At 38.5% G+C, this 59,834-nt stretch overlaps 2 protein-coding genes across 2 annotated transcripts; both read left to right on the top strand.

Moving 5' to 3' along the window:
* The first annotated feature begins 5,697 nt into the window (after positions 1-5,697).
* Positions 5,698-7,940, top strand: LOC110875514. The gene is made up of 5 exons (XM_022123709.1): positions 5,698-6,148; positions 6,226-6,351; positions 6,440-6,560; positions 6,777-7,155; positions 7,293-7,940. The coding sequence occupies exons 1-5, from the start codon at positions 5,698-5,700 to the stop codon at positions 7,938-7,940; spliced, it is 1,725 nt and encodes a 574-aa protein (XP_021979401.1).
* Positions 7,941-14,904: 6,964 nt separating this feature from the next.
* Positions 14,905-15,456, top strand: LOC110875516 (uncharacterized mitochondrial protein AtMg00860-like). Its single transcript, XM_022123710.1, has one exon. It carries the CDS (start codon positions 14,905-14,907, stop codon positions 15,454-15,456), a length of 552 nt encoding a protein of 183 aa, XP_021979402.1.
* The last annotated feature ends 44,378 nt before the right edge of the window (positions 15,457-59,834 follow it).

The raw sequence follows: 59,834 nt of genomic DNA, 5'->3' as shown, positions 1-59,834 counted from the left end.
TTCAGTAACTCCCATGAGTCATTGGAATACTACCCAAAGAAATAGTTCCCCTCCAAACCGATGATATTTTAGCTTAACACTTTTCCAACAGTTGAAAAGCCGGAAATTTACGAACAAGTGAATGTGGGTCATGAAGACCACTATTGAAGAAACAATTTCACATTTATACCGATCATACAGAGCTGTATGTGGCATATAGCTTTATCACATGCCAGACAACATCAGATCAAAGTCACATCAAACAGGTCTGTATGCCGCATACAGGTCTGTATGCCGCATAGAGGTCAGTATGCAGCGTATAAACGCATCGGATACAAGCATCATACAGGCCTTATATGTCGCATACATGTTATTGATTTGAAACTGTACTTGGTTGAACCCTGGGCGGGAGACACAAACCCTATACGCCGCGTACAGGTTTGTATGCAGCGTATATAAAAGACCATATATGCCGCATACAGGGCTGTATGAAGCATATATAAGGGGCCCACTTGAGTGTGCAAATAGACGTTTAGATGTGTGAATATACGCACCCTTTAGCAAACATTATGCTATTTTCTAGGTAGGTGTATGAATATGCACACCCTTTAGCAAACATTATGCTCTTTTCTAGGTATAACGAAACCCTAAAATTTTCTCATGTAAACTTTTTCTCTTTTACAATAACATTTATCAATCTTGTTTTGAAACCCCTTTGGTAATTTACACGCTTGTGAATCGCTAATAAGATAATTAACAATCTAATTGTGAAAGTCCAGTAACAAGTGCGTATGTATCAAGGTATTTAGTGATTTTTTTTCTCAACAAAGCCTTGGATTACCAATTCCATAACCCTTTCTATTACATTATCATTGAAATGAAATTTCAATCGATTTACAGATTCAAATTCAAAAGAATCAGATGCAGACACAGTGAGAGAAGTCGGCGGAGATGTTGTATGTAATGAACTAATTATCAATTGCACACAATATAAAGGAAGGATGGTGATATTGTATTACTTAATTTGAAAGAAGAATGGGGATGGGAAATACAGACTCAAGAAGGAGATGGGGAAAGCCAGATTTACTCAGATCTAACCAATTCGATATCCCTCCCACTCACACAATAATTAATTAAATAGACCAGCTCCTCTTTCTGTTATGCTTTTGCTGACGTGGTGCCCAAAACGTAATCATCAAGCTTCTTGGGCTTGGTTTTAATACGGTCACTCTTTCTTTGCCCCATGTCTATATTAGACGGCCCATTGGTCTCTGTTGGGCTAACTTGTTGATGCAGATTTTGTGTCCGATGCTTGTCGAATAGATTAGTTATTATTTTACGCTGAATTTGTAATAGTTAGTGAAACGATCTATCGAACGTGTATAGACCCGCTCGTTTGAAGTGGTCAAACGAAAGGGTTGTTCGGTTGACCGTGTGTGTTTGCTAGACAAGTTATGGTTGCTTATGTTGGTATCGAAGGATAGGTCATCGAAGGATTGTTGATATCCTTCGATGAGCTCGAAAGATATCCATCGAAAGTTGAAGATGGACCTCGAAGGATATGGTATCCTTCGAGGCATGTGTGTATCTTTCGAAGACTGTCTGATCGAAGGATGATGTTTCGACCAGTCAGTCTGATCCTTCGACCTGCAGCCTGTGTTTGGGTATAAGTACCAACACCTTGTCTTGTAAAACATAAGAGTGAGAGCACAAGTGTGTGCTAGAGAGTGAATGGAGGTTTGAGTCCTCACCGGGAGAAATCACCACTTGATTTCTCCCTGGATGTATACTTCTTTGGTATTAGTTCGGTTATCATGTAATCGGGCCGACTTGTAATGTTTACTACCGGATTAATACAAAGTTTGTTATGTTTATCCTCTCTTATCTCTTCCATCTTTGAACATGAACATAAAATCACGGTTTCGGTCCCGAAACCTGGACCTACAATTGGTATCAGAGCCATGGTGCCCGATTTAGTAAAACTAACCGTTTACTAAGTCACATGTGCTCTAGATCTGTGATTTTTATGGGTTTTTGTTCAAGATGTAAAAATGGTGAAAATGAGAAAAACTCAGATCTGAACCCGAATATTCAGATCTGTGATAAAACGAGTGTTGGGTTTTATGTTTTTCTCCTAAATCTTCAAGTTTTCTTCATCAAAATTCGTGTACAAACGTTTTCATTGAATCTGCAAGTTTACCCAGATGTCTGTGTTCATGATGTTCTTCACATCTTCATAGTTTGAAGGATGTGAAGAACTTCGAAAGATCAGGTTGCTTTTTCGAGAGATCAGTCCTTTAGTCGAAGGGTTATCCTTCATTGATTCGAAGGATCATTCTTTGTTTCGAAGGGTCAAGTTCTTTTTGAAAAATCAGTTCTGATATGACAGCAGCTGATGTGTGTCAGATCCAGATCTGACATGTGCCAGAAAAGTCAATTTCACAACTTTCGAAAGATTCTTTTCTCGAAGGATTATCTCACAACCTCGAAAGATCATATCTGTTCGAAAGACAGAAACTGATCTGTGGATCATCTTTCGAGACCGAAAGATCTGTGCTCGAAACCCCCAACAATTTCGAAGGATAATCATTCCAACAACCTCGAAGGATATCCTTCGGTTGTGGAAACATCTGTCACAGGAGGTTGTTTTTGTTAATTGAAGCATATGGCGGTGCACACCAACAAAAATCAATCAAATGTTATTGGCCCTTTTGGGCGGTGCCTTGGGCAGTAAACCCAAACAATAAACAACAAACTTTATTGGTCACATGGGCGGTGATGATCTTAATTTGATGGTTGTTGACTTTCGAAGTGAGAGAGAACGGCTGCTGCTACAGTTATCAATTAAAAAAAAAAAAAAAAAAAAAAATATTTGTTAGTGTTCTCGGCCCAGATCACGTGTTGATTAACAACTTCCTTTTAGTCAATGTTATGACATCATCATGACATCATCATGATGATGTCATGATGATGTGTAAACGGGAATGGGTTTGTGGCGCTCCGTGCTTCGCGTGTCGAACTCTGGGACGCACGACGGAGGAATGTCGTGACGTCGGACTTGAGCCAGACATAACCGTGTCGAAACCGAGTCGAACCGAGCCGAGTCGCGTCGACACAAAGTGTATCTATGTGAAAATCTAGCGCCTAAAGTTATATTTTGTTATCAAAAAAAAAAAAAAAAAAAAAAAAAAAAAAAAAAAAAATCCATTGGAACAAAGGTTTTTGATGCAGAGTGGGGTCGGGTATTTGCGGAGTTGACTTGAACCGCGCTTCTAAATGTCAACGTCAAAACTCGTATGAATTTGGGAGCGCGCGGGGTGATGCAGCATGATGAAAACAAGAGATGATGAAAACTTGATGTTTGAAAATTGTGGGGTAGTCACGGTTACCGATGCAATGGCAAAAATGGTAACGCGACTATTATGGGCCAAAAACAACACGGTATGTTCGCTTCCGCACATCAGTATTTATGATTGTTACCGGTTATTCGGAAATGTTCGAAAGGATTTTGTTTATTGTCATATTCTCGCATTTGAAGACGAACGTATGAACCTGGAACGTCTATACCGATCCTAACGAGTTCACAAAGTCTTTGGAGGGATACAAGTCGGATCCTACGGGGTACTAGGCGAAATTTCTTTATCAACTAGAATATGCAACGAAGAAATCTTTTTGTTTATTGTCATATTCTCGCATTTGGTAACGAATGAATGAACCTAGAATGTCAATACCGGTCCTAACGAGTTCACAAATTCTTTGGAGGGATACAATTCAGATCCTACGGGGTACCAGGGGACGTTCTTATTCAACTAGATTATGCAAAGAAGAAAGTCATGTTCGTGAATTTTCGGAACCGAGAACATTCAATGAAGATTGATGACAGTTCCGCTCAGTGGAGGGAATTGGTGAACATTTGACGACAGTTTCTTTGAAGTGGAAAGAATCTGTTAAGGTTTAGAGATTTTACCAAAGAAATGGGGGGATAAAAATTTTCATTTGTTGAATTTCTTCGGTAAATTTCTAAACGCAATCACAGGTGGTAGAGTTTGTGATTTTTCTGGTGATACAAGCGGTTCGGAGTGGAATGTTTTGCACAGACACATATTTGAGGATTTTAATTAATTCTCCAGCCAGCGTGAAGGGTTTTGCACGGAAACATACAGGTATCTAAAGTCGACAGTTGTTTCAAAGCGCTGTTTACTGAAGACCTGGGGGAATCTTTATAGAAGTTGATAGTTCAAGGCTGAAGACCTGCAGGATTCGGTTTTGGGTTTGATGCTTCTTTGGGATTTTACAGGGATCTGGGGGTAACTCAATTCGTTGAGTTTGCAAACGATGTGCTTGGTCAAGCTGACTTCCTGGGTACTGATGCTGAAGATCCGTAGTGCATTACGTGGTCGACTTCACAAAGGCGAGACAATGAGATCTGGATGTAGTTCAACTAAGCGTGCCGTTTGGTTGAGCTTGCAAGGGATACACTTGGTCTAGCTGACTTTCCTGAGTGTTGATGCTGAAGATTAAAGTGCATTACTTGGTCGATTCCACAAAGACGGTTTACAGAAGACAGTTCACCAGAAATCTCTATCAATGTAGTATGCTTGAAGATCAAGACTTGATGCAGTTGTTAAAGAATGGAACCCTTATCAAATGCCGGTTGGAGTATTGGAAGATCAGCGGAAGATCGGTCAATTGAGCCTCTTGAGGAAATTGCACAACACTCAACACGGATACGCGTACTTTAAGGGGGAAACATTATACAAGGAGCATCAAGATACTACTTACCTGGATCATCGGTCAAGGGGAAATTGGTTAACACAGAGAAGATGAATACTTGACTGAAGATCGATTGCAGTTGCATGTTCAGCATTCGACAGCAACGGACAAGGGGGAATTTGTTGATGCAGATTTTGTGTCCGATGCTTGTCGAATAGATTAGTTATTATTTTACGCTGAATTTGTAATAGTTAGTGAAACGATCTATCGAACGTGTATAGACCCGCTCGTTTGAAGTGGTCAAACGAAAGGGTTGTTCGGTTGACCGTGTGTGTTTGCTAGACAAGTTATGGTTGCTTATGTTGGTATCGAAGGATAGGTCATCGAAGGATTGTTGATATCCTTCGATGAGCTCGAAAGATATCCATCGAAAGTTGAAGATGGACCTCGAAGGATATGGTATCCTTCGAGGCATGTGTGTATCTTTCGAAGACTGTCTGATCGAAGGATGATGTTTCGACCAGTCAGTCTGATCCTTCGACCTGCAGCCTGTGTTTGGGTATAAGTACCAACACCTTGTCTTGTAAAACATAAGAGTGAGAGCACAAGTGTGTGCTAGAGAGTGAATGGAGGTTTGAGTCCTCACCGGGAGAAATCACCACTTGATTTCTCCCTGGATGTATACTTCTTTGGTATTAGTTCGGTTATCATGTAATCGGGCCGACTTGTAATGTTTACTACCGGATTAATACAAAGTTTGTTATGTTTATCCTCTCTTATCTCTTCCATCTTTGAACATGAACATAAAATCACGGTTTCGGTCCCGAAACCTGGACCTACATAACTGGTTTCATATGTTGGGCTAACTGGTTTCATAACATTGTAACAGAAACAAACATAATTGACGAAGGCACAGATTCAATAGAAATCATAGTGAGTGAAGATACGCGAAACAGTGATATGCTCATGTTACAAAAAATTATAAGAAAAGGGGATTGGTCAAAAATGGAGCGTATACTAAAAGGCCATAATCACCTCGTGACAGAAGCAATTAGCACTGACAGTAACACGATGCTTCACTATGCGGTTGGAATATATCGTAATGATTTCTTGAAAAAGTTGATTTTTTATATGAATGGAGAACAAGTACTTAAACCGAGAACGTCTGACGGAAGCACAGCGCTTCACATTGCTGCGACTGTTGGGAACACACGTGCAGCTAACCTCCTGGTTAAAAAGAACAGCAAGTTGTTGGAAATTCCAGACCATAATGCTAAAACACCATTGCAAAATGCTTATGAAAATATGCATCTTTATACCATCGACTGTTTGTTGAAAGCTGTCATGGATGGTAGCAAACCCAAGTCCCCAACAACTTCTTTAGGATGCTCTGGTGACAATATTGAGCAAATTGAGGTTGACCTTCTTGTTAATGCTATTTCTGCAAAACATTACAGTAAGCACACGATACAAAACTCAAATATTATGCACATAAATTGCTTTGATATTCAAAATTTTTGTTTATACTTGCAGGTTTAGCATCAAAATTGGTGACACAGCATCCTACGTCAGCTTCAAAAAGTGAGGATGTGCTCATGCCTATAGCTAAAACCTTTCCGAGTGGGCTAGATTATTGGGAATCACTTGTATATCCTCCTTGTATGTTTCTTGTGTATGATTCATATGTGGTTTCATTTATTATTCTTTTGTTTTATGCATTTCGAATTCTACTTTCTTTCTATTTTAGCTTGGAAGAGTATTGTGTTATCAGTGAGAAAGGCAGCTTCGTTTCTTTTATTTCTTCTTGGCTCCGTTCCAGATGTCATATTCTGCGGGAGAAAACAAGATGGTTTGTCGACATTGGCAATGTTATATTCAGGCAAGCACAACTCTAGAATACATCGTGTATATTGGAACTCTAATATTCTAATAATGTCGTTTGTGCTTGTGCAGTGACATTCTTGTTTGGATGTGCCTTATCCTTGATAGCCCTTCTCATATTTATCGTTTATTTCTCAATCCTTCTACTTTGTACTATTTATCAATGTGGTAAAAAGAATACATAAATAACTGATAATGTCCAGACTAGCAGTTTGGCCCTTCAAGCACATCGAGAACAAAAAGAAGGAATGGGATGAAGCAAAAGAGGTTGTAAAAAAGGTATGTAATCAAATAGACAAAAAGAAGGAACATTGCCACTCCTATTATACTCGTGCAATTCTTGAAGCTGCATGTCAAAATGCTTATAAAGTTGTTGCTGAGATTTTAAAAAGATCACCTAGAGCAATTCAGAGTAGAGATAAAAGAGGGTATGACATTGTTCAATTAGCAATAATGCATCGTTCCGAAAAAATCTACAACCTTATCTATGACGTTGGCGAGCGGAGAAATCTTTATAGAACCTATGAAGATTCTTCTAAAAACAATATCTTACATTTAACCGGAAAATTGGCACCTTCGAGTGTACTAAATCAGAGAAGAGGTGCAGCATTACAACTACAACGAGAGCTTCAATGGTTTGAGATACTTAAGAATTAATTTATTAATCATAAGGGATGTGCTAAGTTTTTTTCTAGTAACATAATTAACACCAACTATAGGAAGTGAAGAAACTTGTGATTCCCAAATATGTTAGTAAAGAAAACAATTTTATGGAGACACCAGATATGGTTTTCACAAGGGAACATGAGAAGTTGGTGAAGGAAGCAGAACAGTGGATGAAAACCACAGCAGAGTCATTCAGTATCACTGCTGCACTTATTACCACAATCGTATCTGCAGCTGCAATTACCGTACCAGGGGGAAGCAGTGAGGACAAAGGGACCCCCTTGTTTAAAAAGGAACCTGCATTCATTATCTTCTCAATATCAGATGCAATCTCGCTATTCGCGTCCAGTACGGCATTACTAGTGTTCTTGTCTATCCTAACTGCACGTTTTGCTGAGAAAGACTTTCTAGTCAGTTTGCCAAGGAGATTGTTTATTGGACTTTTCTCCTTATTAGTTTCAACAACAACAATGATGATAGCCTTTAGCGCAACCTTGTTCCTTGTCTTTTGTGAAAAAAAGTCATTGATGCTTGCTCCGATATGTGGATTAGCTTTCATTCCGATCGCATTTTTTGTTAGTCTACATTTCCCCCTCCTAGTGGATCTTTTGAAGTCGACATATTCACACATCTCTGGTAATCAAAGGAAACGCATTCTCAAAAGTTCTAATCCTGATGATCATGTGGTTGCGTTTTTGTAAGTGAAATTAGGACACACGTTCGAATATTGTGTTCCATTCTATTGAAGTATAGAAGAGTTATATTCTTGTCTAACCAGAGTATTTGTAGTCGATCATCACATGTTTTACCTTCAACCTCTTTAGTTTTTCATATTAACTAAAGTATGAAAATCATCTAACGACTTTCTTTTTGTAATATGTATAGTTTAATACCATATTAATTGTCTTACAGATATGATACCAATAATTGATTTTGTTGGTAGGTTGTTGGTGCAGCCCAATTGTCACCAACCAATGGATTGCTAAGTAGGCCCAAACGGATTGTCAAGAAGCCCTCCAAGCTTATGGATTGAGCCCGCAAAGCTAAAGGAAGCCCGCTGCATTTTTATTTAATTCAGCACTGCATTTTTAGTAATTCTGCACATGTTTATTTGAATGGTTCTGCATGTTTGTTAGTAGGATTAGTGGCATCGTGTGTCCAGGAAATAAGGAGTTAATGGACCCCATGGGAACATGTCTCACATAAACTCATGTTTAAATTCATTGTTTTTGCATTTTGGAATATGAGGAGAAAATTGCCCCAAGTCTTTGTTTCTTTCTTAAATCTTCTTGGAGAATTGCCTACTCCACAGGCTAAAACAAAACCCCATCAATTTGGTGCTTTCATCCCTTACCCAAATGCCTCCCAGAAAAGATTCATCCACACCCGATGATCCCATCCAGAACCTCTGCGACCAGTTCGCACAATTTCTGGAAAAACACGCAACCTCCGAAGCCAGATCCATCTCTTAGTTCGACTCCATGCAAGCATCCAGGCAACAACAGTTGGACACCACCAACCGTTTGCTTGTTAGACGGTTAATTATAAGTTAGATTATTTTATAAGTATTATCATTATTATTAGTTTAGGTAAATTACTATCCTAAGTTTTATTTTATCCCATGGCAGTTATGGCCATGATATCTGTATGTATATATATTCGTCTGTATCATAACGTTGTAACCTACCAATTCATTTTATGAACATCAATATTATCATTCTTCGAAAACCCTAGAACCAGAATTCCAACATAGTGGTATCAGAGCCACATCGATCCAAATTCATATCCACAAAAAACTGCAAATTACGATCACAACATGAATCAAGTTCAGGGAATTCAAACTCAAATCCCTAAACTTACTGGACAAAATTATTATCACTGGCATATTCAGATCAATGTTTTGTTCGAATCACAAGAATTATGGAATATCGTCAATGAAGGAGTACAAGAATTGGGAACGAATCCCACCGAAGAAGCGACGACGGCATATAAGGATGCAAGCAAGAAAGATAAAAAGGCTCTACATATCATATTTCAGTCGGTAAACGATATCATATTCAAAAGAATTGCATTAGCGAAATCATCACACGAAGCCTGGAACATACTGCATAAATCCTACCGAGGAGAAAACCGGGTAAAAACTATCAAACTACAAACTCTTCGTTGTGAATTCGATGCATTAAAAATGAAAGAAGGGGAATCGATTGAAGAATATTTTAATAGAGTAATCCTTATTGTCAATCAATTACGAATGAATGAAGAGAAAATCAGTGAACAAAGGATCGTTGAAAAGATATTACGAAGTTTGACTCGATATTTCGAGTCTGTGGTAATTACAGTAGAAGAAACAAAGGATCTGGAAAATGTTACAACCGAAGAATTGATGGGCATACTTCAATCTCATGAATTAAGATTGAAACGGTATGAAGATAATCCAACTGAACACGCGTTTCAAGTACAGAATACAAGTCAAGATCGTTTTAAACCCTCAAGAAACGATGGAGGAGGAGGAAAGGGCCGCAATAAATTTAGAGGCCGGAACATGAACATGATCCGTTGTTATAACTGTCAACGGTTAGGGCATACGGCCAGATTCTGTCAACGTAAGGACGAGAGTGAAAGGACAGACAATGCGTTGATTCATCAAGACGAAGAAATCAACGAACAAGAAGATACAATGTTCATGATTTTCAATATGGAAGAATTAGTGAATGAAGACTGCTGGTATCTGGACAGCGGTTGCAGCAATCACATGACGGGAAACAGAAGCTTGTTCATTAATCTAGATGAATTCGTGAAGAAAGAAGTACGGACAGGAGATGATAAAAGACTTCTAGTACAAGGCTGCGGAGACGTGACCCTAAAGATCAAAGATCAGGTTCGTAAAATACCTAATGTATTTTATGTAGAAGGGTTAAAACATAATTTACTGAGCGTGGGGCAACTTATAAAGAAAGGATATGATGTACTATTTCACAACAATAAGTGCATTATCAAAGATACAAGCAAAGAGGTCATCGGAGATATAAAAATGACCAACAACAAGATGTTTCCTCTTTGTCCGAATAACGACCTGAATTTTGCAATGACAATGACAGTAAAGGATATGTCATCTCTTTGGCATAAAAGGTATGGTCATGTTAACATGGACACGCTAATAAGTATGGGAAATAAGGAGCTAGTAATCGGCTTACCTAAGATTATAAAAAATGAGAGAGTTTGCGAAGGATGCATCTCAGGGAAACAGTCAAGGAAGCCATTTTCAAAGAAGATCACATGGCAAGCGGACAAGCCTTTAAAATTAGTACATTCAGACATATGCGGACCCATGAGAACTGAATCGATAGGAGGATGCAGGTATTTTATTACCTTTATAGACGATTTCTCAAGGAAAACTTGGGTATACTTTCTTAAGTATAAATCAGAAGCACTACACTACTTCAAAATATTCAAAGCCTTGAATGAAAAACAATCAGATCATTCGATTAAGACTCTAAGAACTGACCGAGGAGGGGAGTATTGTGGAAGGATGTTTCAAGACTATCTAAAGCAAAATGGAATACGTCATCAACTCACAAATAGTTACTCACCACAGCAGAATGGGGTAGCAGAAAGAAAAAATAGAACATTGATGGAATTAAGTAGGAGCATGATGAATGTCAAACACTTACCAAATTGCTACTGGGCTGAAGCAGTAGCGTGTGCAACCTACATTCTAAATAGAACGATCACGAAGACAAGACCCAACATAACTCCGTATGAAGCATGGAATGGTAATAAACCCAATGTGGAACATTTAAAGATATCCGGCTGCTTAGCCTATGTGCACATACCCAAGCAACACAGAGACAAGTTAAACCAGAAAACTGAAAAAATGGTATTCGTTGGGTATAGTGAACATAGCAAAGGATATAAACTCTATAATCCGCAAACCAATAAGATTGTTATCAGTCGTGATGTTACCTTCGATGAAAACAGGAGATGGAATATTAGTTCAGATATGAATGATGTTCCATTGGTTGTGACTGACTCTGATGATAGCGAGATACGTGAAGACAGTGAAACAGAAGTAATACAAAAATCTACAACGGTCAGCAGGGAACCGGAATGTAGTGCTGCAACACCTCAAGGAGAAGAGGAACTGAGTAATGAAATACAACAGCAGGATGATGTCTCTCCAGCCGAGAACTTACAACAGCATGAACATGAACTATCTTCATCAGATTCCGAAAATGAAGTCATTCGGACAAGAAGTTTAAGCAATATATATCAAAATACACGAGAGCTTACCAATGCAGAAGTTTTACAAAAATATAACGAAAGGCAGGTGGTGAACTTTGTACTATATACTAGCACTGATCCCACATCATACGAAGAAGCTGAAAAGGACTTGAGATGGAGGGAAGCAATGGACAAGGAGATGGAATCAATTCATAAAAATCAAACTTGGGAACTCGTAGATCCTCCAAAACATCAAAAACCCATTGGTGTCAAGTGAATTTACAAAACTAAGTATGATGAGAAGGGCAATGTTGATAAATACAAAGCCAGACTGGTGGTAAAGGGATACAAACAGAAGTATGGAATTGACTATCAAGATGTGTTTGCTCCTGTGATTAGATTTGAAACGGTTAGACTAGTATTAGCACTCGCGGCTCACTATGAATGGCATCTTCATCAAATGGATGTCAAAACAGCATTTTTGAATGGAAAACTAGAGGAACAAGTATTCATAGAGCAACCTCAAGGTTACATTAAGAAAGGAGAAGAAAAGAAGGTATGTTTTCTCAAGCGAGCCTTATATGGTTTAAAGCAAGCCCCTAGGGCATGGTACAGTCGAATAGATACATATCTTGTTCAAAATAGGTTTAAGAAGTGCATATATGAACATACACTTTACATCAAAGACACCAGTGAAGGAAAGATTATAATATGTCTTTATGTAGACGACTTGATCATAGCAAGTGGCTCGATGGAGTTGATATTAGAATTCAAACTATCAATGAAAAAGGAATTCGAAATGACAGACATGGGTCGTTTACACTACTTTCTGGGAATGGAAGTATCATATAACAATGGGAATATCACTCTCTCTCAAAAGAAATATATGAAAAATCTGTTGGATAAATACAATATGACAAAGTGCAATACAGTGTCTACTCCAATGGAATATGGATTAAAACTATCCAAGGATGATCCAGAAGAGTTTGTGAATGAGGGAGTGTATCGCAGTCTGGTAGGAAGTCTAATGTACCTCACCAATACTAGACCTGATATTATGTTTGCTGTGAGTAAAATAAGTAGGTTTATGGAATGTCCGAAAAGAAGTCACTGGGAAGCCGCTAAAAGAATTCTGAAATACATCAAAGGCACTTCAACCAAAGGATTTTATACGCTTAAAACAGCTGCTGCGCATGAATCAAGAGTAATCAAACTTACGGGAGGGTGTTAGACGGTTAATTATAAGTTAGATTATTTTATAAGTATTATCATTATTATTAGTTTAGGTAAATTACTATCCTAAGTTTTATTTTATCCCATGGCAGTTATGGCCATGATATCTGTATGTATATATATTCGTCTGTATCATAACGTTGTAACCTACCAATTCATTTTATGAACATCAATATTATCATTCTTCGAAAACCCTAGAACCAGAATTCCAACATTGCTCGCCTTCCTCACCAACGAAGAAGACAAACCTGAAAAAAAGGGTGCCTTTACTACTCCCGGCCCTTCCAACTCACACCCCGACCCGAAAACACCACGCCCACCCAAAATTCTTTTACCTTCGTTTGACGGATCCAATCCGTTGGACTGGGTTTTCCAAGCAGAAAATTACTTCACATAATACTCCATTCCGGAAAACGATCACCTCCAAGTAGCCGCCTTTCACTTCACCGGTGAAGCACTTAGTTGGTACAAATGCCTCTCTAATAATCGACTCCTTGGCACTTGGTCGGCATTCACTCGTGCCCTTGAGTTACGGTTTGGTCCCTCCGATTACGAAAACCATCAGGCGGCCTTCTTTAAACTCAAACAAACTTCCACCGTATCCGCCTTTCAAGCCGAGTTCGAAAAGCTTTGCAATTGTGTTATTGGTTTACCAAATTAACAAGCTCTCCTCAATTGCTATCTTTCCGGTCTCAAACCCGAAATTCTAGCCGAATTATCCATCCACAAACCTACCACTCTTCACCAAGCTTATGGTCTTTCTAAGCGGGTAGAAGATAAACTTAACCTTTCTAAACCAAAAACTTACCAGCCTCGTTCTTTTTTTCCAACCTCAAATAATTCGACCTCCACTAACTCTATTGTTTCCACCACTACACCTCCTAAGCCTTCGACCACACCACTTCTTCACACCCCCAAACCCCGTTACCGTTTACCAAACTCTCGCCAGAAGCGTTGCAAAAACGCTGAAGCGAAGGCTTATGTTTTCGATGCCCAGAAAAGTATTTTCCGGGACACAAATGCAATCCCCCACAATTCTTATCAATCGTCTACTATGAGGATGAACTGCCTTCCAACCTCGACCAAAACCATGACACAACCCTTGAACAAATCACCGACAACACTCACCAATTCTTTTCCCTTTCTACCGCCGCCTACTTTGGCATCTCTTCTCCGCAAGCCCTCCGTGTTACCGGCTACGTTAACCACAAACCCGTTCAGGTGCTCATCGACACCGGGAGCACTCATAACATCATCCAACCGCGTTTGCTTTCCTACTTAAAATTGGAGAGCCAGCCGATACCTGGGTTCTCCGTTATGGTTGGTAATGGTGATCATCTTCTCTGCAATAAGATGTGTCCTTCTCTAGGGTTACAACTTTCTGATACGGCTTTCAAAATACCTGTGTTTGTCCTTCCGGTTGAAGGAGCTGATATCATATTGGGCTTTTCCTGGCTTCGTACCTTAGGCCCAGTACTTGCAGATTTTGCAAGACCCCAACTCACTTTTAACATAGGCCAAAAGTCCATCACGTTAAAGGAGAACCCTCTAGTAGCCCAGTTACCCCATCTACCCTACATACATCACTTACAAAAAATATCATTGCTTCTGTACATGCCCTTGTTCTTGTCAATAACGCTACGACTCCACAAAATTCCCAACCGCACCTCACCCATGCGGACCCCCACATACATCATCTCATCCAAACATATCATTCCATATTCGACACACCTAAATCCCTACCCCCCAACCGCACACAAGATCATCGTATCCCCACCCTGCCATCATCTAAACCGGTTAACGTTCGTCCGTATCGTTACCTTCAGTACCAAAAGGAAGTTATGACAACCCTCATATCCGACATGCTCAAAGCGGGTGTTATCAAACCTAGTACGAGTCCGTACTCGTCCCCGGTTCTTCTCGTTCGAAAAAAGGATGGCTCTTGGCGCTTTTGTGTAGATTACCGAGCATAAAACTCCATCACCATCAAAGATCAATTTCCTATTCCAACAGTCGATGAACTGTTAGACGAGCTACATGGTGCTACGGTATTCTATAAAATTGATTTAACCTCAGGGTATCATCAAATACGGGTAGCTATGGAAGACACTCAAAAAACCGCATTCCGTACAGTCGATGGCCATTACGAATTTTTTGTCATTCCCTTTGGGCTCACCAACGCACCATCCACCTTCCAATCTACTATGAATGATGTGTTTCGTGACGCTTTACGCTTTACGTAGGTATGTTCTCGTCTTTTTCGACGATATCTTAATATACAGTTCAAACAGGGATCAACATTATCACCATTCAAATGCGGTGTTTCAAACCTTAGCCACAAACAAACTGTTTGCAAAATATTCGAAGTGCATTTTTGGTGTAGACTCGGTCTCCTATCTGGGCCATATCATTTCACCTAAAGGTGTCGAGGCTGATCCAGACAAGTTACAAGCAATCCAATCTTGGTCTGAACCATCATCTCTCACCACTCTCAGAGGTTTCCTTGGGTTAATCGGTTATTACCGGCGTTTTGTCCGGGACTATGCTCTAATTGCCGCACCCCTTACTGATTTGCTCAAACATACAGTCTTTAAATGGACACATGTTGCATCTCGTGCTTTTGAACAGCTTAAAAGCTCTATGGTATCTCTTATTACCCTCACTCTACCAAATTTTAATAGACCCTTTGAGGTCACCACTGATGCATCGAATGTGGCGATTGGTGAGGTCTTATCACAAGAGGATAAACCCATTGCTTTTTAGCAAAAAATGTGGCGGCGAATGCAAGTTTCATCGGCTTATGTGCGCGAGTTATACGCCATTACTGAGGCTGTCAAGAAGTGGCGTCAATACTTGCTTGGTCGAAAATTCCACATTTATACCGACCAACGGAGTCTTAAACACCTGCTCACTCAGGTGGTACAAACACCCGAACAGTATCGTTGGGCGACAAAGTTATCGGGTTTTGATTTTGAAATCTTTTATAAACCGGGGAAGGAGAATCGGGTTGCTGATGCATTAAGCCGAGTCGATGGTCCGGTTATGTTTGCAACTTCTTCAACTAACCCAGTTTGGTTAGATCAGTTACGAGTCTTTTACAAATCTCAAGAAGGTTCCACTTTGGTCGTTAAACTGCTGAAAAGAAACAACCGTTTTTCATTTCGAAACGGACTGCTTCTTCATGACAGTAAATTATTCGTTCCGGAATGCCAAGATGTTCGAGCCCTTCTTCTTCACGAATATCATTCTACTACAGTGGGTGGCCATTCCGGGGTTAAAGCGACAGTTAAACGCCTATCGGCAAATTTTAGTTGGCCCAAGGTGAAGGTAGCGGTTGCGTCTTTTATCCGCAGCTGTGAGGTTTGTCAACAAGTCAAATACGCAAACCATAAACCTTACGGTACCCTTCAACCTCTTCCCGTTCCTTCGATGGATTTTATAACCCATTTACCAGTGTCGCGTGGCAAAACCGCTATATGGGTGATTGTTGACAGGTTCTCAAAATTTGCTCACTTTATTGCTTTACCGCCCAAGTATGGAGCTGCAACTATAGCTACGTTGTTCCTGTACAACATCTATAAGTTGCATGGATTTCCTAAGAGCATTGTCAGCGACCGAGACTATCTTTTTCTAAGCAATTTTTGGCAGGAATTGTTCAAATAGGTGGGCACTAAACTAAAATATTCCACAGCATATCATCCCCAATCTGACGGTCAAACGGAGGTCGTCAATCCATGCCTCCAAACGTACCTTCGTTCGTTTGGTAGCGACCAGCCACACACTTGGAACCGTTATCTATACCTTGTCGAGTATTGGTACGATACATCGGATCACTCCGCCATTAATATGACCCCTTTTCAAGCTGTGTATGGCAGGCCTGTTCCAGACATCAATCTCTATACACTGGGAAAGTCAACAACAGTCTCTATTGACTCGAGCTTGCAGGAGCATGAACGCTTGAGGAAAGTACTCAAAGAAAACCGAAGGAAAGCACAACAACGAATGCTTAGTTTGGCTCAGGATCAGCGTATTGATAAGGAGTTCAAGGTAGATGACCTAGTGTATTTAAGGCTACGTGACTACAGACAATCATCGGTAGCTATTCGAAGCTCAAAGAAACTTTCTCGTCGTTTTGTCGTTTTTACTGTCCATTTCGAGTTTTGGAGCGAATTGGAGCGGTTGCATATAGGTTAGACTTGCCATCGGATTCACGTATTCACCCAGTATTCCATGTATCGCTGTTGCGCCAAGCCCATGGGAACCCAGGATTTGTTCCGTTACCAAAATTTGATGACGTCAACATAGAACCAGTGGAACCGACCACCGTTATCAGGCGAAGACACTACAGTTGTTGGTTACTTGTAAGAAAAAGCCTTTAGAAGAGGCAACGTGGGAAAATTTCGCAGAATTAATCAATCGTTTTCCTGAATTCACGGCTGCAGAGGAGTACGTCTCACAGCTCGAGGACGAGCTGAAGGTTAAGGGAGGGGAAGTTGATGCGGCCCAATTGTCACCAACCAATGGATTGCTAAGCAGGCCCAAACGGATTGTCAAGAAGCCCGCCAAGCTTATGGATTTAGCCCGCAAAGCTAAAGGAAGCCCACTGCATTTTTATTTAATTCAGCACTGCATTTTTAGTAATTCTGCACATGTTCATTTGAAAGGTTCTGCATGTTTGTTAGTAGGATTAGTGGCATCGTGTGTCCAGGAAATAAGGAGATAGCGGACCCCATGGGAACATGTCTCACGTAAACTCATGTTTAAATCCATTGTTTTTGCATTTTGGAATATGAGGAGAAAATTGCCCCAAGTCTGTTTCTTTCTTAAATCTTCATGGAGAATTACTGGCTAAAACAAAACCCATCAGTGTTGTACAAAATAGCACAACTTTAGGTCAAGAATAATTTTGGGACCCAAGACAAAAGTGAAAATTACGAGTCCTTTTCCGAAGGTCTTATAAAAGATTAGATTATTACAAGCTCAAGTAGCAAAAGTTCACTCTAACAGAAAAGTCAGTCTAAAATATTTTAGTGCACCTTCAAAGATGGTACAAATTAGGGCAAAAATTTCAGTTACAAGAATATAATTCAATAGTAAGAACAACTAATTAGGGCAACTGCGCAAATTTATTTCTTCAAAAAATTCAGTAACAAGAATATATTTTACTCACCAACTCTGAGAAGTGAACACATAACACCGAATTCGGTTTTCCAACTCTGAGAAGTGAACACATAACACCGAATTCGGTTTTCTCACTGTCGATTTTGGCAGTTGATGAACTTAATTTTTTTAACAACAAACTAAATTATTCCTAATCTCTTACTATTAACCACCAATACCTAGCTACATTTGCAAGATTTGAACTCTCTACCTTTAGGATAGAGGGAGACACCTTACCACCACGGCATATCTCTTAAAGTCTCCAATTGATGAACTAAACTTCATCTTTAGAACTTCAATTCTTGTAGGTCCCTTGTCGGAGGATGACGAACCTCAAACCTTGTTATACTAACCCACTAGCGAGTGCGGAATCCAAGCTAGCAAGCAAACCGGGATGAGACAAGTATAAAGCACAACACACAAGGTTCACCGATTAACACCACTGTATTAATACGTATGAAAGGTTTCGGTTACAAGCACTATGTTCACAAATCTGTTCTGCGAACTCTCAAGTGTGCGTGTGTGTTCGGACAGAATGCTCTCAAACTCTCTATCTTTCTATCTGTGTGCATCTGTCTAACACAACACACTGCATGGGTATATATACCCATACACAGCAGGTCTGACCGAAGGATTCGATAGATGGTCCGAAGGATCATCTTTCGAATACAATGCTTTCGAAGGATCAGCAAGGACCTCGAAGGATGATCCTTCGAGGTCTATCAATCGAAGCATATCTTTCGAGTTGATCGAAGGATCTACATTATCCTTCGATCACTCATCCTTCGAGTCAGACAACTTACATCAAATTTACTAACTGTTGACTGAGTCAAACCAGGAGGACGGTTGACTTGGTCAACTTACAAAACTGACAAGGACATTGTTTACATCGTGACCGAATACAAACAAAGTACAGACACAAGTGCACCAACAAACTCCCCCTTGGCTGTAGCTTTGTCTTTATCTTCTATAGTTGTAGACTCGTCTCGAACTTCGATGGTCTTTGGTCTTCGAGTTCTCAAAACTCTGATGTCCTTTCAAGTCTTCAATGTCGGAGGATCTTCAAAGTCTTCACGTCTTGAAAGCAGAGAGTGTATCAACAAACTACCCGTATCATGTAGGAAGTGTGTTAACAAACTCCCCCTTAACATAAGCTCCCCCTTGAGTTATGCTCATGAATGACTTGATCTTTATGAAGTGAGATCCTTGTGGTGTTGATGATGGCCAGCGGCAACTCGATCATCTTCATCGTTTGAGCGCCTTCTCGTCATGTCTTCATTCCAAAGCTTGTCATCGACCATGTTCTCCTAGCCTTTAGAATCTGCACATGCAAGAAATCTAAACGCGTAATGAGAACAACTGCTTGGAATAGTTAGTATAACCAAATGACACACGAATGACCATGTCATAATCAAACACCGTCCGACAGTTTGAAAGTTTAATAACTTTGTCAATTTTAGTTTAACTTTCAAAACTTGCAAATTTCGACCGTTTATGAAGATTTAGTCAATTCGGTTTTCAGTCAGGTTTCAGGTAACGAAGACTAGAGCTCCAACATCGTACGATCAAAAATAAAGTAGAAATAAAAATCTTTTTGGTATTTTGAAATTAAAAGGCAACAATTTTAAAATCCTTTTAGTGTTATCAAACGACATCACCGCTAATGTCGTGCTGATATGCACCAAAAGACGAAACTGTTTTAAAAATAAGACAATAAAAATTAAGCAGTAAATAAATATATACAGACACTCTTTTTGCGAGTTTCGAGGGTAAGAGAATCATATCAGTGTACGGCCATGCCAAAACACTCTTGTTGTTCAGTTAGTTAACATTAAGATAAGCATCCTATAACAATTATCGGTATTGATGTCCACTTAAGCTCAACTTATCAGATGTAATCATGGCGAGGGGATACGTTAATGTATGATTTATACTTACCGACCGGTGTTCATCCACATCACGACACATTCCCGTATCAAGGTATGCACGAGAGTTCATCTTACCGGTGAGTATACCGATTATCATCTGTTTGACCGTATAAGCTGTGAGATACTCACTTATTTTGATTTGAAAATAAGTCCTATGTGATATAATCACTTATTGATGAGGAACTTGATTTTCATATGCATGAGGGCACAGGTGCAAGTCCGTGAACAGGTCAGTACTTCCGTACAGCAGAGAGACGAACTTGACACCCGGATAAATGTGATATTTTATCACTTATTGAGGTCGAATGCAGTATGCAATATGTACACGTATGTATAGTATCATGGAAGATCTAGACTTGCGTCCCCGTTATTTTTCGGTAAAAGATACAACCATGATACCCAGATGATAAGCAGCATAAAGACCGAATATCTCAGAACCTCGGCAATCTATCAAACGAAATTTCGGTACTAAGACCATATGCCAATGAGTGGTTCCCACCTGGTCTTCAGTCAGTTAAGATTTATATCACCCTGCACACTTTAAAATGATTGTGAGCCTACCGATACATCTTATATAGAGCTGCTTATCGTTTTTCATTTAAGGTTTAAAGAGGTTTGGATAGACCACTGATGTACTATCATTTTCTCTTTTGCTCGCCAGGAAACTCATTTTTGTTTTTCTATTGTTTTTGTGTTTTTGAAATTTTTCGATGTTTTTGGATTTTCAGATTTTTGGATTTACTCCCCCTAAAATCAATAAACTAAGAGAAATTTAAAACACAAAGATATTTACAAAAATGATTTTCCGATGTTGGTTTTACTCTTGCTTGACCTTAATGCCGTTTACCAATAATAAAAAGTCAAATCTTGATTTGTCAAATGCTTTGGTAAATAAGTCGGCACGTTGGTCATCGGTGTGGACCTTAACAACATTGATTAGCCTTTTCTCAAAGCAATCACGTATGAAGTGATATTTGATTTCGATGTGCTTGGTCTTTGAGTGCTGCACAGGATTTCTAGTGATATCTAAAGCAGCAGAATTATCAACGTAAATAGGAGTAGTTAGGAATTAAAAACCGTAGTCCCGCAATTGTTGTTGGATCCAGAGAACTTGGGAGCAACAACTTGAGGCAGCAATGTATTCAGCTTCGCACGTTGAAGTAGCGACGCATGTCTGCTTCTTGCACTGCCATGTGACTAGGCGATTTCCTAAAAACTGACATCCAGCCGTTGTGGATTTACCGTCGATTTTGCATCCGCCAAAATCAGAATCACTGAAAGCTACCAATTCAAAGTTATTATCCCTAGGGTACCACAGACCGGTGTCAGGGTACGCCTTCAAATAACGAAAAATCCTTTTGACAGCTGCAAGATGTGAGGCCTTCGGATTAACTTGATAACTGGCAAGCAGGCACGTTGGGTACATTATATCTGGTCTTGATGCTGTGAGGTACATAAGAGATCCGATCATTGCGCGATAGTTTGAGGGGCTAACAGCTTCACCCTTCAGGTCTGGAGTAATTCCGTGATTAGTTGGCAATGGGGTACCAATGGGCGTTGCATCAGACATCTGGAACCGGCTCAAGATGTCACCAACATATTTAGTCTGATGGATGAATATCCCAGACTCAGTTTGTTGTACTTGTAGGCCCAAGAAGAAGGTCATTTCTCCCATAGCACTCATCTCGAATTTATCCTGCATAATGCGCTCGAATTCCCTACACAAGACATCATTAGTAGAACCAAAAATAATATCATCAACGTATACCTGTACCATAAGAAGATCTCCATCTTGTTCTTTGATGAAAAGAGTACAGTCGATAAGACCTCTACGAAAACCGTTCTCCAGCAGATAGTGAGATAAGGTTGCATACCAAGCTCGCGGTGCTTGATGAAGACCATAGAGAGCTTTGTTGAGCAACCAAACCCGATCGGGATGGATAGGATCTTCAAAACCTGGAGGCTGTTCGACGTATACCTCTTCTTCAACCACACCATGTAAGAATGCACTTTTCACGTCCATCTGATAAACCTTGAATCCTTTGAAGGACGCATAGGCTAGAAAGATTCGAATTGCTTCGAGACGTGCAACAGGTGCATAGACTTCGTTGTAGTCGATCCCTTCAATCTGACGAAAACCTTGAACGACTAAACGTGCTTTGTTTCGGATAACAACTCCGCGGTCATCCTTTTTGCATTTGAAAACCCAACGGGTACCAATCTTCTTGTATCCAGCAGGTTTCTCTACGAGTTTCCAGACACCCAGCTTCTGGAATTGTTGCAGTTCTTCCTGCATTGCTTCAACCCAAGCGTTGTCTTTCAAGGCTTCTTTCCACGTTCTTGGTTCTTCCTGTGAGACATAACACGCGAAGGACCAATCGTTTTGTTGCCCGGATTCTCGAATAGCTGCATACAAGCCTGCATTGTTGTTATTTCGCAACATGTTTCTTGTTTGAACGCCACTTTGCACATTTCCAATGATGTTTTGTTGAGGATGGGTATTATGAATCCTTGTTTCTGGATTATCTGGAACTGGAACATTTATACCCAGGTTGTTGAGATTAAGATCAACAACCAAATCAAGACCCGGAATTGACGAAGAGGATGATGCAGTAGCTTCAGTTGTTCTATGGGCATCCACTGGAGGAGTACCCTCTGAAGTACCATGAACTGCTGTTGTAGGAGCTTCCTGATCTGCATCTAGAAATTCATCATCCTCTGAAGATTCGTTCAATTCGTTTGCATCATGAAAATCCTCATTGTTGAGAGTATTATTGTTCACCGAAGAAGATGGTTCTTGATTAACAAGAATTGGACGAACCACCGGTGAAACTGTTGCATTGTCACTCTCGAAAAACATCCTAGCCGCAGCATTTTCTTCAACGGCTTCAACATTGATCGAATTGAAGAAGTCATCGTACTCAAACATCCAAGGTTGACCCGGATTTTTGACTGGCAAAGTGTGCCTTTGTACTCTGACCTCAGACCATTCCTCGACCCTTTTAGTCTCTAGATTCAAGACTCGTAAGTTAGGGGTGGCATACCCAAGAAAGTATCCATCAATTGCTTTTGCCCCAAACTTTCCATTAGGATCGATGATTGTGCATGGAGCTCCAAACGGTTCTAGATAAGACAAATCTGGTTTCCGTTTTTGGAGAAGCTCAAAGCAGGTCTTGTTGTGCCTTTTGACTGTAAGGACTCTGTTCAATGTATAACATGCAGAGGCCACAGCTTCAGTCCAGAATGGAATGGGTAGCTGCGACTCTACCAACATTGTCCTAGCAGTCTCGATCAATGTGCGGTTCTTACGTTCAGCGACGCCATTCTGTTGAGGAGTATAGGCTGCACTAAACTCATGAAGAATACCCTTTGAAGTGCAAAACTCCGTCATGGAATGATTTTTAAATTCAGTACCATTGTCGCTACGTATCCGTCTAACCTTCAACTTGTACAAATTCTCAATCTGAATGATCAAGTTTTTGATGATGCCAAAGGTTTCACTCTTGTGTGTCATGAACGCAACCCAAGAAAATCTAGAATAATCATCAGTTATCACTAGGCAGTATTGATCACCCCGAATACTCTTGTGCTTGACAGGACCGAACAAATCCATGTGCAAACGTTCAAGAGGAACTGCCACCGTGTTGATCTTCTTTGTAGGGTGCTTCTTCTTTGTTTGCTTTCCTTTCTGGCACGAAACACAGACGTCTTGAAGATGGAAATTTTTGAGGGGAACACCATTCACCAATTCATTTGAAACCAAATGATTCATCTTGCGTAAGTGAATGTGACCCATTCGTCTGTGCCAAGAGATAGTGTCTTTTTCTGTGGCTTTGGAAACGAAACAAGTTGCTTGTGCAGACGTAGTAATAGCTTGGCTCATGTCAAGGACGTACAAATCATTTATCCTTGGAGCCGACAAGAGAATCCATTCTTTTGGAATTTTGAAGCCGGGTTTCAGCACATAACATCCATTAGCATCAAAGTGTACTGAAAATTGCTTGTCACAGATTTGAGAAACACTAAGAAGATTGTGATCAAGTTGTTGCACAAAGTTGATCTTGTCAAAGCTGACAATCCCGTTAGATATCATTCCTTCACCCGTTATATATCCACCTTTATCTCCAGCAAAAGCAACATAACCCCCTCTAATAGATTTAACGTCGTAGAGAAGCTTCATGTCGCCTGTCATGTGCCTGGATGCCCCACTATCAACAATCCAATGACTACTGACAGTTCCTCCTAGAACACCCTGCACATGAACTCAAATGAATTAGTTGGAGATGGGGACCCAAGCCATTGTGGTCTTGGGTCTTCCATTTTCATCAATGACAATAACTTCTTGTCTTTGATGGTTGGTGAATTGTGATGGTCCCCCTGATTCAGTAACCGATTTTGGTTTCCAGGTCTGTTTTGTTTTACCAGTGTCTTTCTTTAAAATTTTAACTTCTTGATTGTTTGAAGTTTTAGAATTGTCTGGTTTTACAGCAACAGATTGTTTTTGAACCACATCGATTTTAATTGCTTTCTCAATCTTCTTGACCTGTTGGCGTTTCTGTTTCTTTTCCCTTTCTTTTACAAGTCGGGGATCTTGTTTTGTGGAAACAGATGGCTTACGGTCAGTCTTGCCACGGGGATCATCAACCTTTTCTTTTTGCTTATGAAGATATGGACAATTACGAATAATATGTCCAATGGTTCCACACTCAAAACATGATCTTCGTTCAACAAACCCCGAAGAATCATGTGATCGTTTGGCCGATGATGTTGAACTTTGTGAACCCGAGGTACTAGGCTGTGAACTGCTTGGTTCATTTCTTTTCTCAATAATAGCCTTTTTGACAAAATCTAAGTTAGATTTACTTTCAAACGTTTCAATTTTGTCCGTTCCCGTCGATTTCACAAAGTTTACATTCTTGTTTTTCTTCTGATTCGGCTTCTTTTGAGTTTGAGCCGGTGATTTTGCTTTTGGCTTGATGTGATTTTGCTGTTTCTGCACTGTTGGTAATTTCTTGTTGCCAAATTGTTTTCGAATTTCGGCCTTTGGAATAGGAGGACACTGTGTAACTGTAACACGTGGTCCTGTCTTCCCCAAAAACTTACTTGTCGAATTTTCAAAGACTTTACAGATTAAGGATTGATTAACATTCTTAATGGGAAAATCTTTGTCTGAGTAAATTTTATCATCACCAACTAGAGTGTACAGCAAATTCACACTCTCCGGCTCTTCTGCAGATGAGGACTCAGTTGCAACAGTCTTAGCGGTTTTTACAGGGGGGTCACATAGAATGTGATTCTCGAGAGGTATGTCCTCATTTTTGGTTACCGCATCAGACTTTGCTGGGACAGCATCATCAGATTCATCATCAGAAGAATCAGCATACTCAATCACAACTGGAGGATCTTGATTCTGTTCAGCACTTACAAATGTATCTGCTGACACATCTGAATCTGAGGATACTTCCTTTTGGTATCCGAGTCCTGCAGCAAACTCCTTAACATCTAGAGGCACAGAAGGTTCAAATAGCACTCTGTCCTCCTCATCTGGCATGGCATCATAATTGTGTCTCACAGGAGGTGGACATTTCTTATATCCCAAGCACGTCATGTCCCTTTTCTCCTTTTGGACATCAATGATGTGATCCAACACATAGCTAGAACTCAAATAGCTATCTAGCTTGAGTTGGATTGCTTCACTTTCCGTTTTTACACACACCATTTCTTTTTGCATTGTCTCAAGACGAGAGATATACAAATTAATGTCCGTTTGTTTTCTGGAAACCATTTTTGTCAATTCAATTTTATCTTTCTTTAATGTCTCAATCATTGACTTAAATTCTTTTTCATGGTTTTCGTAAAACATGTTGGCTTCTGTGCATTTGGAAAGGTCCACAGTCAATTTCTGATTGTGGAGAAAAGTCACATCATACTTTTCTTGCAAAGCGTCATGCTTACTTTGCAAGTCACTCAAATTCTCATTCACAGTAGTATGTTTGTCTTGCAAGTCAAACAAACTAGCTTGTAAAGCATCATGTTTGCCTTGCAACTCAGACATACTTTTCTCCATATCAGCACATCTAGCATGCAACCTAGCACACTCATCACAATTAACAGCAGTGGGTTCATCGACACATACCTGACTTGATGAACCGTCGACATTAGCCATAAAGGCTGAATGGAGAGAAGACGAAGTATAAGCAGCTTGATCCACCAGAATAGATCTTCTTTGAGTTTCTGCTGCAGCTTCTCCCAAGAGTTCATCAATATCTGCATCGATTGCTGCATTCGATGTCTCACCCACATGATCATCACCATAATTGGATGATTCTTCATCAACACTTCTGCTGTACCCAGAAGAGTCTTCATCTTCAGACGATTCATCACCACTGGCAGAAGATTCTCCACCACTGGTGTGAACTAGCTTCTTTACAACTTGAGCAAAACATGCTGTTCCATCGGGAGCATCACCACCCAACTGGATTGACCAGTCACAACCTTCATCCACCTGAACTGCAAGAGCCCGGTTAGTATGGTTGTTGACAGACACCAATGTACGCTCATTGTTTCTGTTCTGCTGGTTGCCTTGATTTCTGAAGGGGTTTTGGTTCCCATGTTGAGCTGGCTTTGTGCACTCCCTTTTGAAGTGACCCCGTTCACCACAGTTGAAGCACTTAACAGCTTGTTTATCGAACCCATACTTGGTGTCTCTCTTACTTTCCAAGCTGGTTCTTCCAGTACTTTCCATCCAATCCTTTGCTCTTCTCACATCACTCGCAAAGGCCCACTTGATGTCCATCAAGTCCATCTCTTCTTTGTCAATCTGCCGGTAGTCTTCTTGCGTCAGATTAATGTTGCCAATCTGACCTTCTATTAATCCACAGTACGCGCTCACTACAGTGTTAAGCAGCTCCATGTGTTCCTTAGCTACTTCTACACTGATTTTAGAGAAGCTTGACGTGTCGAGCTGTACGGTACCTGACTTTGATTGTTGACCAGCAGACGATGTTCCTCCATAACATGCACGTTGTTGTTGAGCAGGAAGTGGAGGAGGAGGTGGTTGTATTGGATTTCCGTACATATCTGTGGTTGGAGGTGGCTTAACAGGAACTTGCACAGGGTTGCCATACATATCCGTGCTAGTAACAAACGCCGTTTGAAGTGGAGCATGTGGACCTGTTCTTGCAGACGAAGAATTGGAAGTTCCACAATACATCTCTGGATTTTGCGCCACTGGAACTCTTTTTGCCTTTAATGTTTCCTCCTGATCCTTGTTTTCCAAAAGCTGCACGAAGTCGTTGATATTAGTGGTTCTCAACACTCCGTTGTACTTCAGGATTTCCAAGAAACTACTCCATTGAGGAGGCAAAGCATCAGCAAACTTCTTCACCACTTCAGCTTGAGTTGTCGTTACACCATAATTGTCCAATTCCGTAAGCAAATGATAAAACCGGCTTGTCATATCTCCCAATGACTCCTTATCCATACAAGTGAAACCATCAAATTCTTTCTTGAGAAGATCATGACGCATTTGACGTGTTGCTGCATTTCCTACTCCTCTGGTTTTCAATCCGTCCCACAACTTCTTTGTTGTCTTGAAGCTGACAAACTGGTGGTAGATATCCCTGCTTAACGCCTGAGTGAGAATGGCGTATGCCTTCTTTTCCAGATCATAGGTTTTCTTTTTATCTTCTGGAAGATCGGCAAACGTAGCAGTATCTGAAGCAGCAACCTCTATGGCTTGATCGAAATCTGTAGTGAACCGTATCCACAGTTCGGTATTTTGACCAAGAACATATGTTTTAAATCTCTCAACCCATCCTGAATATTCATTCAAATGCATCAACTTTGGAGGTCGATTCAAACTTCCTGTTTCGCTTTCTCTTAATAAGATACTTTGAATGCTCGGAGTTTGATTCGATACCAATGCCCATTGATTTCCCTGAGAAGATGTCGATACTGGAGACTCGGCCCATGAAGGAGATGACCTTGTATTCGTGTATTTTCCATCGTCTGGAGCCGGTGTACCCCACCATGAGGGAGTGACACCTGAACTTGTATATTTACCACTATCTGGTGCCGGATTCCACCAATTCGGATTCATGATTGATAAGCAAAATAAATGCTAAGTAAATATTCCGAAAGATCACACACAGCCGAAGGATCCTGTTCGAAAGATCCGAAATCACAGAAACTTGTTAACAATAAACAGACCACAATCGAAAGATCAAATCTTGTTCGAAGGATCAACAGTGCTCGAAAGATCACTGTTGAATCTCGAACAATGATTTTGAAAGATTCACAAACTCGAAGGATTCACTATTTGAAAGATCCCTATCTTTCGAGTATATATCCTTATCTTTCGTATAGCAGTCTTTCGAATAGATTCCCTGATCGAAAGATATGTTTCGGACTTCGAAGGATGGGTCGAAAGACGATGATCTATCGAGCCTTCCTTGATCGAAAGATGGTCTTTCGATGTCGAAAGATATCTTTCGAGATCCACTGACACACTGACACAGATGTGATAGGTTGGTGAAAAGGTGATGGGTTGGTGAAGTCAACTTTCGGCAAAAGGTATGGTCAGACGTACTTTCTTACCAACTTTGAAAATATTACCCAAAATGGACACCCCTTATCCAGAACCAGTCACCGGAATACTTACCGGAGAAATGGCCGGAAATTACCAAGTCACTTAAAAACAAGTTTTTAAGTTACCCAACCCAAACTAGAACACTCCCGAAGGTTTAGAACTCGTTTTCCAGTTTAAAAGTGCAATAAAAACTCCAAAAACGGGTGCAAAACCAAATGTCCAAAAACACCAAGAACTTGAATAAAACCCGGTTTTAAACAAGGTAAAGAGCCTTGGCTCTGATACCACTTGTAGGTCCCTTGTCGGAGGATGACGAACCTCAAACCTTGTTATACTAACCCACTAGCGAGTGCGGAATCCAAGCTAGCAAGCAAACCGGGATGAGACAAGTATAAAGCACAACACACAAGGTTCACCGATTAACACCACTGTATTAATACGTATGAAAGGTTTCGGTTACAAGCACTATGTTCACAAATCTGTTCTGCGAACTCTCAAGTGTGCGTGTGTGTTCGGACAGAATGCTCTCAAACTCTCTATCTTTCTATCTGTGTGCATCTGTCTAACACAACACACTGCATGGGTATATATATACCCATACACAGCAGGTCTGACCGAAGGATTCGATAGATGGTCCGAAGGATCGTCTTTCGAATACAATGCTTTCGAAGGATCAGCAAGGACCTCGAAGGATGATCCTTCGAGGTCTATCAATCGAAGCATATCTTTCGAGTTGATCGAAGGATCTACATTATCCTTCGATCACTCATCCTTCGAGTCAGACAACTTACATCAAATTTACTAACTGTTGACTGAGTCAAACCAGGAGGACGGTTGACTTGGTCAACTTACAAAACTGACAAGGACATCGTTTACATCGTGACCGAATACAGACAAAGTACAGACACAAGTGCACCAACAATTCTGTGTCTAGTTAAATGATTAATTTGTTCACACTTGCGACCTTTTATGTTTCAAGACGTTGGATTCCCATATTTTCTAAAATGTCTATACTAGTTCCAGACAAACTGCCAATGTTCGAGTGACCACACATATAACATCTTAAAACACTTTTCCAGTATACCAATATATAATTTTTTAAAGGTTCAAGAGAAGTGTCGGCTTATTCTAGGGCAAATATTATAAAAACAAATACGCTTCTGTATTTTCTTGTAAAACTTTCTTTACAATGTTTTCTATATAAAAAAAGCCAATGTACTTTGTAAAAATCACTAAACATTTTATTGCACAAAAAGTCCTTAACTTGTTAAATTTGAAAAAATATGAACTTTTGTTTAACTTACAAAAACTGTGGGGGAAAGTATTAAGATGAATTAATATTTGACACAACTAAGTTCGTTCAATGTTTGTCTTCTTTTTCATTTTTTTGTTCAACGAGTTTTAGGACCAGCGTAATACGACGGGACCGCTAAATCAAACAAAAAATAGACATAAAATTGTTGAACCACGCACACGTGTTGCAAGGTGTTAACTCACCAAATTTTGACCAAGACGCAAAAAATTCAACCCGTGTATTGCGGAGAAAACGTAGTGGGAACTCGGTCGTTTTTGGTGCACTTTGGTTCGTCAAGTACCTGACATACATACGATATAGTAAACGAAAGAGAAAACCCAAAGAATATAGTCGTAATAAGACCAAAACTACATCAACACACATTTGACTCGTTTTGGATGCTTAATTCTGCACGTAAAAACATAAGAAACCGATGTAATTAAAAGAGTCGTATGATATGTGTGTATTATTACACCGATTCTATATATAAATTGTTCTTTCTTATCATTTTAGGATACCATGAGTTGTTTAGAAATATATATAAAAGAACTACCAATAAAACATACTTATATTTATTTTATTAATAATTTCAAAAGCATAATAAAAGAAAAACCAAAAACAAAGTGGACCAATAGAAAGATGAAAAATTAAACAATGAATTCTAGAGACAACAAAATTTTCCAAATTGATAGGTAGGAAATAACTTAGTAGAAATTATATTAATAAACAGTTTTTCAGAAGAATATAATAAAAATACATAAGTGTGATAACATAACTTATGATAGAATAAAAAACTAAAAACATACAAAATGGTATGTTTAAATTTAAAATTATTACAAACATTCATATATATATATAATCTCTTAGAAGAGACAAAACTCTGCATGGGTGTAAGAAACTTTACATCAGCTACATCATTACCCCCCCTAATCTAAAACCCTAAAGCAGTCTACAAAATTTCAAAAGACACAAAAATCACCGGAGACTCAAAACCCCTCATAGTCTTCAAAATTTCCTAAAACTCTCTCATAGTCTTCAACAAACCCTCTCAAATTAACCTCAAAATCACCGGAGAGTCACTCTCTCTCATCATCTTCATCAAACGGATAACTTCAACAACCACCGAAACACTGACTCTCTCGTAATCTTCATCGACTGATCCTGATTCAACAATCACCGAACTCTCACTCTCTCATAATCTTCATCAAACCTCCTTAATATGCAGACAAAAAGCATAAATCGAGTGAAAAAGTTGTTAAGATATTGAACAATCGACGCAGATTTTCAACAATCGCCGAAGAAATCAACGTTCGCCGAAAATTTTAGGGTTCCGGTGCGTCGGTTCAGGTGCGTCGCTCCGTTCCTTTAATCAGTTAAGTTAGGGTTTTTACTATCTTTTCAATAATCTCAAAAATAGTTAGTTTTGAATAATGTTTTCACCTCATCTGCTGCAATTGAATTAAGTTAGGGTGTTTACTTTCTTTTTTATTATCTAAGGGTAAATTAGAGTTACAGTTTGCCCTAGTTTTTTAGTCTGGTGCGTTATAACACTGAACGATGTAAAAGGAATGGACTTTTTCAGGATTATGTTCTGGAAATAACATCTGGGTTTTCTTAATGACAGGGTTCCTTCCCAAAATATTTCTACCATTTGCATAGCCTGTGTGTCGACTAAACTGGTTTGTTTTGGGGGGGTAAAAAGAAGGTTTTTTTTTATATTTTTTGGGCCTTTGTTTATGTAGAATCCAGGCTTTTATATACAGGTTTGGGTGTTGTTTCATACACATTTGGGTTTAAAAAAATTACATAGGGTTGTAGATAAAACTATAGATTTGTTGTTTCTGTATTTTTTATAAGGGTTATGATTTGTTGTTAATGTTGAATAACAAAAAGTGTTTTTGTGTGGTTTTAAAGGTGTTACAAGAAAATATTCTATTGAAAAAAACATTTTGCTTTTGTTCATAATGGATTTCGATTGGAAACAAAAGAAAAAAATAACATTTAATTATGGTGTGGATATATGTCATAACACACTGAACGATGTACAAAGGAATTGACTTTTTTGGGTATATGTTTGTAAGTATTGAACATTACATTTTTTATAGTATGTGTTTCTTGCTTTTATTTGATTGAGAAAATAAATTACACTAATAGTCTGTAATTAGAAAAAACGGCTATTCGCGGTTTATCAATACATAATAAGAAATCATAAATAAAATATCAAGAATTTTGGGGATAATAAAAACTAAATAGCATAAATATTCTCTGAAGAATGTTCGTCTGGTGAAAAAAATCTTTGCTTGCTATAAACTGAAATGGGCCATAGTGATCTATTAGTGAATGTGGTCCAGTATTTATTACATATTGGACATTTGTCTAGGTTATAAAAGTGAACTGGAGTATAAATAGTTAGCCTCTTAAACTGATGCTTTGTTGGATTACGTGATAGTTTGCAGTCATCCGCTGTTACAACTAAAGATCCAAGGAAAAAATGAGCCCAGGTGTTTATAATTACAAAACCTGTGATAAATTATACTTACGCATTAAATTAGATGTTAGTTTATTAATGTTGTTTACAATTAACAAAATGCAGCTAAAAAGACTCGCCGTACGCCGGTTGTCAATAAGCGCATAAACATGCAACTAACATGTACGTAACTACTTTGAATTCATTACATGTTTGTTGTCATGTATATGTCTAATGTACATAACCTTTCTAAATAGTGACAGCGGATTCTAACACGAGCAGTCAAGCAACACGAACAACAGGAGGTAAAAAGGATTTAAAATTAGACTTTTTTTTATTCTTAAGAGATATATTTTGTAGGTTGTTAATAGTTTGTGTTTTATATAAAACTTCTATAAATGTAGGTAAGCAAGCGCATCATGATAAGAAGTTGCAAAAAAGAAAGCTAATAAGTACGTACAAGCATTTTTTTTTCACTTGTCTTACAATTATGTTTCGAATAAATAATAAAACAAACTTGTTGTCTCAGTTTCAACAGACAGTGATTTGGACACACCCGGAAAAAACATGGAGAATATAAAAAAGGTATGTTTTTTCTTATGTATAAAAGTTTCTTTGTTACATTTTTTTAAAATCTAATATTTATGTACATGCACTTTGTAAAAACATTCTAAGTTGACGGCGACGCGGGTGGGCACACCCGGAAATAACATGGAGAATATACAAAACTGTTTTTAGATGTGATCTTTATGAATGTAAATAAATATATGTTTCGATACCTTAATGCTAATTATTAAGCTTTCTAAATAGTGACACCAGATGCTAACACGGGTGGGCCAGCAACGCGAACAAGAGGAGGTAAAAAAGTTTTAAAATTAGTCTTTTTTCTTTTTATTGTTAAGACATATATTTTGTAAAGGTTGTTAATAGTTTCCGATTTATATAAAACTCGTACAAATGTAGGTAAGCAAGCGGATCGGGTTAAGAAGTTGCAAAAAAGAAAGCTAATAAGTACATACAAACATTTTTTTTCTTTAGCTTGTCTTATAATTATGTTTATATAAATAATAAAACAAAGTTGGTGTCTCAGTTTCACCAGACAATGATTTGGACACCCCTGGGGAAAACACAAAGAAAATAAAAAAAAGGTATGTTTTTTTTACTCTATAGACGTTTCTTCGTTACATTTTTTTTATATCTAATATTTATGTACATAAACTTTGTAAAAAACATTCTAAGCTGATGGCGATGCGGGTGGGCACACCCGGAAAAAACATGGAGAATAGAAAAAACTGTTTTAGATGTGATCTTTATGAATCTAAATAAATATATGTTTCGATACCTTAATGCTAATTATTAAGCTTTCTAAATAGTGCCACCGGATGCTAACACGGGCGGGCCAGCAACGCGAACAAGAGGAGGTAAAAAAGTTTAAAATTAGTCTTTTTTCTTTTTGTTATTAAGACATATATTTTGTAAAGGTTGTTAATAGTTTGCGATTTATATAAAACTCGTACAAATGTAGGTAAGCAAGCGCATCGGGATAACAAGTTGCAAAAAAGAAAGCTAATAAGTACGTACAAGCATTTTTTTTCTTTAGCTTGTCTTATAATTATGTTTTATATAAATAATAACACAAAGTTGGTGTCTCAGTTTCACGAGACAGTGATTTGGACACCCCCGGGGAAAACATGAAGAAAATAAAAAAAAAGGTATGTTTTTTTAATTCTATAGACGTTTCTTCGTTACATTTTTTTATATATCTAATATTTACATACATGAACTTTGTAAAAACATTCTAAGCTGATGGCGATGCGGGCGGGCCAGCAACACGTACTAGAGCAGGTACATAACTGTTTTAGACGTGATCTTTAGGAATCTAAATAAATATATGTTTCAATACTTTAATGCTAATTGTTATTAAAATCTATATTTACAGGTGAACAATCACGGGCGGATAGCAAAACAAAGAAAATTGTGAAAAGGAAATTAATAGGTATGTACACACAACTTGTTTCCTTCTTTATATATTATGTAAATCATATCTGAAAGTTGGTGTCTTAGTTTCATTGGACAGCGACTCAGAGATGGCTGGCTGGAGATTTCACCTTGGGTCACAAAGGCGATGCGGTTGAGCCAGAAAAGTATGCAACTGTGGTGACTGGTGAGGGGAACAAAAAAAGGAAAACATGAACGGGTGCTAAGGCGAAGTGGGAAACAACCAAAAAGCAATAAGTGGTCAAAAATAAAAACACGTTCAGCGCCTATGCAATTGTACAAATGCATCAAGTCTCTAACCAGTAATCATCAAGAGGACGTGAAAAGGATGGGGTTTGGTAAGATGCTATCATTCAACATCAGTAGCATACCTGCAAAACTTGCACACTATGTTGTGGATCACTTCAACACGGAAGAAATGGCTATCGAGATGTCATGTGGGTCAATAAATTTTGATGTTGAGTCTGTGCATGACCTTCTTGGAATTCCTAACAAAGAGATAGACATGCAAAATGTAAGACCATCTGAAAGGGTTGATGTTGCTGTTATGGCATGGAGAAAACGATACCGTGCACGATTTGTGGCACCGACAAAATTGGCACAATCTATAGTCACAAGTGATAAAGACAATAGTTTCAATTTCCGACTAGACTTTCTAATGTTATTCTTAACCGTCATGGTTGAGTGTAATAGAAATGGGCGAACGAAAGAGTGGATTTTGAAAAGTTTTACTGGACATACAGATTTCAGTAAAATTAATGTGTGTGCCTATGTCATTCAGCAAATTAAAATCGTGTAAAGATGGATGGAAGAGGTGTGATCCTGATTCTCCATTTTCCGGGCCACTCACGTTTTTGGCTACAAGTGTTTTCTATAAGAAAACTTACTAAAAATATAGCTATATAACATTTGTTTAGTTATCTTACCACTTTCAATTGTTTTTTTTTTCATTACACAGCTGTTGTACGTCGACCGAGTAAAATGCACCGGACTTGAAGTGGACCGGTCAATCAACCCATTCGTATTCTGGAATAAAAACGAACTGAAAAAGAGAGAAAGATTGGAGATAAAAACAGGTGGTTTTGGAAGAGGCAAGTTGCATGAAGTTGCCGTGGTTAAACGGGATTCAAGAAAAACTGAGTTACGAGTTAATGATGAAGTTCTTAATGTAAGATTACTAATCATAACCAGTTTCAAAATAATTATCTTCTTTCAACATTACTTACAAAACGTATTCTAAAACTTTCTTTGTAGAATGAGATTGAATCTATTAAAAAACATTTGGATGTCATGGAAGCCAAAAAGATAACGGTCCAAACAAAATTGGATGTGTTGTTTAATGCTCATCCACACAATGTGCAAGTTAAGAAATTGATACAGCGGTATGAGAAAATTGTTCACTCTAGGAAAACAAGGGTATGGCTGGTGCCTAATACCCCACAGAAAAAAATTGTCGGGGTCCTCATGTCTCTCAAGAAGACAGTGCAAACCCCGAAAATGATTACACAGAAGGTAATACGAATGACGGATAAATCACTACCTTAAATATGTATTAACTTTTACTACAAACGGTAACTAATTAGTTTTTTTTTTCCAAATGCAGAAGATCAAGATAATGCCGCAACTGCAGCTGAAGTGGCAAACATTGATGGTATGAACTTTTTTACATACCTACTTGTTGATGCACTTTTGTGTCTGTAACTAGTCTTGTATTTACGATGTATTTTGTACGGTCTTTTATCGTTTATCGAGTCTGTATTTGCCGTCGACCAAGTCGGATATCCTCCTATCCGCTTATGTCCGACTTGTTTGTCTCCTTTTGGTATGTAATGCTATATGAACGATGCATGTTGCATATAAGGGTATTTCTGTCTTTATGTGTGTTTGTTTGTGGTTTGCTGCAACTGTCTGTTTGCAGCAAACATATCACATTTTGCAGCCTTCGACGAACGAACACATATCGACGAAACAGGCTTATGATCATTCCATCTTGTTTCGTCGTGGTCTGCGACGAAACAGACTTGTTTCGTCGGACTTTGGGCTTCTTCAGGCCCAAGTATCTGGCCCTTTGTGTTTCGTCGAGCCCAAGTTGGTTTCGTCGACGCCTTAGCCCAGGCTGCAATATAAACACATTCTGTTACGTTTAGAAGTCAGAGATGAGAGCATACCCTTAAAGTCATTCTGTCAAAACTGTGTTTGTATCAGTTGGAATTCTCATCCAGTTTAATCAATCGATTGTGGTTCATTGGTTAAACCTCTTTGTTACTGATTTCTATGTTTGATTTGGCTTAGTTACGTGGATTCCGCACACGTGACTTTGTTTGCTATAAACAAGGATTTGGTTTTGTTATCGATCCTCCGATTTCGGGACCTACAAGTGGTATCAGAGCTCTAGGCTCTTATCCTTGTTTAAAATCAAACATAGTTAGATTTTTATCAAGTGTTTGTGTTTGATTTTCAGAAAGGTGTTCTTAAAATACTCATATTTTAAGAAAAAGTGCCATAAAAACTGCTTGAATATTGTGTTTCCTAAAGAGTTTTGTCAAAAACCTTGTTAGATTGATTGTTCTAGTGATAAACCGGGTTTTTAGTGAAAGTCTTGTGCAATTTCGTGTTTTGGAAAATTTGACGGTGACCGGAAAATTCAAATTTCTGGGTTTGTTCTTCATATATTCAAGAAACATTCAAAGTGTTCTTGAATATTCATTGAAATTAGATTTAAAATTAAAACTGAAAAGAATTAAAATGAATTAAAAAATTGTTAGCCATACTTTGGTTGGTGGTCTAAGCATGGTGTGAGGTGAAAAATTCGTGTACTTTGTCTGATTGAGGATAAGATTTGAACTACTTCACCAACTCTCTGATTACTTTTTCGACGAAACACGTTAACGACGAAACAAGCAAACGACGAAACAAAAGTATTTCGCCGATAGCAATCTTCGACGAAACACATTGAGTTTCACCATAATCCATTGACGAAACACATTGCGTTTCGTCATAAGGGATTTCGATGAAACAGAAGTTGTTTCGTGGGAAGTGTTTCGTCGCGTGTGTTGTCATTTTTAAACAGAAGGTTTGCAAAAGTGTCATAACATTGTGTTTTCAAGTATTTGATCAGGTATTCTACTTGTATACATCGAAGATGAGTTGCACAAGTCCGTGGCATTGGAGTACGGATCCACAACCAGGTCAAGATCAAACTTCCGCAGCCGCGTGGGCAAGAAGTATGTTTCCTCAACCATCCATAAGTGCAAGTCAATGGGCGTTAGTTTCGAATCAGAATCAAAGCATTCAAAACCTTCTGCTTAGCGAGAGTGAAACGGGAAGCAACAATCGCCCACCAAAGTTGAATCACATGAACGACTTTCCATCGTGGAAAGGTCGTTTTCACACATACGTTCAAGGGCAAAGCACCGAACTTTGGACATGTTTCATTAACGCATGCAACCCTGCCCTCGAAGTAGCAGCATCAACGGCAGCGGGTTTTACTAACATGCTTGAAGATGACAAGAAAGCCTATGACTTAGAGAAAAAGGCATTTGCTATTCTTACACAAGCGCTTAACAAAGAAATCTATCATCAATTCTCTTACTGTAAAGACACGAAAACATTATGGGATGCCTTGGTAGCGAGAGGAGAAGGCAATGCAGCTACTAGAAAGTCACGCCATGATATGTTAAAGAGAGAGTTTGAATCATTTCAGTTCTTAGAAAATGAAACCCTAAATGATATGACTACACGTTTTTATCATTTAATTAGTGAAATGTTTGCTTATGGGTTTTTGGCAACTCAACAGGAAATGGTTGCTAGGTTTGCTGATGCTTTACCTCCAAAATGGAGTTCGTTTATTGAGTTGCTAAAGCATACAGGTACTCTAGATACGGTCAATATCTATGAAATCATTCAGAAGCTGGAACACAAGAATGATGAAGAAATCCGAAAAGCTAAACGAGCTCCTGCTCCTCAAAATACAGAAATGTACCTTCCAGGATTCGACTCTTTGGCCAGATCCAGTGCAACTCAGCAATCAAAACTGCAAACGGCATTTGTGTCCTATACAAGTTCCTTTCCGTTTCCTCAGTCAGCTCCTACTCCGGTTTTCGATCCAAGGGCTTATATTCCAACACCTCAACCTCCACCTCCAGTTAATACTACTCAACCTCAGTTCGATCCGAGGGCTTACATTCCTGTTCCATCACAACCACAAGTCCAACCACAACAGCAAGCTCATTACACCAACAATCCTCCACCCCTAAACCCTAACACGGTCAGAGTCGATACTTCAAACCTCTCACAAGTTAGCATTGAAGTAGCAAAGGAGCATATGGAACTCATTAATACAATGGTCAGTGCTTACTGCGGTTTGGTCGCAGGTCAAATTGGAAACATCAATATGACCAATGAAGATTATCAACAGATCGACCATGATGAAATGGAGTTAATGGATATCAAATGGGCATTTGCATGTGCAGTTAGAAGGGCAAAGGACTTCATGGCTCGAACTGGAAGGACTTCGTTGGAAGGAAAAAAGGATACGAAGTACGGGTTTGATATAAATGCAGTCACATGTTTCAATTGTGGGGAAAAGGGACACTTCAAACGTGAGTGCACCCGACCAAGCAAACAAGGCAATCAGAACCCATTCAGAAATCAGACGAGTACTTCCAATGTCAATGTCCATCAAGAGAATCGTGAAAGGAGGATGGTTGCAGTGAATAACAATCCGAACAGTCTGGACCATCAAACACCAATCGAGCATTGACCGTTCAAGCTGACGAAGGGTGTGATTGGTCTGTGCAATTTGGGGAAGGCGATCAAGGAGGAGGAATAGCGTGTTACGCAAAGATCATCAATCACATCAAGCACGTTCACAAGGAAGAATTTTCTGAAAGTGACGTCAGTTCGGGTTATACAAGGAGTTCTGATGAAGAAAGTTCTGTTTCGGGTGATTATCATTCTGAATCTGATGTGAGGGAAGAAGCAAGTTCTGATGTTGATGACTTATTAAGTGAAGCAGAGGAGTTGAAATATCAGAAATCAGTTCTGATCAAGAAGGCTGCTGTAGCATCTAAAGAAATGGAGAAGTTCTTCTTTGAAGATGGATCTTTTTCTTTTCAAACTGCCTTTATGGCAAATGTCTCAGCCTCTACGAGTCAGGTAAATTCTGAAACTCCTGCTCCTAGTGTTTGTAAGTCTTGTGCAGATATGAAGCTTGAATCCGAAAAGCTTCGTAGTCATAATCAATGTTTGGTTATTGAACTGTCTAAGTGCAAAGAGGCAAATATGGCTTTAGTTCGAAACGAAAAGAAATTTAAATCTGTAATTGAAACCTTAAAGAAAAGTGTTTCCGAAGTGAACAAAGTTGTTTATCATAAACAAGTTAGCATTAACGATTACATTAACATTGTTGAGGAAAACAAAAAGGAACTAGCCATTGCCAAATGCGAGCATGATGCTATCAAGCAAAAATTGGAAAGTTATTCTAACTCCCGATTTGTGCTTGATCACATCATTGACGTTCAACAACTGAAAGGAAACAAGAAAGGCGTAGGGTATGAGAAGTGTCCGCCCCCTTTAAGAAATAATTATACTCATATGCCTGATGAAGAGGATATGCCTCGGTATAAACCCAGTGTGCCTCTTGATTATGAGGAATTTTCTACTGGCCTAGGGTTCAAACCAGACAGTTCTTCAAGTACATCATCTGAGCAACCAGAAACTTCAACATCTACGAAAAAAAGTCCCCCAATCATTGAGGACTATGAGTCGTCTGATGATGAATCAGAATCAGATGTTAGTGATCAGGATAAATCACTTGACAAGATGAAAGGAGTAGAAATTCCAATTGAAAATCATATTCTTTGTGATCCTGATACTCCTGCTGTTCAACCAGTTGTCAAACAAGTGATAGATCCTGTCAAAAATAACAAGACAGCTGTGTCTACCATTAAGAGTAATAATGTGTTGTACACTTTGGTTGGTGATTCTAAAATCTATTTAGATCACGATTTTCCAATTAAAAATGTCAATCCATCTTCGATTGATAAAGTTTTTGAAGATAATATAAACAAGTTTTTGGGAAAAACAATTCCAGGAGTCATTGTAACTCAATGTGATCCAATTCTAAAAGTTGAGATCAGGAAACAATTTGGAAATCAAAAACCACCAACAAAGCAACAACCTATTGCTTCTAAGGGTAAACAACCAGAAAGGCGAGCTCAAAAGCCTAATGTTTCTCAATCAAAATTTGAAACAAAAGGAGCTCGTTATCAGAAGAAAAACAGTAATGTCAAATTTGTAGCATCAAAGGGTACAGATAAAATTGAGACTTTTGAAAACAAATCAAACAGCAATTTTGTACAACAAGTCAAGATTTTAAAACGTAACAGTCACAACAATTACACTCAACATATAAACGGGTGTGATGAGAAAGCAAGTACCTCAGGTTCTACGGGTTCGACATCTGTTGGTCAATCAGATTCTCCTAAGTTTGTGGAAAGGAGAACGTGTTTTAAATGTGGGGAGTTTGGGCATATCATTAAGAACTGCACAAACACTCTAAAAGATAAATTTGTTGAGAATTCACCACCTGAAAAGGTTCACCCTCAACATCGTCCCTTTCACCAAAACATGATAAACGAACTGTTAAGGAACAAGAAACGAAACAACGACGTGAAAACATCAAAGCTGTTGAAAAGGCTTTAAAATCTGAAGTCAAAACAGTAAAAAGGGAACCAAGTGTTTCACAACCATTAAAACCAGAAGTTTCAAAATCTATGTACAAAACTCAATCTGGTAAACAAAAACAAACTTGGAAACCTAAGACGGGTGATAGTTCAGGGGGAGCTACTGTTTTTGAAAATCATCAAGAAATTGAGATCACTTTTCGAGATGCTCAAGGACGACCCAAGACCACTAAGGCTTGGGTCCCCATCCTCAACTGATCTTTGAATGATATGTGCAGGATGTTCCAGGAGGAACTATTAATAGTCATTGGATTGTTGATAGTGGAGCATCCAGGCACATGACAGGCGACTTACGGCTTCTATATGATGTGAGAAATATTAGAGGAGGCTATGTCGCATTTGCTGGAGACAAAGGCGGATACATCACTGGAGAGGGAATGATCTCCAATGGTGTCGTATGTTTCGATAAGATCAATTATGTTCGTCAAATTGATCATAATCTTCTTAGTGTGTCGCAGATCTATGATAAAAAGTTCACCGTGCATTTTGATGATGCCGGTTGTTATGTGCTTAAACTTGGTTTCAAAATTCCTAAAGAATGGATTCTCTTATTGGCTCCAAGAGATAATGATCTTTATATTCTTGATATGAGCCAAGCGATTACAACATCTGCACAAGTCACTTGTTTTTTCTCAAAAGCCACAGAAAAGGAGTCTATATCTTGGCACATTCACTTGAGGAAGATGAACCATTTGGTGAAAAACAATCTTGTGAATGGTGTGCCTGTGAGAAGTTTTCATCTACAAGATATTTGTGTTTCGTGCTAGAAGGGGAAGCAAACAAAGAAGTCTCACCCTTTGAAGAAAATCAACACTGTTAGCATGCCTCTCGAACGTCTTCATAAGGACCTGTTTGGACCTATGAAACACAAGAAAACATTCGGGGATGCTTACTATCTAGTGGTTGCTGATGATTATTTTAGATTTTCTTGGGTATCTTTTATGGCACACAAGAGTGATACTCCTGGCATCCTCAAAGATCTTCTTACAATGTTGGAGAATCTCTATACGTTGAAAGTTAAGAGGATCAGAAGCGACAATGGAACTGAGTTCAAGAACCGTGTGATGGATGAGTTCTGTACTTCTAAGGGCATTCTTCATGAATACAGTTCTCGATACACTCCACAACAAAACGGTGTCGCTGAGAGGAAGAATCGGACAATAATAGAAACTGCAAGAACAATGTTGGTAGAGTCGGAACTCCCTGTTCAATTCTGGGGGGAGGCTGTGTCGACTGCTTGCTACACATTAAACCGAGTTCTTACAGTTAAGAGGCATGGCAAAACTTGTTTCGAACTTCTACAGAAAAGGAAACCAGATCTTTCGTACTTAGAACCTTTTGGCGCTCCATGTACCATGATTGAGTCGGATGGAAAGTTTGGCGCAAAAGCTATCGATGGTTTCTTCCTTGGATATGCAACTCCAAATTTTCGTGTATGGAATCTGGCAACCAAAAAGATTGAATTATGGAGTGAAGTAAGGGTTCAAAGGTACACAAGTCCTGTTAGAGCTCCGGGTGATCCTTGGATGTTCGATTACGATGGACTATTTGACTCCTTTAATCTGCCAACCTTTGACGAAGAATCTGCAGCTGCTAGAATGTTATTCGACAGTGACAACGCTGCTGGTTCACCATTGGTTAGACATGTTATCGTTAACCCCCAAGGTTCTAATTCGGTTAACGATACGGTACAAAATGAGGTATTTGAAGACGCTGCTGATTACAATGAGTCATCGGAAGATGATGAATATCATGATGCAGCAGAAGGATCTTCAGCTCTAGTTGCTCCTGTTCAAGGTGCTTCTTTAGAAACTCCTCATGTGCAGAATGTAGATACTGCTGAAGGGAATGCATCCAAGTCTACACATATTCCCGGTGTGGAGTTGGTTGTTGATCTTAATCTTAACAATTTGGGTATCAATGCTCGTGCTCCTGAAAATCCTGAAATGAGGATTCATGATACCCATCCTCAGCAAAACATTATAGGAGATGTCCAACGCGGTGTGCAGACGCGTAATCAGCTGAGAAATAACCAGAATGCTGGTTTATATTCAGCCATTAGAGAATCTGGTCTTCAAAATGATTGGTCCTTCGCGTGATACGTTTCACAAGAAGAACCGAAATCTTGGAAGGAAGCATTAAAGGATAATGCTTGGGTTGAAGCCATGCAGGACGAGCTGCAGCAATTTCAAAAGCTAGGTGTTTGGAAGCTTGTTGAAAAGCCAGAAAATTACAAGAAAATTGGCACTCGCTGGGTTTCTAAATGCAAGAAGGACGATCGTGGAGTAGTTATTCGTAACAAGGCGAGATTGGTTGTTCAAGGTTTTCACAGATTGAAGGGATTGACTATAATGAAGCTTATGCACCAGTTGCATGTCTAGAAGCTATTCGGATCTTTCTAGCTTATGCTTGTTTCAAAGGATTCAAAGTCTACCAGATGGACGTCAAAAGTGCTTTTCTTCAGGGGTTAGTTCAAGAAGAGGTGTACGTCGAACAACCTCCAGGCTTTGAAGATCCTATTCACCCCGATCGGGTCTGGTTGCTCAACAAAGCTCTTTATGGTTTACATCAAGCACCTAGAGCTTGGTAAGCAACCCTATCCAACTATCTTCTGGAGAATGGATTTCGACGAGGTGTTATTGATTGCACTCTCTTTATCAGAGAACAAGATGGAGATCTTCTGTTGGTACAGGTATACGTTGATGATATCATATTTGGTTCTACTAATGATTCTTTGTGCAGGCAATTCGAACGTATTATGCAGGAAAAGTTCGAGATGAGCGCTATGGGGGAGATGAATTTCTTTTTGGGCCTACAAGTTCAATAAACCGAGTTTGGGATATTCATCCATCAGACTAAATATGTTGGTGACATCTTGAGTCGGTTCCAGATTTCAGATGCAACGCCCATTGGTACCCCACTTCCGCAGAATCACGGGATTACTCCGGATTTGAAGGGTGAAAGCATCAACTCTTCATACTATCGCGCTATGATCGGATCTCTCATGTATCTCACTGCTTCGAGGCCTGACATCATGTATCCAAAGTGCCTGCTTGCAAGATATCAAGCCAACCCGAAGGCCTCTCATTTGTCAGCTGTTAAAAGGATTTTTCGCTATTTGAAGGGATGCCCGGACACCGGTCTTTGGTACCCTAGGGATGATAGCTTTGACTTGACTGCATACAGTGATTCTGATTTCGGTGGTTGCAAAATTGATGGCAAATCAACAACAGCAGGATGTCAATTCTTAGGAAATCGCCTGGTTACGTGGCAGTGCAAGAAGCAAACGTGTGTTGCTACATCAACTTGTGAAGCAGAATACATTGCTGCCTCCAGTTGTTGCTCCCAAGTCTTGTGGATACAACAACAAATGTGCGACTACGGTTTTGAATTCCTATCTACTCCTATTTTTGTTGATAACAATGCTGCCTTACAGATCACTAGAAATCCTGTGCAGCATTCCAAGACCAAACACATTGAAATTAAATATCACTTCATACGTGATTGTTTTGACAAAAGATTAATCGATGTCGTTCATGTCCCCACCGATCACCAACGTGTCGACCTGTTTACAAAAGCTTTCGATAAATCACGCTTTGATTATCTACTTTTGGTCAATGGCATTAAGGTGATACCCGAGTAAACTTCTTTGGCTAATCATTTTTGTAAATATTTTCTTTCAAAACTCTAAAAATACAAAAAAAAACTTCATTTTCGTAACCTTTTAGCATTTTAGGGGGAGAAAATTTCAAGAAAATACAAAAACATTTGAAAATTTTCAAAAATACAAAAAGATGTCTTTACTTTCTGTCTTTTCGTTTAAAACATTAAAAAATTAAAAAAAAATTAAAAATTAAAAAAAAAATCAAAAATTCAAAAAAATTAGAAAACCAAAAATGAGTTTCTTGGAAAAAGGAAGATGATGATGTTCACTTGTGTGGTCGGTCAACGTATTCAAAAATGTTAAACAAATGATAAGTATCTCTACTAACGATGTATCGGTAGGCTCACAATCAAACTAAAATGTGCAGGATGATACAAACCTAACAGACTTCAAGTCAAGTGGGAACCATTCATTGGCATATGGTCTTGGTACCGAAATTTCGTTTGAGAGATTGCCGAGGTTCTGAGATATTCGGTCTTTATGCTGCTTATCATCTGGGTATCATGGTTGTATCTTTTACCAAAAAAATAACGGGGACGCAAGTCTAGATCTTCCATGATACCATACATACGTGTACATATTACATTCGACCTCAATAAGTGATCAACAATCACATGTCCCTCCAAATAAGTGATAAAATATCACATTTATCCGGGAGTCAAGTTCGTCTCTCTGCTGTACGAAAGTACTGACCTGTTCACGGACTTGCTCATGTGCCCTCATGCATCGAAAATCAAGTTCCTCATCAATAAGTGATTCTATCACATAGGGCTTGTTTTCAAATCAAAATAAGTGAGTATCTCACATCTTTATACGGTCAAACAGATGATAATCGGTATACTCACCGGTAAGATGAACTCTCATGCATACCTTGATACGGGAATGTGTCGTGAGTGGATTCACATCGACTTGTAAGTATAATCCTTACCGTAAATCGTATCTCCTAATTGTGATTACGTTTGATAAGCTTGAGTTTATGTGGACAACAATACCGATAATCGAGGTAGTATACTTATCAAGAGCTTTGAACAGAAATCAAAATCATGTTGACTAAGACCGTAAGCTGGTATGATTCCTTATCCTTGAAACTCGCAAAAAGTTTGCACTTGTACAGTTATTTATTGCTTCCAATAGCCTTTAGTTTAGTTTTCCGCGCTTTAAATTTGTTTTTAGTTGTAGTTTGTAAGTTCGTTTTTTTATTAAGCCGAAGTTGTTGCTTGGTGTTTCTGCCGGAAGCCTGAAACCTACTTCATAAAACGTCCTTGCATTTGAAAACTCAAACAAAATGGAAAAGTGTTCAACTAATCAAAATATGTTTAGTTGCAAAATTTTTCATGCCTTAGTGTTTTTGAAATATGTTGTCGACGAATCAAAAGTATGGTCGACGAAACAGATTGGTCCATTTCGTCGAAGCCCACATCCGTTTCGTCGAGCAATCTGTTTCGCCGAGTTGAGGCGGTGATTCAAAGGGTCCCAGGGGTCAGATATTTGTTCACCTTTTCAAAACTCAAAGTATTCATCTTCTCCAAACACACCCTGCCATACCCTTCACCATACCCCTCGCCATATCCATTCACCATCTCTCAAAAACCCCCATTTTACCTCCAAAACTCACAAAAATCAAAGGTAAAATAATGATCTTGTTGGTGTATCGAATATTTTGAACCGTGTGTTTTTGTTTGAAACCCTCGGACACCCCTCTTTGCTTGATTTCTGCATATGCATCCTAGATATTTGTTTGTGTACTTGATAAAACACATAGATTTAGGATATATATGTTGATACATACTTTGATTTGGTTTGGGATTATGTAACAAAAACAGGGGATGTGGGTTTGTTTATTGTTTGACTTGTTTTGGTGGGTTTTAGATATAACTGATGTCGTTTGTTTCATCTAAGATTGTTCTCTGTTTGTATTGGATGACATAAACATCAAATTGTTGCCTTGTGTGTCTTCATCGGTTATACAAGATAAAAACCCCCAAAATCGACGAAACGGAGAAAACCTAACTGTTCAAAAACCCTGATCACGACGAAACAAGTAATCGGCGAAACGCCCAATTTGATCAAAACGCTAACTGTTCATCCATACGGCGAAACGAACTATCGGCGAAACGAAAGGTCTGTTTCGTCGTGAAATTGATCAACGAAACGAAATGGTCAACGAAATGAACCTGGTCAACTGTCAATTCTGTTTCGTCGAAGATGCTCTGTTTCGTCGTCCATGCCTTAGTAAAATTTTCAGTATGATGCTTGTTCACAGAACATGTGTAACTTTGTGTTTAATGTGCATTTGATGTTCAAACATGTTTGTATATAAGTCTAATGCACTTATTGTGACATTCTGACTTATTGTGGACATTTTCAATTTCAGATGGCACCGAAAGATGGCAAACGGAAACCCGCGACAAAGAAAGAGAATAAGACGGAAGAGGAGATTATGTCTGAAAAGCGTGATAATCAAATCGCTTATCTGGATCCGGAAGAAAAGCTCGCTGAACTGAAAGATATCACGAAATGGATCAGGGAGTCGCGGATCAATTATGCTGTCACTTTCTCGACGCCGGTTTACAAATCTCTTATCAAAGCCTTCTGGGATTCCGCAAGTGTTGTGCAAGTGGATGCTAAGGATGTTATTAGGGGCCTTGTGAACAATTTGGATGTCATAGTCTCTCCCGATATCCGGAACGAAGTGTTACAAGTACAAGACCATCCGGACACTCCAGATTCTATTCCTATCATGTGTACACGAGGCTGCTTGTTACGAATGAAGTGTACCGGACACATCTTCAGCACTCAAATCAACAAGGGTGATCTGCCGTTACGCTACAAGTTTCTTCTACATGTTCTCATTCAGTGCCTTAGCAATAGACGTGCCGGATATGATATGGCTGGCAACGATCTAGTTGGTTTCATGGTGGCGTTGGTGCTAAACAAACCGTTTAGCATCTCAAAGTACATCTTCGGCAATATGAAGGAAAACATGACGAGAACTGGAAGTAGAATAACCGGGAACATGTTCTGGATGTATCCGCGGTTTCTTCAAATGATCATGAATATTCAACATCCTGGTCTTCCTAAAGCCGACAACGACATTCCAAAGATAGAGGCAATGAACTTCAATTCCTTGAGGATAATCAAGAACCTTGCAGCCAAAAGATACAAAGAAAGCGATCCTCCAAGGAAGTTGATCGGTGCACTAGGAAATACTGATTACGTTGCTCCTGAAGATAATAAATGGCGTCACAATGACAGCCAATCCGATGACGAAGAGCCGGAGTTGAAAAGAAAAATGAGTGAAAAGTTTGGTCCAGATCCAGTTGATTCGGATATGTCGGAGAGTGGTAGTGATGATGAAGGTATTGATGGTGGAGATACAGGTGCCGTTGGTGCATCTAGTGTTGGTACAACTGGTGGTACATCAGTGGGTGGTACATCAGCAGGTGGTGTATCAGCAGGTGATACATCAGCAGGTGATACATCAGCAGGTGGCGATGACGAGGCTGATTCTGATTCTGATGATGAACATCTAATCGAGCCTGGATACGAAATGTATCTCGATGAACATGGTGTTAACGATACAGGAAGATTCGACAGGAAGATGATCCAGAATACGTCCCTTCTGATTCTGAAGCGGAACGTTTAAAGAAAAGGAAAGATGAGAAAGCTGCTGAACATCAGAAGAAGAAGAAGAAAGCTAGAAAATACTTGAGAACCACGGCTCGGTAATCTGTTCCTCAAGAGCCTCCTGTGGTATCTTCAGCTGTTGAAACTCCAACAATATCTCCTCAGGCTGTTCCTCAAAGATCAATGGCTGCTGCAATTAGAGCAACTACCTCTCAGCCTGGTGGTGAGCGTCAAAGGATATTCTCGGAAATGTCTCAAGACGAGAAGAATAACTTCCTATTCTCTCAACTTGAAGCAGCGGCAGATCGTATTCAGAGACAGACTGATTTCATTAGGATCACGAAAAATGATCAGATCAGTCATCAGGTGGACATAGATCAGTTGAAGTCCAATGTTGGTGAACAACAAGCTATAATACAACGCCAAAAAGCTGAGATTGATCAACTTAAAGCTGAAAACGTCTGTTTGAAAGCTGCAGACGAAGAGAGATAGAGAAGTAGTTCTATACTCCAAAAGCTGTCTGAAGATCTTAAAGGAAGATGTGACTACATGAAAGAGTGGTACGAGTCACGAAATACAGCGATACTTGAGGGAGCTAAGAAGATAAATGCTGGCTATGAGTTTCTTCGAGGTCGGGTTGCTACTTTGTGGGATGATCGATGTATGCAACAAGAAATCATGAAGAAAAGGGATGATGATCCTGAAGATCAAGGGAATCCTGATCCCTGTACTACATCACAGTAGTCGACAGCCGCTACATCTTCTGCAATCGTTCTTGTTCAGCCGCCGGCGATCGAATCTACGCAAGGAACTTCTAGTGGTGCACAAGAAGAATTGATGAGAATACTCAAAAGTTCCTATGTTGAAAGCGACATGGCTGGTACTTCTAATGTTCTTAGCTCTTCTGATATTGCCGTACAGGTTGTACATCCTGTATCTGGAGAACTTTTAGAAGAAGGGGAATTGGTGGAAGACTTATCATATGAACAGAAACTAGCTTTGGAAGAAATGAAAATAGTTGATGATGCTGTGATTGATCAAATGCCAATTGAACCAGAAACAGATGACACCAAGAATCTGGAAGAAATAGTTTTTGAAGGCGAATCGAGTAAATCAACTTATTTTCGGGCTGACGGAATGGAGTTTGATCCGTTCGATGAAGAATGGCTGAAAAAGAATCTTGAAGACATCAACGAGCAATTTAATAAACGTGATCCTTCAGACGATCCGAAAGACGCATTTCAAGAATGGAGAAAAAGTTTTTTGTCGAAGATCGAGAAACCATCTCCTCCGGAAGTGCAAGTTGATTACATGAAGTACATAAAAGAAAAGCCGCATGGAAAGATACTCAGCTGGATGTTCGTGCAGGATATTCACTGTATGGCCATCAAGCGCGAACATGGCATCCAGCATTTTAATTCGTTGCTGAGTATTACATCTCTGCCATTCTATGACGTTACTGCATTAACAAAGTTGAAACTGATCAGTCGCTCAAACTATGGTGGAGCAACGTTGTTCGAAAAGAGATTGAGGTTCAATCATCGAAACGGGTGGGAAGATAAACTTTATAAGCCGCAGTTTCCGGTCTATCAGCAGATCAAGTATACACTAGATCCAGAGACCAACACGGGCCGATACAAGTTAATCTATCAGCCACCAAAAGTCATGGATAAAATTCCACTGATGCCGATGAAACAAAATTTCTTGGAGAATATGCGGTTATGATGTTACGATTCGGATACGCATGAAGCAATTCTTGTCTTTAAAGATCAGGAAAACTTCCGCATGCTAGATCCGATGTGGATTATCAACATGTCTGCAGCAGACATCAACAAATTATTTCGGCATGATATCGCTCAACAAGCTTTAATGTTCCAACGCGTTGCTTGTTTCTGCTTTTATCGTGGTATTCATGCTGGAAGCACTTGGTCTGCAAAACACTGAAGATTGAAGATTCGAAGACCGAAGACAAGTAACAGACAAGGGGGAGTTTGTTGATGCACTTTTGTGTCTGTAACTAGTCTTGTATTTACGATGTATTTTGTACGGTCTTTTATCGTTTATCGAGTCTGTATTTGTCGTCGACCAAGTCGGATATCCTCCTATCCGCTTGTGTCCGACTTGTTTGTCTCCTTTTGGTATGTAATGCTATATGAACGATGCATGTTGCATATAAGGGTATTTCTGTCTTTATGTGTGTTTGTTTGTGGTTTGCTGCAACTGTCTGTTTGCAGCAAACATATCACATTTTGCAGCCTTCGACGAAACACTTTGTGTTTCGTCGAACACATATCGACGAAACAGGCTTATGATCATTCCATCTTGTTTCGTCGGACTTTGGGCTTCTTCAGGCTTAAGTATCTGGCCCTTTGTGTTTCGTCGAGCCCAAGTTAGTTTCGTCGATGCCTTAGCCCAGGCTGCTATATAAACACATTTTGTTACGTTTAGAAGTCAGAGATGAGAGCGTACCCTTAAAGTCATTCTGTCAAAACTGTGTTTGTATCAGTTGGAATTCTCATCCAGTTTAATCAATCGATTGTGGTTCATTGGTTAAACCTCTTTGTTACTGATTTCTATGTTTGATTTGGCTTAGTTACATGGATTCCGCACACGTGACTTTGTTTGCTATAAACAAGGATTTGGTTTTGTTATCGATCCTCCGATTTCGGGACCTACACTACTTAGATTCAATCAATTTAATCTTACAAACATAACACTACCGTTAAAAAGCCCTACATAATGTTACATTTTTCTACAAATAAAAAAAATGTAGCATGATTTAATTAAAAATAACGTAAAAAAGTAATACAAAGTAATCAGCCAAAAGTAAAGTTAACCACCTTATGTATCTCGTAAAATGCAAACTAACCGTCATAGACCACAGGCCTGATCGCACACCCTTAGTTGGCATTAGGGATCATCAAGATTACTACATTAAAGATACACCATACAAAGTGGTTAGTCATTCTCTTTTCTTGTAAACTTCAAGATGAAAAACAATAACTCATACCAAAACTGATTACTATATTGTTTTTTAACAGAAGCATATGATGGACGCTTATTTGGAGCGTTCCGAACATCCGGCAAAAGATGAAATCGCAGCAGCCAAGATTGAGAGGTGTGATATCAAATGGGCGACCCCTACGCATCCAATGGATAGTTCGGTATTCCTTATGCAGCACATGCAGAAATTTAACGGCATCAATGAACCTTTTGAATGTGGTTTTAGCAGCCATTGGAAGAAAAAGCAAAAACAGATTCTTGCCCTCCGAAAAAAATTCGCTACACGCATGCTACTCTCTGATGTGAATTTAATGAAGGCAAAGGTTCGCAAGGCTGCATTATCAGTGTAAGCTGCTGCTAGTATTATGTTTTTTGTGGACACCTTAAACAATATAACTCGTACTTTGCCAGTTGCCTATCTATTTATTTCACTATTAATCTATGTCGTTGATTTGGAGTAAATGTCTTTATATGTATGTTTAATGTTAACTTTTGGCGAACCATAAGTACACTAATGGAAAGTTTGACTAAGATAATTTCATTTGAATAGCATACAATAAGATGTAGTAAAAAAGGTGTAAAAATGCGATATTTTCGTTTGATAACTTTTTTAATCACTTTGACAATGAATAAAATCTAATAGAATATTATGTCTAATATGTCTGTTATTTGTTGTAATAATTAGCGTTAGTTAAAGAGTCGTAATTATCATTACAAGCTAATTTGTTACAAAAAAAAAGCAATACAAAAAATACATGTTTTGTTACAAAAACCAGTACAAAAAAATGTAACAACATATAGGGCAGACACAGCATATATTACTCCTAGTTAAAATATTTTTATGGGCATTTTTATAAAGAAAAAAAAGTAGAGTCTTACAAATTAATGCTGCCAACTTGGAAGTGTCTAATCTATTCTGCACCAAAAATACACACATATCAACCCCATATCTAAGAAATATATCATAGTACCGATTAAAATTATAATAGTATATATAAACAAAAAGAAAGTACAATGTGATATAAATCACCCAGTATAGGGAATCTAAATTGGACAAAAAGCAAGCATAAAGTACAATGTCAATAATGTTTACATGAACCAAACAAAAAGCATAAAATAATGAAAAAGAAAAAAAATGTCTAACTTATATCTCTAACTTATGCACATGCATCAGTAGCTCCCTCATGATTTGATAACTATAGTACAAGCATTTAATGAATCCCAATTGTCTCTTTGTGGTGTAATAACAATAAAATAAAATATATATACATCTATCACGTTGGGTGAACAAAAGGAGGGAAGAATCAAAAGTATAAAACTTTAATATTAAATGACAAACTTTAAAGAAAGTTGTTACATCAAATGTAAAAGCTACTGGTTGAAATAATTATATGTATGGGCAGCCTTATATGTATGAGCCTAAGCCCATGACCCTTATATCTATAATATAATTATGATAAAGGCCCTAATGTTACATTTCCCAGTTAATTGCTTTAAAACAAAAACAAATAGCAAAAAAAATACTTAACTTCTATGTTGGTTAGTGTGTTACATTTAATGTTGATGTAAACTGATGTAAACAATCTAATTAATTTATCCATCTAACATCATTTGTTTCTCTATAAATTAAGGTGAAATGTAAACATTTGTTTCATCACTTGTTCACCATAAAGAAGTGAAAAAAAAAACAACCTTATTATGTTTAGTCCAGCATCACCATCTGACTCAAAACGGGTTACCAAACGATTGCGGAGAACTCTTTCATTTGAACTCCAAGCTCCAAAATCGGATGGCAACCCAGAGTGTTCTCAAATCACAAACACCCCTTCTCTTCCGACAACGCCGCAAACTATTGAAGAAAATCTTGCTATGGATGCTAAGCTTATAAGTGTCCTCCTTACTAACACTAAACCCGAAGCAACAACACATGATGAGATGTGGCTAGATGAGGCACTTTTTGATGTTGACTGGGGATCATTTTACTTCACTACACAAGTTACCCCTGTCAAAAACTCTTCATCTGTGGTGCTCGCTGACCATGCTAAACCAGTCAATGCCACCCAAGAGAACCCCCCGGCAGTTGATCCAAAGACTACCAATGATCCCGAAGATGATCCTATAGATGATGATTACTGTTGTTACTCTCCAAACACTCTTGTCTCGTGGGCCAACCACAACCCGTGGGAGAGTGAGCTTAGCCCAGAACCATTCAGCACTGAAATTGAATATGGCACTCCAAGATCGTTTCATGACTAAAACGTGGGGTTTACGTCAAGTTGCTAGTATGTGTGTGAAAAAATGTGCCCCAATTTTCCCTCTCTCGTGCAATATAGGGCTACTTTCTTTATCCTATGTTGTTTACCATATCCAGTGTTAAAGTTATTATGTACTCAACTATTGAGTTAAATCTATGTTTTTCCAATCTATGTTATTCAAAAAGTCATGTCGTTATTATATGATTTAAAAAAAAAGATGATATCTTAAAAAAAGCTTACATAAGTTACACACTTTAGGAAAAAATAATAAATAAAAAAGAGTCACGTGATCAAATCTAAAAAAACATACAACGTTGTCGGGGAAAAAAAGATATTCAAGCAACCTTCAACAAAAGCACATGATGAAACACACATAGAGCAAAAATGTACAAAAATTTCCGTGAAAAAAAATGTAACTCGGATAGAGCAAAAATGTACAAAAATCAGAGGCAAAAAAAAAAATGTAACATGGTAAAAACAAAACCAAAAAATCAATAACATATAAAATTCTCAGATTCAACACAACAAAAGTCTACATAAATCTGAGGGGAAAAATGTAACATGGTAAAAACAAAAGCAAAAAACCCATAACATAGAAAATTCTCAGATTCAACCAAACATCAACAAGTACATACTAGAAATGTCATTAACATACTAAGAAGGATAATCCAACTAAGTACCACCTATTTCTTAATCACAACAAACAATGCTAACAAGTAAGCTGCCAATCACTAACGCTAATATCAGTAACCATATAACCCTCTTCTTCTTCCGAATTTCTTGCTCACGGGTAAACAGTTCAGCTTGCAGGTTGTTGATGTTCCTCAAAATACCTAGTATGATCCTAGTTGACCGTAGGCACATCGGTGGGTCGACCCAACCAATGAAAGGGCAGTTGCTAGGCTACATTAAAATAATGGGGATAAAACACGATTAGAACATACATTTACTTATTAAAATCGGGGTTCGAATTTTTTTACCTTAAATGGACATGAATATAACCTTCTTCCTGGGTTATCATCTGTCCATGATGTCCGGATGGTAGCAATCCTCCCACATGAACACCTTTTCATCTTTTTTGAGAGGTAGATGAATTGTATAGAAAAAAGAGAGATAAGAAAATCATATATTTGAATATAGTTTGGGTAGTTGGAGATGGAGATAGTTGGAAGCCTGTAGTTGGAGAGATAAGATATGTACCAACCATTTGTGGGTCCCAGTATAAATATATCCTTTTGTCATTACCCACGTCCATGCACTTCTTACTTTTTTTACTTTTTATTACTTTTTTTTTAACATGGGGCCTACCCCTGGGAAAAGTTTTACTACCACATATCTACTTGTATAACAAAAAACACAAAAAAATACATCCCAACAAAGAAGTAACAACACACAAACTAGATAGTTTTTTTTTTTTTCCATTAGATATTACACCACAAAAAATTACAAAATCATTAGACACATAAATTACTCCTTAGATAATGTTGATAACCTGATACTACACCTAATTTCTAATTAACCTAAAAACATACATACATCTTAAAAAACAACATAATTAGTAAAACACAACAACAACACCTGGTTTCTACTTGAGCTTCTTCATGTGAACCACTTTTTGCACTTGCATGGATTTGGTGGCACGGGGGAAACTGATATGTTTATTGGGAGATATGAATCCCACTCAATTTCACTCATCCATGAGACATCATCAATCCAATCGCTGGTTGTGGGATCATCAATATGTCTCTTTGTTGGGTATATTATAGGCTCATCGTTAGGCATCACATTACTGGTAGTGTATGTATCAAATCCAAAGGGTTCACCCTTGGGCACTACTCTTGGCTCCATCTTGACTGTAGGGTTAACACTAGGCTCGTTTTTTGGTATTGCTCGCGCCATAGGCTTTACATCGGGTTCCACCTTTGGGGTCGAACAACAACTACTTCTCTTCCCGCGGGGGTGCCCATCACTAGTAAAAATCTTCCTAAGCGTATGTATGGGCATAGCGGGTAGAGGGCTTGTTTCAGTAATATCGCCAACGCTGACTGGAGTCGATGCATACTTTCGAAGTCTCTTCCCGACATTAATGAACTCATTTTTTCCAGGCATGAGATCGATCGCCTGAACATCCGGAACTTTGGAAACCAAGCATGGCCTCTTGTGCATTGTTATGCTTTGTCTGTGATGAGTAGTTAACAATGCTTTGGGGATATACACATTGTGTATGCTGAAACTATTTATAATGAAAAAAATAAACTTTGGGGGTGGATGGTGGTGATTAGATATGAAAGTAAATGACAAATTAAATGCATCACCAGATAAGAAGGAGAAAGTAACAAAAAGATACATCTTATTGTATGTATTCTATAAAAATGTATCTACAACTTGACCATGTAAAAAGTTGTTACTTCATCCAGATATGTTATCTCTTTAAGAAAAAAAAACTGCTTGTGTTTTGTAAAAAAAAAACAGACAAAAAAAAAATACAAACTACTATATGTGCTTAGATTTTTTTTTGTAACGAAATGGGTCATTTTCTAACTAATTATATACGTAGGATGGATGTAACGCTCAAAATATGTAACATGGTATAAACAAAACCAAAAAATCCATAAGATAGAAAAATCTAATATTCAACACAGCAAAAATCTACAAAAATCTCAGGGAAAAAAATGTAACATGGTAAAAACAAAACCAAAAAATCCATAGCATAAAAAATTCTCAGCTTCAACCAAACATCAACAAGTACATACTAACGAAAATGTCATTAGCATACTAACAAGGATAATCCAACTAAGTACCACCTATTTCTTAATCTCAACAAACAATGCAACGTTTACTTCTCACACAAACATTGGGGAAATCATTTCATAATGCAACTAATCAATTAAACCATAGTCATTAAACTGAAAACCATACTACATACCAAACCCACATACATCCTAACATGCAAACATATGCATGTGCATCGATTTTCAGAAAATCTACACATGCAAACATGTGCATGTACAAAAGGCAGCCCAAAAAATACAAAAGGGATGATCAAAGTTTAGTTGCGCTCCACTAAAATGGAGACCAAAAAGCTGGCGTCATAAAAGTTTTCAAAACACGCACAGCACACACATCAACATAAATACCAAATCAAGTGGACTCCTGACTCGCAGAGCTTGAGTCCTCGTCCTCGTTACCCGATTTATTCTTGCTCTTCTTTTTCTTGAAATTTCTTGAATCATGCCTAGTCACGTACTTCATACAGGTTCGGCAAAGCCTGGGTGTTTTGGGAGGTTTGACAGCAGAGTTGCTCGTTCCATCCTGAGATGCTCTAGACAATCGTCGGCGTTTGCCGCGTCCTTTGTTCCAGATCCCGTCTGGATTTTTGAGAGTTACGTCCCCATCTAAAGAAACACCAAGCAATTCTTCAACAGTAGCATAGTTATCATTGTTGGCTTCGTCATCAACTGGTCCTCCATTTAGTAACTTGCATTTCAATTCCTTTATCTGCTCAGCGAAAGAAGAAAGTCCTCCAACATTACTTCTTAATGCGTCTACACATTCAGTTACAATCTTAAGAATCTGACTTCTCGCAGCAGCTTGTGAACGAGTGTCAACGCCATATCGACTCTCAATAGAAAATAAACTTTTAGGAAGCATGTCCCTAGACCAACGCTTAACAACAAACTGGGCCGGGATTTTTTCAATATTGTTTACCCGGTAAACACAATAAATGTGCCTACACAGATATCCAATACGGATGAAGTTGTTGCATGAACAAGAGACCGACTGATTTCTCAACTCAAGTTTAACCTATAAAAACACCAAAACACATAATTAAGCTTCTGTGAAAAAAAGCATAATGAAAGCTTAAACAAAAGATGCCACTATAAGGATACAGCAAGTTACCGTGAATGTGTTGGTTGTATTGTTACGTTTGTCCAACTGATTCACATAGTAAACACAAACATCATCACAATCCTCCGTGTTTACAATGTAACAAAACAGCTTCCCCTTGTATATCTCTTTTCTTACTTCTGTGAAAATTGCATGTGTATACAACTCAAAAGCATGCTTCTCAATAGCTAAGTCAGTACCATGAATACACTAGATGAAGTTTTAAACTCTGCAACACGTTGCCTGTAATGCTGATTGTCTATCCTAGTTTCGTAACATAGCATGAACTGAACTAGTGTGTTAGCACTAGAAGAGTTGACCTTGAAGCTTGAGTTAGAGCTTTCACATCTTGATGTAGTCTTCATCAGACAACACATTGGGATATCACGGAAGTAGGCAGGTACCCATTGGTCCCTAATTGAGTACATGTCATTCAACCAGTCGTGATCTCGTAACCCATATTCCTCCATCAAAAGTTGCCAACGCATCTCAAATGTAGATGGCTTCATGTGAATACTCCACACCAAACGATGCATCAATGCTCTTAGCTCAGAGTTTTGTAACAGGTCCCCAGCAATCTGTACATATGAAAACACAAAACTGTTAATAAAATGTAACAAAAAAAAACTTCTCAAAAGAGATTCATAAATTAATAAAAACCTTGGTGGGAAGTTTCTTCATAATATGCCACATGCAAAGGCGGTGCCGAGAGTCTATGAAAACCTCTGAAATGGCAGCTTTCATTGAAGGGTCCTGGTCCGTCAGAACTAACTTTGGTTGCTTCTTGTGTGCCTTCAGAAATGATTCAAGTAACCACTTGTAAGACTCAGTGGTTTCATTGAATAACAAGCAAGCACCGAATGTCACACATTGTTTATGATTATCAACGCCAGTGAAGGGAACAAAAATCATGTTGTACCTGTGCGACAAAGAAAATAAACAAAAGTTAATAATATGTTAAAGGGAAAAAAGTGCCACTTTGCAAAACCTTACTTGTTAGTGTGATAAGTCGCATCAAAAGCTAACACATCCCCAAACACCTCATAGTTTATCATGGAAATTTCGTCTGCCCAAAAAATCGATCTTAATTGCCCTTTCTCAACAACAAACTCATAGTAAAAGTCTGGTAAGCTCTCAGATCTTTCTTTGAGACGATCTATAACAAGTTGCGCATCACGATCACCAATATAAAGCCTAACCGACTGGCTCTAGTTCTTAAAATCAGTTCGCATGCCACGTACATTGTGATGTCCACCATCAGGGATACTAAAACTCTGTGAGAAACAATTGGACCAATTATGTTCAAACTCATGTTATGGATAAACTGTTTGGATGCAAAGGGTAGTTTCCTTGAAATCCTTCTTAGGCCACGATTAAAACGCTCAACAAACGGATGATTATGGTGCTCATGGAACCCTACCACTGTGCACATAAGCTGCCCTCACAAAACTTAACCAGTATACTAGCCTTGCAATCTGTCACTGTGAAATTACTTTGCCTGATAGTCAAGGTTGACTGCTCCAAAGTATCAGTTTTACGCCTAATATGTGGTTTGGAATATTTAGTACACCTTATGTACTGGTGAGTGACAAACCCCTTCCATCTCTTGGTTTGCCCCTTACGAATAGAAAACCCAGAATACACAGCATAGTCCTTGTACATACTGAACACATCCTTCCACGTTTCATATACAGAACCAACAACAGGCTTTAAAACAATAGGAACATTAGGACACCACATTCTAGTCCCATTGGGTGTGTGGTGAACATAAAATTCCTCGTCCGCATGAACACCTACAAAAAAGGTATTGTTTAATAAATTATAACACATAGAGGTTAAAAAAAATTACTTGTAACATGAAACCTAACAAACTGATGCATATTAGTGTATTCCCAAATACAAATTTAACACGTTTTCCAAAAATGCAAAAAAAAAAACGTGGTGGTACATTTTTTTGATGTGGCCAAAAAGTGTAGATGCTGGTGCATTTTTTTATGTAAACAAAAAATGTAATCTCGAATGTTTTCCCCTTCCAAAAAATATAAAAACTTAATACAAGTGTAACGACATGTTTTATAAAAGCTTGTTTCATAAAAATAAAAAATAAAAATGGTTACACTTGTTTTTACCTTGAATTTTTGGAAACTAACAAAAACATCATATGTTTTTTTTCCCTCCTCTACTAACAAAAAACAAATAATAATAATAATAATAATAATAATAATAATAATAATAATAATAATAATAATAATAATAATAATAATAATAATAATAATAATAATAATAATAATAACAAACTACAAACATTAAAAATAGGGGTGTCACAATAACCCTATAGATAAAAATTCATGGTTTCACATAAACAATGACCTGTGGATAGCAACTGTGTAAAAGTACAATTCTGAACACTATCTTCATCATCATTTGGGCCATTTTGATTCAGAAGTGAGGCTACACATAAAAAAACAAAAAAAAATTAAGCAAGAAGAATCCAATGAACATCTAAACAAGAAATCCTTAA

Source organism: Helianthus annuus, chromosome 9, assembly GCF_002127325.2.
Source record: "Helianthus annuus cultivar XRQ/B chromosome 9, HanXRQr2.0-SUNRISE, whole genome shotgun sequence".
NCBI lineage: Eukaryota > Viridiplantae > Streptophyta > Magnoliopsida > Asterales > Asteraceae > Helianthus > Helianthus annuus.
Note: the sequence above shows the minus strand (reverse complement) of the source record. Positions and strands in the feature narration are given on the sequence as shown.

What these genes read in the sequence shown, in the direction of transcription:
- LOC110875514 (XM_022123709.1), top strand. Translation starts at nt 5,698, where the DNA reads ATGGAGCGTATACTAAAAGGCCATAATCACCTCGTGACAGAAGCAATT. An exon ending in ATCACTTGTATATCCTCCTT is followed by an intron (nt 6,352 to 6,439) that starts GTATGTTTCTTG and finishes TTTCTATTTTAG; the next exon opens with CTTGGAAGAGTATTGTGTTA. An exon ending in GAAAATTGGCACCTTCGAGT is followed by an intron (nt 7,156 to 7,292) that starts GTACTAAATCAG and finishes CACCAACTATAG; the next exon opens with GAAGTGAAGAAACTTGTGAT.
- LOC110875516 (XM_022123710.1), top strand. Translation starts at nt 14,905, where the DNA reads ATGTGTTTCGTGACGCTTTACGCTTTACGTAGGTATGTTCTCGTCTTT.